General features: G+C 44.7%; 5 protein-coding genes across 6 annotated transcripts in view; 1 reads left to right on the forward strand and 4 right to left on the reverse strand.

Annotated features, from left to right (window-relative positions):
* Positions 1-886, reverse strand: part of LOC123115570 (uncharacterized) — a 2062-nt gene extending 1176 nt beyond the window's left edge. Inside the window, exon 1 of the mRNA XM_044536700.1 lies at positions 463-886. Within this exon, the coding sequence (XP_044392635.1) occupies positions 463-796 (334 nt within the window). The 5' untranslated portion in view covers positions 797-886. The remainder of the gene's footprint in view (positions 1-462) is intronic.
* A 4129-nt stretch (positions 887-5015) lies between these two features.
* LOC123110274 (wall-associated receptor kinase 5) lies at positions 5016-13491 on the reverse strand. 2 transcript variants are annotated; one of them, XM_044530748.1, is made up of 5 exons: positions 13245-13491; positions 8575-8777; positions 6733-7790; positions 6370-6552; positions 5016-6242 (listed from the first exon to the last, which is right to left on the reverse strand). In XM_044530748.1, the coding sequence occupies exons 3-5, from the start codon at positions 7676-7678 to the stop codon at positions 5137-5139; spliced, it is 2235 nt and encodes a 744-aa protein (XP_044386683.1). In that variant the 5' UTR covers positions 7679-7790; positions 8575-8777; positions 13245-13491; the 3' UTR covers positions 5016-5136. The 2 variants fall into 2 exon arrangements, with proteins under 2 accessions (XP_044386683.1, XP_044386682.1); XM_044530747.1 differs by lacking the exon at positions 13245-13491 and having other exon boundaries at positions 8575-9460.
* LOC123110273 (wall-associated receptor kinase 3) lies at positions 9649-12312 on the forward strand. Its single transcript, XM_044530746.1, has 3 exons — positions 9649-10564; positions 10756-10938; positions 11032-12312. Exons 1-3 carry the CDS (start codon positions 9649-9651, stop codon positions 12204-12206), a joined length of 2274 nt encoding a protein of 757 aa, XP_044386681.1. The 3' UTR covers positions 12207-12312.
* A 279-nt stretch (positions 13492-13770) lies between the features above and the next one.
* On the reverse strand, positions 13771-15813 carry LOC100415847 (2-methyl-6-phytyl-1,4-hydroquinone methyltransferase 2, chloroplastic). Its single transcript, XM_044530749.1, has 3 exons — positions 15114-15813; positions 14656-14962; positions 13771-14242 (listed from the first exon to the last, which is right to left on the reverse strand). The coding sequence occupies exons 1-3, from the start codon at positions 15710-15712 to the stop codon at positions 14087-14089; spliced, it is 1062 nt and encodes a 353-aa protein (XP_044386684.1). The 5' UTR covers positions 15713-15813; the 3' UTR covers positions 13771-14086.
* An 8516-nt stretch (positions 15814-24329) lies between these two features.
* Positions 24330-29691, reverse strand: LOC123110275 (putative hydrolase C777.06c). The gene is made up of 10 exons (XM_044530750.1): positions 29391-29691; positions 27966-28101; positions 27675-27802; positions 27285-27432; positions 27106-27211; positions 26556-26614; positions 25572-25607; positions 25359-25468; positions 25085-25152; positions 24330-24842 (listed from the first exon to the last, which is right to left on the reverse strand). Exons 1-9 carry the CDS (start codon positions 29606-29608, stop codon positions 25095-25097), a joined length of 999 nt encoding a protein of 332 aa, XP_044386685.1. The 5' UTR covers positions 29609-29691; the 3' UTR covers positions 24330-24842; positions 25085-25094.
* Positions 29692-71609: the final 41918 nt, after the last annotated feature.

A 71609-nucleotide genomic window follows, 5' to 3' on the forward strand; every position in this document is an offset into this window, starting at 1 on the left:
TTAAGAGTTATACTTTAAACAGTAAATGGATAAACCTATGAACTGGTGAAAGCTCTATAAACAAACCTATGTTGCCTTTTTTCCTAATTCAGAGAAACTTCCAATCAATACGCATAAGCAAGCTAATCAAAAATCTGTTCAGTTTGATTTTTGACTTTGGATACTAAATTAATACAAACTGATGAATATTTTTCCAGATCATAAGAAACTCATATCATACGGGAGTAGTATTTTCTTTCAATTTCAAAGACTTACCGATAAAAAAAATTAGGCAAAGTAGCGTACGTTAGCTTCTTACTATACATTTCAATTTCTAACTTTGAACACTACAGAAAAAACAGCATTCAGGCAAGTCTCCCAGTTAACCTAGATTCACCTAGGTTCTTATAGGAAGTTGAAGATGCAGCACCTAGATTCTAATCCAATGCGAGCATCATGAACAAGTGGGGAGATAAACTTTACCGGGATGCGCTAATGGGAGGAGCTCCGACCACATCATCCCACGCGGCCGACTGAACAGTGCGCCGTGGATCTCTTCTCGCACCTCCCCTTCGCCGATCCAAACGCCAGACAACGACGCCATTTTTGCCAGCGCAAAGGCCCCAGAACGCATGGGTCCTCCGCGCCTAAGGCGGAGCCGGCCGCCGCGTCGAACATATGAGGCGCCCAAATTCAGCAGCGGCGTCTCCGAGGAGCCGCCGCGCTCGCTCGCTCTTCGAGCGGGGCCCTCGCCCCTCCGGTCTCTTGCCTCGGCGGCAGCAAGTATGTATCCCCTTAACGGCGGCGCCTCGCGCATCCGCCGACGACCGGAGACTCCGGCGCAGGCCAGAAGATAGCGAGGACCCCCTCAAAGCGTATTTTGACTTAGACGCCAGAGACTCCGGCGCAGAGGATAGAAGTACGCGCAGGTGGTTGTCTACCCAATGGAAGATGGAGTATCTTGTGTTGGGTATGTGGTCGAAGGTGGGCAGTTCTAATTTCCTTCTCCGACATCGTCGTCATGCGGGGGTGTCAGTTCTGAAGTTTGATGGCGTGTCCGGGGACATATGTTGCCCTGGTCTGATTCTTTCAACGGTTATGGTTTTGCTTTTGGCTAACTACTTTGGAGGTCTGTAAAGCTGCTGATCAGCGATGGAGCTGCGTCGAGCTCGGACAAAGAGGTGATCTGTCTTTTTACCTTTTGGTGGCCGCTTCGGTGGTGTCGAAGAAAAGGGACAGGCGCTGGTATTTTGCATAGGATTTTCCTATCTTTTCAGTCATGTATGGTCGGTGCTTACGTGCCTTGTAACTTGGTCTTTATTCTATATAAATGAGACACGTATTACCATGCAAAAGAAAGAAGCACAATTTTCCAGGGCCACTTTAATTTAAAGAATTTCATAGAAATTCTTTAGGATTGTTTTTTTTAATAAAAACAAATTTCTTTAAAGTTTGTAACTGTAGAATTTTTTTTAATGGAAAAATTTATTGGATACAACCTCCACATCAATCTAATCAGTTTTTTTAGGATCCATCTAATGAGTTAGCAAGCACACACGACCTTCGCCGTCGTCGGAAAACAGCACCACAAGTTGGTCCACATCTCGAAACAGGCTTTCGTCGCGCTTTATAGATAAAGCAAACATCCATACAACCGCGTCTCAACCATAGTCAAAGAAAGAAACTGTTGGGGCCACAGCACAAGCACATCCAAAAGAAAGTCATAAAAGGCCAACAGGGGCAAGCTACGAAGCAGGCGACCGGTCGGAAAGCCGGCGTGCGAAAGCCAGCAGTGCGTTCAGATAGAGCTGAAGCCGGTCATGATCTCTCGGTCTAGCAAGCGGATGACAGTGCTGCAAGAAGGCAAGAAATTTAAAAAACGAGTCAGAGGCACGCCCAGGAATATCCGCTCAATCACCATCTTATTGCGAGTAGTCCAAAAGGTCCACGTCATAGCTGCGAAGATGAGTCAGAACAATCGGTGCTTACGGCCAACCTAAGTGGTCCTAACCTGCAGAAACTCTGCAAGGTCATGGGCCTCCCACTCCGGACCCAAAGCCTCACGAGCAAAGCACCAAAGTGTCTGCGCTGCTACGCACGAGAACATAATGTGTGTTCCCGTTTCCGGGACGAGGCAAAGGGGGCAAATGCCATTGCCTGGACCATGGCGTTTAAGCACCTCAGTCCCTGAAGGTAAGTGATCTCGGAGAAGCTGCCACACGAAAATCTTGATCTTCAGGGGCATGCGCCTTCCACAGTGGGGATAACCACTGGAGAACCGGCAGCCGGCATAGCGCCTGATAGGCCGAGCTAACGGAGAAGTCTCCCGAGAGCGAAAGACTCCAAGAAACAGTGTCAGGATCCTGGAACAAAGGAAGAGGGACTACTTCCCTCAAGTTTGCCCATTCCTGCACCTCGGCTGGTCCGAATGAGCGGCGGAACGCAATGTTCCACCCCTCATCCAAAGCAGCCCAGAGACAAGAACAGTCGGATCGTCACAAATCGCAAAGAGCCTCGGGAACCAAATGTGGAGAGGCTCCCCATCAAGCCAGGGGTCCAACTAAAACTGGGTCCCAGACCCATTACCAACCGAGAACCGCAAACCCAGCCTAATCTCCTCCTTGATGGCCTGGATAGATTTCCAGAACTGGGACCCAGCCGAGTGCGAGCAAGCCAAGAGGGGCTGGCCCTGCAAGTACTTGGACTCATCACCCCGCAAGATCCGCCAAACCCAACGTAGCATGAGCGCAACATTCATACGGTGGGACGCAGGGATACCCAACCCACCTCGGTCCTTCGGTAAGCAGATGTCGGCCCATTTCACCATATGGTACTTAGGCCAGCCATCCCCTGCTTGCCAGCGGAACCTAGCCAGCTCCTTGTCAAAGGAGCTATGCACACCTTCGGGCAAGATGTACATCCCCATCATATACATGGGGAGGCTGGCAAGGTTAGAGCTAATGAGGATAGTTTTGCTTCCTTTAGAAGTGAACCTACCGCACCAGGGCTTCGCACGAGACGCTACTCGTCCCACAAGGGGATCATACCCACTCATCAAAATCCTGGACTCAGCCAGGGGCATCCCCAAGTAAGATATGGGGAATGAAGCCAGCCTACAATTGAGGTTATCCGCGACCATGTGCTGCTCAAGCTCCGAGTAGCCAAGGACCACAACCTCGCTCTTGTCAAAGTTAATCTTAAGACCAGACATTTTCTCAAAGCGGAGCAAAAGGAACTTAAGATTCACAATGTCCGAGTCTGAACCTTCTACCATAATCATGGTGTCGTCCGCATACTGCAAGTGGGTAACTCCCCCACCCGGAATGAGATGAATAACCACACCCTTAAGGTGGCCGGGCGGCTTGGCCTTGTCTAGGATGCCCGCAAGGGCATCAACTGCAAGGTTGAAAAGCAAGGGGGAGACAAGATCCCCTTGCTTTACCCCCTGGAGGCCTGGAAGAAGGGACCAACCTCTCCATTAATGTTGATCATCGTGTTTCCATTTCTAACCAATTGCATGATCCAGAAGCACCACCGTTCGTTAAATCCTTGTCGCTGCATAACCAACCTCAAAAAGGACCAATCCAGACAGTCATATGCCTTCTGGAAGTCCAATTTGAGGAAGACTCCCTTAAGCCCCTTCGACGTCACCTCATGGACGATCTCGTGAAGGGCAAGAATCCCATCATGGATCCGCCGACCCTGCAAGAACGCGGACTGAATGGGGTGAGCAATCCGTTCCGCCACGGGGGATAAACAGGTCATGCAAACCTTTGCGAAGATTCACTCCAACACATTAATCACCGTGATGGGGCGGAATTGCCTAATACCCGTCGCCCCAACTACTTTGGAGATCAGGGATATGACATCATAGTTTATCCTAGCCATGTCTAGAGTTCCAATATAAAACTCATGGAACATGGGCATAATGACCGGACGCAGGACCTTCCAGAACTTCTGGAAGAAAATTACAGGAAGGCCATCCGGCCCCGGTGCCGAGCTAGCCTTCATAGAAGCAATCGCCCTGCCCACCTCCTCGGGAGAGAAAGGGGGAGTCAGATCCGCATTCTCCGCCTCGGAGACCTGGTCAACAATCGACCAAAAGTCATCGCAGAGAGAAACGCCCCCACGCGGCTTAGTCAAAAACAACTCCTTATAGAAAGAGTAAATATGGGCGAAGATGTCCTCTGGGCTTTCCAGAAGAGCATCCTCATCCCAGAGGAAAGGGATGGCACATTTCCGCCTGCGGCCATTGACGACCGCCTGGAAATAAGCAGTGTTCGCATCCCCTTTAAGGAGCTAGTTCTGATCCCCTCGACGCTGCCAGAACAGCTCCTTGCTCTTGTAAATGTCCATGTGCGAAGCCTCCGAGGAGTATCTCCTAAGCCAGTCGTCAGGAGACAGGTCAGGCCCATCAGCTAGGCCATTTAGCACCCTAATTTGATCCAGCAGGGCCCCTTTACGGGCCCGAAGATCAGCACCCAGGTTCGTCCCCCGGCCCTTCATGACCTGGCAGGCCATTTTAGCACACACTAAAGAAACCCCTAACCAGGAGATGTTAACAAGCCGTGATAAACACCAACCTCGAAAGACTGGACTTAGCCCGATAAGGAACATCGGCCGGAGGAGTCCTCCGAACCTGTTCAATGCCAGATCCAAGGCCAACACCAACCCGCCTTTCAACAGATGGCCGGATCCTTCACCGTCTTCCACATATCCGCAACAATCATCACCGCCACACTCCAAAAGCAGCCCATCCCCGCTATCACAGATCAAAGCCGCTCCAACAGCTTCATCAAAGCGTAATGTTGATTGACTTAATTCCTGAAGCACACTTTTTAAAGGTCACTTTAATTTAAAGAAATTCATAAAAACTGTAGGTGTACTAAAAAACAATTTTCTTTAAAATTTGTAAGTTTGCAACTGCAGAACCTTTTTTAACTGTAAAATTTATCTAATCTAATCAGTTTTTTTTTGTGAGGATCCATCTAATAAGTTAGAATGGGATTTTCAAGTAACTGACCCTACTCACAGTGTGTTTATAATTATATATACGTATCACATAAACACACCATACAAATAATCCCACAAAACATACGAACTGTTCGTACGAAGTACCAACGATACAAGATGAAGATAAACGCCCAGCGCCAGTTCTCACGTCTCCAAGCTCCCACAGAAGACATCATCGTTGTCACCATCACCGGCCGGATGCATCTCAATCCTGCACAGCACCTGCAGCCGCTCCGCGACTTCCTTCATCGTCGGCCTGTCGTCTCCTCTCGCGCTCAGGCAGTGCACGGCGAGGGCCGCGAGCTTCTCAACGACCACCATAGCGGCGGCATCCTCTGCGATCTCAGAGTCAAGCATCTTCAGGTGCATGTTCTGGTGGAACATCAGGAGAAAACTATGGGACAAGGATCTCTTCTCTTTGGAGGAGCTATCGGCATAGAGAGCCCTCTTCCTCGTTATCAGCTCAAGGAGAACGACCCCGAAGCTGTAGACATCGCTCTTGTCGGTGAGGACATGGCTGATGAAGCTCTCGGGGTCGAGGTAGCCGAGGGTTCCCTGGACGAGCATGATGAACTCGCTTTCGTCCATGGACTTGAGCGCCGATGCTCCGAAGTCTGCAACCTTGGCGTGGCGCTGATCGTCGAGCAGAATGTTGGCGGATTTGACATCCCCGTGCAAAATTGTGCGGGATGTCGACGAGTGCAGGTAAGCAAGAGCTTCTGCTGATTGTGTCGCAATCTTCAGGCGAAGGTCCAGTGGAATTGGTGACAGATTGTGATCAGCACTGCCGTGAAGAAATTCATATAGTGTCCCATTGGAGACGAACTCATATACCAACACTGGGACATCTATATCCAGGCAACAGCCTAATAACCTCACGATGTTCCGGTGGTTGATCTGCGACAAGATTATGATCTCATTTACAAACTCGTCCCTGCAATCATCATTGATCACTTTGGACTTCTTTATAGCAACCTCTCTGAGGTCATCCAAAGTACCCTTGTAGACCATTCCATGGCCGCCACATCCAAGAACTCGATCTTCGTTGTAGTTGTCAGTGGCTATCTTGATCTCCTTTTCTGTGAGTATGCGGACCGTGTCAACCTGCCTTGACCTCATCTCATCATATAACATGAGCCCTCCATTTTGTTTGAAATACTCGTCTTTCTCCTTCTTGTGCTTTTTCCTTTGTAATTGCATAGCCAAAAAGCATGCCGAGGATATTATCACAACGGCAGAAACGCTCAGGCCTGCAAAATCATATAATTTTATTTAGGCATGTGAAACTGATATTGAGATGTTTCAACTCATCAAAGCAAGCAGAAATATATGAATCTGTAAGTTAGACAAAACAAAACAAACGACAGTTGAACTTGCCTATTAATAGCTGTTCATCTCGAGAATACAGAGGTCGACACCCGAATTTTGTGCCATCAGACTTGGTTCTTTTGTTGCATTTACAATCATAGCCTCCCGGAGTGTTAAGACAGACTCCGTTCCTGCAAGGATACGACTCCTCGTATTTGGGGTCCTGCTCACGCAGCATGCATTCATCTATATCTGAACATGGTATCAACAAAACCATTGCACGCAATCAGATAAGTCAAACTGTTTGCTATGTACTCCCTCCGCCCAAAAGAAGTGTCTCAACTTTGTACAAACTTTAGCATAAAAGTTGTACTATACTTGAGACACTTATTTTGGGACAGAGGGGCTATGACCTACAAGTACAGTAGTTACCTTGACAACCGTTGTTGAGGTAGGCGTTACCCTGGTAACCAGGGGAGCAATGGCACAAGTACCCAGGTCCGTTACTCGCACTCTCGCAGTAACTGTTTGCACTGGTACATGCGTGGTTTATTTGCTCCAGGCATGATCCGTTCCTAACCGCCCAGTTCACGATGACAGGTGCACCATCCTTTGCCCTGTTGTTGATGAACCCAAGCTCGCCAGCGAGGTCACGGCGCTGGAACCTGTACCATCCGACCTCGGCGACCATGGCATAGAAGCATGGATTGAATCCCCACACACTGCTACTGTTAATCGGGAACGCCACATTGAAGGCGGTGAGGTTGGTCGGGATGGATGCCTCACAGCAGCCCGTCCCAGTGCATGGTGCTCCGTCGTCCGACGCACCACTGGCACCATCGCAGTAGGAGTAGCAGCCAGCGAGGTACTGGCTCGTGCCTCCGCGGAAACCACCAACAAGACCCAGGGTATTGCAGCCAATAACCGTAAAGCGGTTGCGCCCAGGGGATGGGAGGAACGGCGTGTCCTCCAGGCCGAACCCCACGGTGTCGTTATTGCTCGCCGATACGGTTGCACTTGATGTGAAGCAGATGTAGCTAACAGGGATGAGCACCCTCATCTCGCCGCGCTCCAGCGAAATATCAGCAACGTTGACGGCCACATCGGCTGGCCCCCCAACCGTCGGCTGCAGCGGGTGGGAGGTGTTTTTGCAGTCAAGATTGAAGAAGCTGCTGAGGCTGACCGCGGCACACTGTGCGCCGATGCCAAAGGGGTAAGGGATGGGCACATCACCGCACCTGTCAGGGCAGCCTGGGAGCGCCAGGGACATGGCACCACCCGCAGGTTTTGCCAATGCCATCACCAGGAAGACTACAATTAGTTTCAGGTAGAGCATTACAACCAGAGCTGGTGTTTGCTTCTGCAAGGTTAGATGCATGGCTCACGCCATCACTTGCTTAATTTGGCGATTGTGTTGAGTGTGCTGAGGCCCATGCTTCTCCTTTTATGAGATAAATTGCGCCTTAGCATACCACGCAATCAGACTCGGCCTATACAACAGATACAGTCACATCAACTCAAGTATTCAAAGGTGAATTCCGATCAAGTAAAAGTCTAAATCCACGTTGCAGTATGATGGTTGATATGTCCAACCTTTTTCTTTTGTTTTTTCGAGATGAGCTGGTGTATGTATGTTAAAATGGTTTGACTAGCTAGGTAGTAGGTGGTGGTTTGTCCTAGTCAAGTATTGACCTCACCCCAAGTAAAGTCTATGTGCAAGGTGTTGCCATTTTTCCCTTAAATAGTGAGTCAAAGCCTCAGCCTAATGTGAATACTTCTCTTGTTAGATGTCAGAATTTACTACTTAGATGCATGCAGTGACGTACAACGGGCTAAAACGACAGGAGGTAGAACTTTGTCTTAGGCGTCCCAATTAAGCACATCTGGATAGAAGTTGTAGCAGAATACCATAATACTGAATTACTGGTATTATGTATCTGTTTGTGCCATAAAAAGTCTAGTTTTGGTTATTATTACTATTATCCGAGGTATGAATTATCTAGTTAACTCGGATCGTGCCCATCATATAACTAGGGTAAACCCCACACAACGTAGCTACATGCTAGAATATATATGTGTGTGTTTTCAGAAAATCAGAAGTAAAATAGCATACGTTGTATAGCTCTACACGGTATAGCTCTGAAGTCTTCAAGACGAATTTTCTTATGCAAGAATTATAAATTAGACACTTCAACCAGTTCAATTCCCAGAAATTGTGAAGAAACCACATGCTCCAAAATTTACTAACATTAGCTTATGAGGACCGTTCAGTACCTGTTTGGAGCTAGATAGGATAGTCTGGGACCAGGTCTGATGCTTGCATGCATATTCGGCTTCCAAGGCCCAACCGAACTGAAGCTAGGCTCACACTCGTCAGCATGCGTGTAAACAGTTCATTTTTTCTGGTCAGGGGGCTTCACCATTCAACCTCCAGGGTATCACTTCAGTGCATCTGCACACGGATCATCATTTACTCCCTGCCACAACAGCATAGAACCTAATGCCTGTGAAAACTGTGAATGGAGATAAACGGTTGAACAGTCAAAATATTTTCAGATTTCAGCCTAGTTATGCACTTCAAACTATTGCTGGCTAAGCTTATCTTGACTTTTCAAGCTGACCGACTAGTGCTTGCATCTAGTTTGTTATGTAGAAGAAAGTTCCAAACTATGGTATCTGACCAAACAGATATGACATGCATTCACATGTGGGACATTACACTAAGAGCTATACTTTGACTGGCATATGAATAACCTATAAACCGGTGAAGACTTTTCCAAATTATAAGTGAACTAATCAGAACAACATATAAACCATCATCCTTTACTCAATTTCAGAGAAACCTTCAACAGAAACGAGTGAGCGAACTAATCAAAAAAATTATATGCATTGTGATTTTCAACTCTGAATACTAAACAATACAAATGGGTGACAAGATTTATCAAAAATATAAGCAACTGTGGTATCACTTTCTTTCACTTTCAGACACTTGTCAATACAAAGGACTAAACAACCAATATTTATGTTTCTTAATAAGCACTGCGTTTTCCAACTTTGAACACTTAAACAATACAAAATTCAGGTAGAAGTATCCCATTCAACGCTGATCTCACCCATGAAATAGTTTATTTTTCTCAAACACACCTAAGTGTGCGTCGCTGTCACCCATGAAATAGTTAATCAACAATTATACAAATCAACTGTAAATAGTATCTCATACATAAGCACCAGTCTGAGGATCCATGGTCTATCAAGCGTAGGGTACAAAATGAGATAGAAGGAAAATGAGATGGCATCGGCTAAGTTAGAAAGGCAGTTCTGCGGGGAGTAACCACCAAGTTCCCAAACATGAAAGAAGCATCCGTCCTCCTGATGCTCATCGCCTTCCAAGTGGTGGCGCTATCTGCAACCTCTTCCGGAGTCTCCATAGCGTTGCCAGGGTGTCCTGACAAGTGTGGCAACGTGCCAATCCCCTACCCATTTGGCATCGGCAATGGCTGCGCCGCAGCTAGCTTGAACAGCTACTTCACCGTCACCTGTAACAGCACCTTCCAACCCCCACGACCAATGATTGGTGGCCCTTCGGGGTTATCAGAGATCATTGACATCTCCCTGGAGCGTGCTGAGATGCGTGTTTACGGCCCCGTCAGCTACAACTGCTTCGCGTCGAACACCACAATCGTGGACAACTACACCAGCGGCTTCAACTTGGTGGGTACGCCGTTCATCCCCTCGACCAACCGCAACCGCTTCATGGTCATCGGCTGCAACACCATGGGTATCATTGGTGGCTACTTGCACAGCAACCCAGACCTGTACGTGGCAGGCTGCTACTCCTACTGCCAGGGCATCAACAGCACGTCCAACGGTGCCCCGTGCACTGGGAAGGGCTGCTGCGAAACCCCCATCACCCCAAACCTCACCGACTTTGCGGCGCTCTTGATCATCAACCAGAGCAGTGTATGGACATTCAACCCATGCTTCTACGCTATGCTTGCAGAGGTTGGATGGTACAGCTTCAGGCAGCAGGACCTTGTCGGGCGTCTTGGGTTCATCAACGAGAGAGCCAAGAGAGGTGTCCCTGTTATTGCTGACTGGGCCATCAGAAATGGCTCCTGCCCAAAGAATGGAGCAACGGCGCCAATGGGTTATGCATGTGTCAGTTCAAACAGCTATTGTGTGGGCGCAACCAATGGCCCAGGGTACATGTGCAACTGTTCTGAAGGATACGAGGGCAATCCTTATCTCCCCAGAGGCTGTCAAGGTGAATTATTTACTCATGGAATTTCTCTTAATTTTAAAACTCAGGATAAGCAACTGTCACTGCATGCATGTTTCAGTAGATTTTTGTTCCTTCTTAAAAATTTCTTTAGCTTCCTTAATAGGAATATATTTTGAGTTTTGGTTTGCTTATGCCTTTAGGCCACTATATATTAAATTTATAATTCTCTTCAGACATAGACGAGTGTAAGCTGCATAAGCAAAACTCCAAGTATACAGAATTATATCCATGCAGAAATGGGGTATGTCGCAACATACCAGGAGGTTATGTATGCAAATGCGGGATAGGAAAAAAATCAGATGGCAAAAATTCTGGATGTCGACCTGTGCTAATTCAAGCTGAACAGGTGGTTATAGGTAAGCATCATACCGGAGAGTATTCTCTTTGTTTATCTAAGGTGCATTTACATGCTTTTGATGAGTTAAAGCATCTCAACAATCATTCTGCAGGCCTCAGTGTTTCCTCAGTTATGGTGATAGCATTAGCATGCCTGTTGGCTATGAAATGGCAAAGAAGAAAGCACAGGAAGGAGAAGGATGAGTATTTTAAACAAAATGGAGGACTGAAGTTATATGATGAGATGAGATCAAGGCAAGTGGACACCTTTCATATACTTACAGAGAAAGAGGTCAAGAAAGCCACAGAAAACTACAGCAACGATCGAGTTCTTGGCTGTGGGGGTCATGGAATGGTTTATAGAGGAACTTTACATGATGACAAAGAAGTTGCCATAAAGAAGTCCAAAGTAATCAACGACGACTGCAGAGAAGAATTTGTAAATGAGATAATAATATTGTCACAGATTAACCATAGGAACATCGTGAGGTTACTCGGTTGCTGCTTGGAGGTAGATGTGCCGATGTTGGTGTATGAGTTCATATCGAATGGTACCCTCTTTGAGTTCCTTCACAGCAATGATCGTAAATCAATAATCCCCTTGGATCTTCGACTGAAGATTGCTACACAATCAGCAGAGGCCCTTGCTTACATCCATTCATCAACTTCTCGCACAATTCTGCATGGGGATGTCAAATCACTCAATATACTTTTGGATGATGAATACAATGCAAAGGTTGCAGATTTTGGAGCATCAGCCCTGAAGCCCATAGATAAAGATGATTTCATCATGTTTATCCAAGGAACTCTTGGGTACCTTGACCCTGAGTCTTTTGTCAGTCATCACCTTACTGACAGAAGTGATGTCTACAGTTTTGGGGTTGTTCTTCTAGAGTTAGTAACAAGAAAGAAGGCTATATTCATTGATAATCTTAATGAACAGAAAGCGCTATCGCATGCCTTCATTGTGACATTTCACCAGAAGAAGCTCCGCGATATATTTGATGATGATATAATAGAAGATGAAGTTACGGTGGTGCTCGAGAAACTAGCTGAACTCATCATGCATTGTTTGAACCCAAGAGGAGATGAGAGGCCAACAATGAAGGAAGTAGCAGAGCGTTTGCAAATGTTGAGGAGAATCCAGATGCAGCAAGTCACCACACCAAATCCTATGAGGACGCAATACCCTGATGGAGAATCATCAATGTCTATAGCTTCTGATGAAATGAAATACCAGAGCACGAACACAGCCAAATTGGTCTTAGATGTAGATCCTGCAAGATGATTACTGCATGTATCTTTCTTGGCCTGCTGGGGCAATAGTGGGCGTAGTTTCTTGTGAAACACTAGTCACATCTTTCATTATCACTGTATCTGTTTCTTTATGTATAATGGTTAGCTCATGATTTCTAAGACAGCTCTGTAATTATGCTGCTATGTGTACACATAGTTCATCATAGTCATGGATTTTATCTGTTTCTAGTACAATTTCTTAGAAATCTATCAGCTTCAATTTTACTCACTGGTTCATACAAAATATTTACTACATGTTGAGTGCATATGCTTTAAGGCATTTGGGCATGATTGGGTTGATCTCCAGAATAGTCTTGGCATACACACATGCCCCGCAAATTACTCTTTAGAATTAAGAAATTATTAGCCGTCACTCGGAATCATCTACTAATCTGCACCTAACCCAGCTGCAATAGAGAATGACAGCTGCTTGTGACCAAGCTGGAGCTCTACCGCTGAGACCAGCAGGAAAAGCACATAGGTGAAGGTTGAAGCCCCGCTTTGCTCATTGGTGATGTTGAGCTGAAGGTTGGATCTGCAGAAATCCACCCAGGAAATGTATTGTGGTCCAGAAAGCATGATATCACTGAGCCCAGTGTGCTTCTCACCACCGGTGAGTGAACTTAGTTAATGCGGCATCATATATCACGTACAGTTTTGGGTCGAGGACTGGGGCTGAAGAAGATAACAACTGAATACAAATCTTCACAGGGAGCTCATCTTTTTCATCGATAATAGAATCACAATAACTCAAGGAAGAGAAAACCCGGCATACCTAATAAGGCGCCTAATAGACTACTGCCATCTAGACTGCAGGAAAACAACTACATGCATCTAGCCTACCCAGGCATCTGGACTGAAGGAAATATAACAAAGCCAAAAAAAAACAGAGAAAGGTTCTAGAATCATACTCCAATATGGTACAGCTGTTTCTAAGACTAACTAGGGTCAATTATGCAGAGGGCAATCCATGTATCTATTTTAATAAATGAAAAAATGCACAGGGTCATATAGCTATTTGGTCACGTACCTTATTACATATATAGATCAAACGTAGATGTGCGAGTCATGAAGAGCTAACTGAACAGGTATCAATTCCCTGCACGAAATTATAACATGCGAGTGAGTACAGGTACCCCTCAGATAAGTCAGCATGTGCCAAATATATCATGATTATCCTAAGACGGCATTAGCTCGATGTCAAGCTATGCAAATATTCAAATATGCTCTCAAATGTTAGCATCTAAATTTTCTTAGGAATATCCTCCTGACAACAAGTGTTATAAGTCATAACATCATGACATTAGCATAAAGCAAAAGAATGACATTTGGGGAAATGGAAAGGATTGCTTGAACTGTGGAAAAGCAACCAACCTGATCAAACATGTGTATGGTGAGGCTATTCACAACTTGAGTGGATGACGTAATATATTGGTCAAGTAAATATTAGAGAGCACATGATCAACAAAACCATCGTCCTTATACACCTGAGTTACCAGAGAAATCAGGTATACATGCACATATCGACGACATAGCAGATGGCGAGATGCAACAAATAAATAGGAATTCAGCTCATGTATCATTTTTGTCTACCACTTAGCAAGTCAGCATACGGTGGAGAAATATTACAGATACATTCTATTTGTGAAACAATGACCTGCTACAAATGAGCCATTTCACGCTCAAGAGCTCTGACGCGTTTAATCCAAGTCATAAATATTATTTCTCCACATAACAAGACCCAAAGTAAAGTAAATACACGACAACAGGAAATATAAAAGGTAAACAAAAACAGATGTGAAGTGCCTAATATAGAGAAGCCTAATTCAGATATTGGCTATCCTCTCTTCGCTGCAGCTCAATTCCCCTCCCTTAGATCGGCATGCCTTTGGGCACAATCTGGTCCTTTATCCACATGTAAATAGGCACCAGAACATAGTACGCGGCACATATTGTTCCCATGAGGAAGCGGAAGAAAAAGGTGATAGGATTCACGGGCTTGCTGACATCTTCAGCCTTCGGACCAAGCTGTGAGAAGAAAAAAGATGAAAACCTCTTAATATAGAACCATACAAAAACATGAAAGAAAGTATCTAAATGCAGACAATATGAAGGTCCATTATTCACTCTCAAACATGCAGAAAGTTATCCCTTTCTAACTGCTACTTTGTATACTTGTGGATAACCAGGCGGCAACAAGGTCCAAAAAATTATGAAATGCAAAAAAGAAAAACTATCATGTCTTTGCATATGCTTTATCTAAGAATAGGAAATAGTAGTAACTGTTTGATAAAAAAATGCTTAATCTAGTTTAACTACTTAGGTCCAGTCTACTGCAATGGAAGTACAAGTGCCGTAACAAGACCCATCTTGACAAAGCATATCAAAATGTAGGGAGAGTTGAAAATGTGAGTTTGCAAGTCACTTTAAGCAAAACTTGCCTGTAAAGGGGAGTCCCCACTTTCTCTCTTGACACCAGTCACGGAGCATCCCATGATCAGGCCATGCCTACGGACACCACGGTACCACTTCGGTCCAATCCTCTTCAGCTGAACATCCTTGAACCCTGCCTTTTTGAACCATTCGATATACTCCTCTTCAGTGGGGAACAGCATCCACATATCGGCAAAAAAGCGAGACAGCCAGAAGGTTGGGTGCACAGGGCCGATCAAACAAGCTTTCCCGCCGAGCCTCAGGACCCTGTAGGCCTCCTTGATTCCTCTCTGCGGGTCAGGCCAGTACTCAATGCTGGAGGCCAGAAAAATCGTCAGTCATGACAGGACACAAAATTCAGCAATACTATAGTAGAGAATAATTTGTCAGGACACAACAGTTAACAAGCAGCGTTGGTATAAGCATGGCATAGCAGAGCAGAGGAAGAGGGTGTTGACGAGATTACCTGCCGGCGGAGACGTATCGGTCGAATGTGTCAGTGGGGAAGGGGAGGTCCTCGGCGTCGCCCTCCATGATCTCGACCCCCTTGAGCGCCTCCTTCTGCCTGGCCTTCTCGAGCTGGTGGGGCGACTGGTCGAGCAGCGTGACGTTGGCGGGGTCGACGTGCCTGACGATGCCGAGCGTGGTGAAGCCGGTGCCGCCGCCGACGTCGACGACCTTGAGCTTGCGGCTGTAGAGGTCGGCGGGCTCGAGCGCGTCGTCGCGCATGTCCTCGGTCCAGTGGCCCGGGTTGATGACGTGGTCGTAGACGATGGAGAGGAAGCGGTAGAACCAGAAGGCCTCCTTCTTGTGCTGGATGAAGCGCGGCGCCGAGGCGGGCCGCGCCGCCGCCGCGGCCGGGGGCGACGAGGCCGCGGCGCACCTCAGCAGCGGGTGCCGGGCGCCCGAGGGGGCGGCGCGCCGCGCGAGGGCGACGGGGCGGAGGGCCGGCCTGGAGGGGCCGAGGCCGAGGTAGCCCAGCCCGGCAGGGGCGCGCACCCTGAGCGCCCCGCGCGGCGCCAGGCTCCCGGCGCCGCTCGGCGCGTGCGCGGAGGCCATCGCCATTGCTGGCCTTCGCTCGGAGGGAGTGGGGTGGAGGTGAGCCGCCGCCGCCGCGTGGAGGAGTGGAGGGGAAGAGAAGGAAACGGATGATGGGGGCGGTGGGAGAGTGGCGATTGGCGAGCGAGGTCACGGGGGGGATGAGTGGTGGGTGGACGGGGCGTCCTTCGTCCGTCGTGGCCACACGTGCGCGGCATGTGCCGGCCAGTCTCTATGACTGTGGGTCCGCGTCAAAACCCAAAGGAATTCCAAACCCAAACTCATCCGGATGATGCCGTGCATACAAAACCCAAAGAAATGACATGAACTGATTTTCAGTCGCTCGTGATTCTATTTATTTTAAAAAAAAATTAAGATCGGTCGCTCATGATAGTTACTCCGGTGTCAAGTGAGGAAGTCGGAAAGACAGAATCTATGAAGCTAACTTTAGAAGTCAAACTCATTCTCTTTGTAGTCGTCCCATTTAGGATGTGTTTGGTTTGAACAACCGGCCCGGGTCAGGCACAGATCTAGACCTGGGTTTTCGAAATCTTATGACGGGATTATGTTCTGTTTTTCTCTTCTTCTTCTTTTTTTTTTTTGAGGGGTCCGGTATCATGTTCTTAATGTTGACTCTTGTATGTAGAGTTAAACTCAAGACACGCCTAATACATGATTTGTCTGTAAAAGACGTCAAACTAATGCCCTAAAGTTTATTCAGCAACTTGCATGATAAGAAATGAAACCCTCACTGGTGGACGTGCATTTGGTTCGTACTTCCACTTGCGCAAATGAAATTTTCACTAGGAGCCCCCGCAAAACAAAGAGAGTGAATGCCCTAGGTATGTGAACTATTCATTGTTGAGAGCTCACTCCATTTGCCATGCCTCTCAGCTTTATTTTGAGAAACTAAAACTCCTTTGGAAGGGAAAGAAAACCGGCAGAGCTCTTACAATATTTTTTTTGGGAAAAACCAAGGATCATTAGTGGGACCCTACTTTTATGTGTCAAAGGTACTCAAATGTGTCGTAGATACAAATACAAAAATGTTGTATAGCCACACATGAGTTTCCAGATCAAAATGTTGTCTATCTACCGAGTGCAAAGTATGCATGAAATCCCTAGAATTTTCTATTTAGTACGTACGTAGATAATTATCCCTTTTATTTACTTGCGCACAAAATAGGCAATCATGCATTCTAAAAGTCTCGGTCATATTTATATCTATGTGGCATGATATTCAACGAAACTCAAATGGATACAAACACCAAGACATATTTGCGATTCATCTAAGTGACACAAATAAATGTATGAAGCTTATGTGTTTTGTTTTGTTTTTTCGTTTTTCTCTTATTTAGAACTATTTATTTAAAAATAGATAAAGAGGTGTGCCTCGAAAAGAAAATAACTATGTCAAATTCCTTGCAGTATATTCTTCAAATTTAGCAAAATAATCATTTTTTTCATGAACTATATTAATGTGATATAATATAAATGATGTATCCTAATATTTGGATGTACCATTACACAATGGAAGTAGAATGCAGAGCTGTAGTGATTAAGGGCATGTTCTGAAACTCTCTAGCTCTCAGCTTCACAAACTGAGTCAAAATGCAGCCAACGATTAGCTCCTATAAGCTAATTCACGGAGTTGTTTTGGGTCGCAGTGTATTTTTGATACGTACGCCCACGCTCGTGCACATGACCGAGTCCTCCCTCTCGATTAGTCCTGGCCATCTCAGGCCCGGCCCTAAAATCCAGGGCCTAGGCCCGATGGGCTTGCCCATGGGCTGGGCTTGGGCCTGAGTTTTGAGCCCACCAGTAGGGCCTGAACGGGCTTGTGCTTGGCATATTGGCATTTTAAGGAAGAGGCCCGGCCCACGGCCCTAAGCCCTAAGGGCTTTTTACCAGATGGGCCGGGCTTGGGCTTGAAAAGTAGGCCCAGTGATAGGGCCTGGGAGGGCCTGGGCCTCAGTTTTCTGCCGTGGGCTTTTTCAAGCCCGGCCCATGGCCAGATATATCTCGATCGAGTCGTTTTCCCTTTCCTGGGCTACCTCCAGCCAACCTGAAAGGGAGCCCAACGGGCTTTTTGCCTCCTAGCTGGGCTGCAGCGTTGGGAGAAGCCAACATTGCTTCCCAATGGTTTTCGATCGCCGGGTGAAGCGAGAAGCTCGCTCGAGAAGCCGAAGTTGCAGATTCGGTGGAGTTGGGAGAGCTTCAGAACATGCCCTAAGATTATGTGTCAAAAATATGAATTGTGATTATAAAAAGGTAAAAAAGTTTAGTCTAAATAAATGATATTTGGTAATATGTTATTTAGACTAAATACACCGCAGAATGACTCACCAATACTGAGGCCATGTTGGATAGAATGGCACATGCTCTGAGCGCTTCTCCCATGCATGCTTCTAAATAGTTCTACTATACGGTTAATGATGATGGGAGGTTGTATAGGTACAGATACTAAGCTCCCTCAAAATGCAGCTCTGGAGTGAATCGAGGCATGAAGGGTGCGTGGGGTTCACCTTGTCAGCCTATGTTGACCCATTTTGAACCGCCTTGAAGCAGGCAAGTGCATTGGGCCGCTAGACTTTAAGGGAAGGAACACGCGTCCCTTCGAGCTCACCGTGGGCGGCGTCGAAAGGGGAAAAGGCTGCAGGGCAAGGGAAAAACTGGTGGCCTTGTTTGTGTAAATTTTCTTTGTGAAGAGCGAATATGTCTATTACTAACCTGTTGCGCGCACAACTCGTATCATCGCCGTCGCCACATCATCGGGATCAGCGCCAACATGCCCACATGGTCCCACCCATTTAGCCCTCTTTCCCTTTTCTCAGTAGTATACGGTTTGAATACGTCAAATCATATCTGCGACATGCCTGCTCCCCCGTACATACGTCGTACCCGCCCACGTGAGGCAGTCATCTACAGCACGACCCAGCTACCACATCCACCCCGAGTCATCCCGGATTTCAAATTTTGAAATCGCCTCAGGCAGAAGCTCCTCATCGCTGTGAAACATCCCGACCCTGAGGCAACCTGCCGGCCCGATTTGAACGCCGGCGGCGGCAATGGATTTTGGACCGGGGTCACTCACATGTGTCCTGTTCAGGTCTGTTTCCATCTCAAAATCTTTTCAGTTCCATCACGTTCTCGATATGGCCTTCAATCTCTCATGCGTTGGATGCCATGGACAGCTTTTCTGCACCTCCGTGCGCTGCAGAGGTGCGGAGTGCGTAGCAGCTCTGGGATGGCCGAGGATGAAGACGACGGGCTGCCCTGTCCTCCGAATATCCAGATCTGGGATGACATGATGCAGAAGCCGAAGTTCCTGAGGCCAATCCAGATTTCTCCACCGTCCCAGATGTTCACCCCAAGGACACCACCGTCAGCCACCATTCGCCCTCGTCTGATGGCCACAAACTTCCGCTTCGTGGCCATCAAGGTAATTTCTCTCCATCTCTAGGATGTTCACTAGGATATAATTTGGATACATAGGAGGGTCAACTCGATTTTGATGTGCCCAAGCCCTGTAATTAGTCATGTATTCGATCGGTTCTTGTCCAATTTGGGGACACCAAACTATACCTCAGTAGCTGTATAATTGGAGTTTTGATTTTATCTGTGTTGTCTGTTTATTTCAGCCACACGTGATCTGCTACTAGTCCGGCATGATGATAAACAGTGCAACAAGGAACTATGTAGAAATTGCCAGTCGAACTTCAGTAGCTGTTTTTTTGACAAATATCTGTCACAATTGATAAAATCCAGTAGCTTTATGGTTCTCAAAAGTCAAAACACATAATGTTTTTTTAATGCAAATGGCTGATCAAAATTGTTTTATGCAGGGCATGTAATGGAAAGATACTTGACGTCCGTACTCCCTCACAAGGAAAGTTAAGTGTGTTGGTTAAAGCTAGAGACAGGTCAAGAGTTTGATTCGTTGCCCGAAGCGACTTGTACAATCTATGCTATTTATTTGCGACATGGACATGATCTCAGTGTCTATATTTTGTATCGGTGTTATCTTATCATTTAGAAACATTACTTTTTTTGGGGGGGGGGGGGGGGGGGGGATATTTTGTACTGTATGTGCTACAACAGCAAGATGTTTGGTGCGTGGTCTGCTAATAAAATTGTGTTCATATTGACTCCGCATGAGATGTATCATATATGATCAAGCAAACATCAAAACTTATACATTAGGAATTTTTTTGTATCAACCCCAAGGTTTATAGACAATATCAGTGTCGGAGCTTTCCCATAAAATTCAGAAGAACTTTTGGGAAACTTTAAGATCAAATTTCTCAAACTAAGTTCTCAGATGTCAACATAAGTCCTTGGTGAGATTTTCATATCATAAGTATCCTGGGAAGAACTCTGGTAATACAGTGTCCGAGCTTTGCCATAAAATTCAGAAGAACTTTCGGGAAACTTTAACATGACACATAATTTCTTTGGATTTTCCAAAGTTCTTGGGGTTTTCCGATAGTGTTCTCTACTTCCAGGAGCGACAACCACAGGTCAACCAACGAGCAAATCCCCCTTTCTTGTTAGCTACGTTCGTGCGTCCGAACTTTGTTCAGATCGTTCGAACAACTTTTAATAGTCTATGTTGTTGAGTATATATAACATTACAGGCGGCTGAAAAATAATTATGCTTGTTTTTTAAGAAAAAAATAGTTACTCTTTAATGGTAATGAGTAGTGTCTTTTGTTAGGACAAGCGGATACAATTTAAACACCTGCTCGGTGATTCAAGGAAATGCACGCCTCCATCTGTGTTCCAGCATGAAGGACTTTACATAATTCATTCGGCAATTCCACAAGGATAGATCTCCGCATGACAAACTTTAATATAGCATGCCCGATGCTTTCATGTTCTAACATGGTGGACTTTACTAAAGGCACGGGGCGTTTGCACAGAGATAGACCCCCAATTAATGAACTTTAATCCAGCATACCCGGTGCGTTCGTGTACAAACATGAAGGACTTTACATAATTCATTGGGCAATTCCACAAGGATAGATCCCCGCATGACAAACTTTAATATAGCTTGCCCGGTGCTTTCGTGTTCTAACACGAAGGACTTTACTGAAGGCACGGGGCGTTTGCACAAAGATAGACCCCCTATTAATGAACTTTAATCCAGCATACCCGATGCGTTCGTGTACAAACGTGAAGGACTTTACATAATTCACTAGGCATTTGCACAAGGATAGATCCCCGCATGACAAACTTTAATATAGCATGCCCGATGCTTTTGTGTTCAAACACGAAGGACTTTAGAAAGTACCAGGCGATTGCACACAGATAGACCATCACTTAATGAACTTTAATCCAACATACCTAGTGCATTCATGTACAGACATGAAGGACTTTACGTAATTCACTGGGCGATTGCACAAGGATAGATATAGCATGGCCGGTGCTTTCGTGTTGAAACACGAAGGACTTTACTGAAAGCACCGGGCGATTGCACAAAGATAGACCCCCACTTAATAAACTTTAATGCAGCATACCTGGCGCGTTCGTGTACGAACATGAAGGACTTTACATAATTCACCGGGCAATTGCCTAGGATAGGTCCCCGCGTGACAAACTTTATTATAGCATGCCCGGTGCTTTCTCCGTATGGTCACCATGTTAATGTTGATTTCTTTTTTTTTTCAAACTGGATACATTTAGTTTTGTGACGTGGCATCTAACTAAGCGACTGACTAGGGGTTGAACGGTCAAAACCACTGCATCTCACCAAAAACTAGTTTGACTAGAGGACATGGTTAAAACTTGCCCGTTTTGATAGTTCATTCATAGTAGTAATATATACTTCTCTCTCTTTTATTAACCGGTTGCAATATGGACCGATTTAAAACAAGCAGCAAGGGCTTGTTTTTTTTCATATGACTCCAGTGAAATAATTAACTCCAAACATGACGTAGAGGTTAAAAAATTTAGGCCTAATATTTTGCCTTGTCCTAAATTCATATATTTTGGCTTTCCCAACATGACGTCAGTACTGCTTTCTTTGTCCTCTTCTTTGTGGCCTATTTTTTGTGCGTCAGTATACGTGGAGTAGTGTGCGAAATACTACTACTAGAGCGTCGCTCGGCAGTACGGGGAGTACGGCGTTCGTTCCCTTTGTTAAACCTATTTTGTGCACTGGGGAAAGTGGGGAAATCACCAACTGGGGAAGGCTGCGTCTATCCAACTTATGTAGACCGTATAGGCTTGCGCATGCAGAAGGATGGAGTACATGCCCATGCAGAACTTTGGTTAAGAATAGCATAGAACTGGATGGCATTTAATTTGCGTGCGCTGACATTTTGGGCCGGAGAGCGCAACACTATTTGTTTGTGTGCGCTGTGATTTCGTATGGCAATACGAAGAACTTTGTACGATTGAGTATTTAAAACATATAACAAATTAATTAAGTAAGCTTGGTACTTCTCTGCGTCGGCGTCAATGCGGAGCGATCGCTCTCCTACGTCGGCGCCGGGAGGGAACGCACGTGGGCGTGGGTTGGGTTTTATGATTGCATCCTTGTATTTAAAAGCATCATCAACAGAAGATAAAAACTACTGGCCAGTGGGAGATACTACAAAACGGGAAGATGGTGAATCCAGCTTGTGGTACATAGTGTTTTTACATGCCACGAGGTGTAGCATGGATATAGTAGTAGCAAAAAAAAAAGATACAAGAGAAATATGAGAATCCAGCTGGCAGAGTACTAGCAAACATTCTACATGCGGGCTTGGAACTTTAGCGAGGACATGTGCAGAACTTTTTACGAGCAAAGATTCACACGTTGCCATTAATTAACTAAACCCGCATGAAAAATAAATTAGCAAACTATAAGTCCATTTTGTGACTATGAATGCATTTGAGAGGTTAATCTACCGTGCTAATTATGCAACAAGGCCATGTGCAGTGGGCGGACGAGCATGCATGTGCAGGGGAATCTATATGGTGGGACCCAGCTGCTGTCCAATCCGGCGGAAGTACAGTCTATTTAGGGCCTTTTTGATTCGTAGGATTTTAAAAATATAGGAATAGGAAAAGTATAGGGTTGGAGTGGCATGCCCACTTGAATCGTATAAGATTAACAATGAGCGTTTGATGCCACAGGAAAAACAAAGAAATTGTAAAAAGAGGTTGGAGTGGATGTTAGATATCCTATGAAATGTAGTACAAAATATTTCATAGGAAAAATTCCTCTGGGATCCAATCCTATGAATCAAAGGACCAACATAGAAAAAATCCTAAGAGTTTCAATCCTCCAGAAATCCTATAAAATTCCTTCGAATCAAAGGAGCCCTTAACATGTCCATACATCGAGTTGGCAGCTCTTATAATACTCCCTCCGGTCCTTTTTACTTTGCACATTGGATTTGCCGAAAGTCAAACTAAGCTAAGTTTGACCAAATTTATATTAAAAATTATTAGCATCTATAATATCTAATAAATATAATATAAAAATATATTCTGAGATGAATCTAATGATGTTGGTGTTGTTATGTAAATATATTCCGAGATGAATCTAATAATGTCAATAATATATATTCCGTCGATGATCCTTCCCGGCCGGGCACGCGAACCAAGATATGGCAGAGATTGGATGACGTACGTGGACCTCCTGGTGGTCGACGCAGCGGCGGTGCTGGTGGCAGCATGGCCTAGAGAGAGCGGGAAGCGACATGGCACAATGGTACTCCTAGCGTCCATTGCTGCCTGGCCTAGCGCATGTCGACGAAAAGCTGAGAAATGAGATATATGTTGTTGATTCTTGATTGCGATAAGCACCTAGCCTCCCAAGCTCGCTGACCAATTTGTCTCCATGCTGTATCTTATAGGTTTGTGATTCCATGAAAAGATTGGGGCGCCCAATAATTACTTATTACTTTTCGGTTCGGTACAAGCTTTGAAATTATGAAAAAAAGTTGCAGATAAGGTCTCACATGGGTGTTAACTTGCCTCTTCCCTGAATATTGATCATGTACATGCATGCAATTTATCTGCATTCCTAAGTTATCTATTTGGGTTTTAACCAGAGGTAAAATAACTTTGCCGAGCTTTCTTAATTGTTGATTAATGTGGTCTAGGTTCTGTAACTACTTGTTCATGAGTTTGCATGTCTGTTTCACACAATTCCGAAATGAAACTGAAAGCATATGCCATAAAAGTTTTATGTCTATCTCCTTTCATTTATTCCCCATGGTCCTCAAAAGTTTTCTCATTTCTATTTTTTCCATACAACCCAGAGGACACCGTTCTTTGTCCGAAGGAAATTAAGGAGGAAATTAAGGATTTATGGATCTTCCAGTGGTGATGACTTGGAGGTTTCTTCTCCACGACGATGCTCTGACACTACCATGTCCTTGATGACTTCCCATTTGCAGTAAAAAACAAACGGCTAGCTCAGGCGATGGGGGGACGTAATTTTTTTCAAGATATGATTATTATATAAAACATCATTTTTTTTTCTTTCTCAGAAAAGACACCTAAAAGTCATCTTATATCTGATACGTACTCCCTCCGTTCCAAAATAGATGACCCAACTTTGCATTAAAGTTACTATAAAGTTGAGTAATCTATTTTGGAACGGAGGGGGTAATTAACAAGTAAAGTGGTACAGTAGTAAGTACAATGAAAACATAGCAGGACACAAAAACTACCAGACAAAACATACTGCATCAAAACCCATATTTGTCGTCTTCTTCCTTAGATTAATTGAATTTCAGAGGGAACAAAACATGAGGTCTTACCTCGTGTTTTTTCCTTTCTTTGTGTCTCACAATTCCACCTATGGTCTTGGTTCCTACGAGAAACCAAGATACATTCCTATGATTTTCTATCTTCCTGTGTTCTAAACTTTGATGGTCAGAGTGTTCGTTGTACCGTCTGCACTAAGATGTGCCCGGTGTAGGAAGCCTCTAGATAATGAGAACATTCAAACGTGGGACTACCCAAAAAAAAATGAAACAGAATCTGCGAGGGATTTCTTCGCTTGTTATTAATTTTGATGAATCGGGTTTGTAAATGATTCAATCATTTTGAATGCACGAACATTCAATGTCTCCTCCATTTTCTTCTCAATGGGGGCTGGATTGTAACAGCAACTGCAAACTTGGTGGTACAGGTCGCTGCTTCGACCATGGTCCTGAATTAAAATTACAAGGAAAATCATGAGGGTGAAATGGAACAAAAAACAGTAACACGATTATGCAGGTACAGTAAGCAGAAAAGAAGCGAGTCCCGCTAACGGGCAATAATGAACAAGCAATATGCTTGATCACCATTGATGTCAAAAAGAAAAAATATGTTTGATCCCTATAGACTTATACTCCTCAAAGTGTCAATAAATGTCTCAAGAAAGTGTTGAGTAAACACGTAGAATCATACCTTAACACGTTTACAGATCAATGTAGACACGCAAGCCATCGCGAGCTAACTGCACATCAATCCCCTCTCTGCATTTAGAGTAGTCCATGAGCATGCATGCACTTTAGGAACTTACAGTTACAGCAGAGTGAAATGAGTAGTGACCACTTTAAGGCAGCATTGCTTGTAATATTCATGAAAGCGTGCAAGTACAGTTGTGCGGTTCATGCCGCATTTTATTTGAGGTATGAGCTTGTGGATGTAATGGCTGAAACAATCCTGCAGGAATGCCTACCTTCCGGACCATTCTTCCAATGTCTGGTTGTCCTTGTGATGGTCCATCTCATGAGTCAACCCAACGAGCAATGCCTTCTTGGGGCATATCCTCTTAATAGCATCTAGTGTCTGCATGGCACAGTATTAGCCAAAAAGGGAGAGCAAGAAATTTTACAATAAAAAATAGGTGGAGAACGTTCAAATTCCTTGAGTTGTGCAAGAGGAAACTAACCTGATCCCAACAAAGATGCACGTTATGAGATCCAGTCTGTTCACACATAGAGAAGAATGTCAGAGCCCAAGACCAGTGCATATGTCATCCATTGGAAGGAAACAACCAAATGGCTAAGTAATACTCCCTTTGCAAACAAAGGCACGATGTTTTACCATATTACATGCTCTTAAGCAACCTCTGGTTTTACGATTACTGACAGTTGATCACTGAGACAAGGATTGCTTCCGGCAGTAACTAAAGATTACGAATCACATGGAGCAGCAGTGGTATATTTTTACTTATCATATAAAAGCAGCATCATGGTATGTCCAAGCCTTGACATTTGCATCTTATGAATACATGCTTTTGGAAACATTTAGAACAACACAAACTCTTTCTGTAACGAGGGTGCACGCCCCTATGGGCACCAAACATATTTTAATTTTTAATATACAAATAGTATCAGCATGTTGCACATTTAGCGCCATACTTCGAACAATTTGACTACATATTTGCAACATCTGAAACACAGTTGTGTAGCCGATGAAGAAATAGGTCTCACCCATTACAGTCAGAGAACAGAGATTTCCCGCGTATTGTTAATTCAAGCATCAGGAAAAAGGCATGGTAGTTTACAGTGTTAGATCCTTGATATATACAGTACATGTTATCATGTATGGTCCCCTCAATATTCTGTTTTTGGGGCAGCAAAGTTTTGACTACTGGTATTTTTGAGCTAGTGGTACATGAGCAGCATTGATATACTTGCTTTACTACTCAGCCTCCCTAGTAAGATGGGATTTAATAAAAGTTCCCTTGTTTTACAGAAATAAAAAGTCAAATGTGTAACAAGCAAAGCCAGTTAAATTGAAGGAATTGGTTAACAAACTCAGCAGTCAAGAATGAGAAATAAGATAGAACATATCTCTTGCCCAGAACCAAATTATATACAACCCAAAGGAAAAGGCATGTGTATATAACTGAGGAACTTGAGAAACTAACCCTGTATAGGCAGTCCAAGATGAGCAAATCTAGCTGACCCCCTCCAGACTTTGAAATAGCTGTAAAGCGTGTGTACATAAACACCTTAATGAAGGTTTCTAGATGGTGAAAACAACCAACAGAGGGCACAAATGGATCTATCAAATTACAGATTGCATCAAAGAAAACAATGCATCCCTAACAGAGGAAGGACAAAATAGCAAAGAAAGAGCTCACAATTCATTCATGCCGAGCTTACGGATAAATATTTAATTTACAGACTCCATGCTTAAGTATACAGGTCCATAAATCAAGATTGCACTATAATTTCTGCTGCAGGGGACTTATGTGTTATGGCAAACACCACACAGAGAGAATGACTGATCACTCGAAAAAGGTTGGTTGTAGTGGATTTCATTTCAAAAAAAATAAAAATAAGTGAATAGTGCAATATGGTCTTGTGTTGAGATAAAGATTTCCAAAATGCACACAATCAGCAGATGCACTGTGACAGCAAAAAATTGATTATAAAATGCAGTTGGTTGAGTAACATTAGGAGGGGAAGGTATACCATCTTCTGTGCTAGGAGGAAACCGTGAAACATCGGATATATAAGCAACTTTAGATTTTCTTCCGAAAAGGAAAGCCAGACAAATGTAGTCCTCTCCATGGATCACCTGAGATATACAAAACTAAGAGAGATGGACAAAGCAAGAAAACACAAATTTGATAGAAAAATGCACTTCTTACCGGCAAGGGAACAAACTGTAGGCCTGAGGCAGTAAACGGTTTCTGAAGATCACTCTCAATTATTCTCCAGTCGAGTTGAGCAACCCGCCTGACCTCCTCCCCTTCCTTTAGTTTCTTTTTGACCAAGTATGGAAACTTTTGGGAAATGCTGTTTCAAACTAACCATGTGAGTTTGATAGTACAAATTCTCACTTAAGACCCTACTAGATAGTATAAATCAAGGTAAATGGCATAAAGAGTACACAGAGCTAAATAGTTAATGTAGCATAAATCACAAAGTAATTTGTTATGGCATGTCAGAACTAAAAGAGTACATGGCATGTACCATTTATAAGGCTCTCTTACAATAGACTAACATGAAAGTCTAAAATATCAGCAAGAACTAAGTACCTGTCCATGGCATATTGGGAGAGATAAATAGGGGTTGGATCAATATCATTTGTAGGACTAAATGGCTGTACAACCCGAATATCATCAAGTCCCAAGATTGCATCTGCGTGCTCATGAGTCAGAATAATCTGTAATAAATAAATTATAATAAATTAAAGGTGCCAAATGTCAATGCATACACAACCATGGCAGTTTTTTTGTTTACTATTTCAGATATCTGTTGGCAGCTTGGTCATCCAGTAAACCATATCAGATAAGCTAAAGGAAACAAGAACACAATCAAGAACTCACAGAATCAACGCAAGGGATTTTGTGGCAAACAAACCACCGCAGAACTTGTTCTCGGAATGTCTTCCCAACATCAATTATAATATATTTGTGTGCACCTTCATCTTGGCAATAATCAATCAGAAGAGAAGTATTACACCTGCACAAAACCAAGTGATAATCTAGTCCCAGAAAATGCATATATAAGCATGATTATAGCTAGAAACTATCAGGAGTGCGTTAATACTTGAAAATATTTGAGAAAGAAGTGTGCCAAGCAATTATATATTAAAGCAGCTACATTCATCTCGAAAGGCGAAAGAAAGAACTTGAAATCGACTTGGCTCCAAATATACATAAATAACTTTGGTAGCGTCCTGCCTAGATCAACCAGGACGGTACATCTAGTCACAGAGAAGGTATTGAACAAGAGCATCAAACTGCATATAGGAGCAATTGAGCATGATTGTAGCATGCTAGCTTATAACCCTATCAAAGACTCAAAGTGCCTCATCTCCCCAAAAACAATTTAAACTAAAGGTTGTTGCATGAGATAGGTAGCATCTTGAATATACAGTACAAAGTTGTTCAAGATATCGCCAAACCAAACAGACTAATCAAGTGATCCTACTTTCATGACATCACAAAGCAGCATGTAGAACTTGTGTCCCTTGTTCTAGGTGCTGAACATATCTCATTGATAGATAATGTTACCACGTAAGTTGATTTTTGAAGCTACTAATTTCCCAGCATTAGATACAGCATTGATCTAGTACCATGCTACCGCATTTCATGTATTCCTTGTATGAAGAAAAGGCTATACTTACTACTAGCTTTGAATGAAACACACAATACGAGGTAAATAACTATGTTGGCATCCATGGACGAAGTCTTAAACCTGTGAACCCACTTGTTCATAAATCCTAACATATATTTCCCCTCGGCTAGCTCAAGTGTTATTAGACCGCAACAGGGCAATACTTCAGTCTCAGTTCCATTCAAACTGAAAACTGTTCAGAGCATTACCATGTATAGAGTCCAGCACATCCCAACATTCTTTCTCAATCAACATGATAACAGTTACTGCTAAAATGTTCCTATGCCTCAAAATTGACACTACATACCACGAGAATGCACCGCTTATAGCCTTATAGGGAATAACATCACGCAGAGCAGAGGTGTCCGGTTCTGAAGCACGGAACAACAGCTTCCTACTGATGGCGCCAAAATAGCAGACGTTCCAGATCCAGGCGACAACTACCCTACTCGCCCGGAGAAATGCATGATTGATTGATCCTGTACGCGATTCACAGAAACGACCCAACCTAAAGCCCGCCATAGGATCCGCGCCATCGGCAAGAAACCACTGGCATCCCCACGTCGCCGCACGGCAACAGAGCATCCCGATACCGACGACGTGCAGGGGTGAGGGGGGGGGGGGGACGATACCTGTAGTTGGGGTTTAGCTCCGGGGGCACGGAGAGGGACTGGGAGCAGACGGCGCAGGGCGGGTCGGAGGGCTGGATCAGGCACCGCGCGTTGGGGACGGCGCTGGAGCAGCCCGTGCCCAGGAACACCAGCGAGGACGAGGACGAGGACGGCGGTGGAGGCGGGGGATTATCATCGCCGGTGGCGGACGGGTGACCGTTGGGGACGGCGGCGGCCATTGGGACTCCGACCGGCGGCGAGACGAAAGGTGTGTGGAAGGCTGGAGGCGAAAGGGGACGAGTGCGACGAGTTGCTTTGGACGGTAGTGAGTGGTTTTACACAAAAGCACGTGTAAAGTGATGGTTTAAGAGCATCTCTAGCAGATCCCGTGTAACGCTGCGACCCGCAAAATAACCGTCAAAATACGGTTGACGCGGAAAATTCTGCCCGAGCAGACCTCGCAAACGCGTCCGACCCGTAAAAGCTTTTTCGGGGCGCGGCAAAAGTTCACCCTCAACCTTTAGATTCATGGGGTGGGAGGCTGACCCGAACTCGCCTCTATCTGCAGCGAGATTTGGCGCGAGGAAAATTTCCGCGCAGTCGTTCCCGCTCCTCCCCCCTCGTCGGCCGCCATTGCCCCGCCACCGCGCGCTCCGGTCCATCTTCGCTGCCATGGAAGCCTCCCAGCCGTCCCCCGTCACCGTGGAGGTCGCGCACGTGCAATCCCCTCCGGCGGGTCTCGTCGCCGGCCATGTCGCCCCCGCCATCGCCCAAGGCCCCAATGCGCCTGCCCGCAAGCGGCAGGGCAACATTGTCGTGTAGGGCGGCAATCCGGCTGGCCCCGTCGGAAAGGCACGCGCGTCGGGCGCCGCCCGCCGCTGCGCGATCTGCCCGGCCGCCGACGAAGAAGGTGAGCAAGGTTTTAGGCGTGAAGCGGAAGAAGGTTCCTACGAAAAGACCGGTGCCTTCGTCCACTCCCTCCGCCCCGGTGAGATGTTCCCTGTCGATGCCGTTCAACTGCGCTGCTTCCACCGCAGGCGAGGTGTTCGACGAAATGGCCGGAAGGTATGCATCTTCGATCTCTTGCTCTTGCTTCACTTTTTGCCATTGTGGTTGTTCGTGATTTGATGTCACTCAATGTAGCGGTGGTTCGAACAATGCCACTACCGAGTTCATGAACTTGTTGGACACCAACGACGTCGACATCGATCAAACCCCGTTCGCTGATTTCGATTACAATGAAATAGAGGGTAGCGTGGATGATCACGGTGGTGAAGATGAAGTGGAGGAGGTAGATGAGGGGGTGTATGAGCAAGCGCAAGCAAAAAAGTGTGAGATCGAAGAACTACACGATCTTGGAAGATCAAATCTTGATTAAGGCTTGGAGTGCAGCAACCAAGATGATGACAGACGTGGTCGTCGCTTTTGAAGTCCTTTTGCGTTTGTCCTACAAAACTATGTTTTTATTTGCGCGCAAACTATGTTTTATTATTTGAATTTGGACTCATTTGTCGGAATCGCTATCAAATTCGCTTATTGGGGGGTTTTTGGTTTGCGGATCGACGCGGCGGCGCCCGAGCAGACCCCGCATAACCGACCCGTAAAAGAGCACCTTCTACGAATATACCTTTTTACGGGTCCGTTTGCGGGGTCTGACTCTGGCCTCGCCCGCACCGGCCCGCAAAGCCGTTTTTCTGCGAACTGTAAACGCATTTTACGGGTCGGCGTTATATGGGGTCTCCTAGAGATGCTCTAACGCCGACAGAAAAGATTTGGGCATATGTTTGGATTGACATCAATTTTGGCTTTGCCATTGTTTCGGGCAAAGCCAACAATTTGGTTACCAAATTATTATGCCAGCCTCTCAAAATTTTAGGGAAATTCTGGCAAGTTTTAAACACTGTCATGTCGAAACGTTGGCGAGCCAACTTTTGGTACCTAACAAAGCATCTCCAACACTATTTTTGGAAAATGATGGTCGAGGAATGTTCTCTTGTTAGGGTCCAGTTCTTTTGCCAGAATCTGGGAATTCTTCCAGAATTCGACCCCTGCTCAGCTTCTCCCAGAATCTTTGAGTCCCATTTATTTTGCAATCCTATCTAGTTATGGTCTAATTAGACAGGATTTTAAAACAAATAGGGCTCAAAGATTCTGGGAGAAGCTGGGTAAGGGTCGGATTCTGGGAGAATCCTCAGATTATGGAAAAAGAACTGGGCCTAGGAGGTTCTAGGAAGGCCAGTACTAGGCGCCGGCGCACCGGCCGAAACTTTCGGCCGGTCCAGCCCCAGTCGTTCGATTCACGTAATAATAACCGTCCAGATTGCATCTCCTCCCTTGCGCGTGGGTCAAATCCTCCTCCATCCTCACGTACAGGCTCGTTGCCGTCGGTAGCTTGCTTGCCGGAGCCGCTCGTCAGAGCCGCTCGCTGGAGCTGCTCGTCGGCGCGCTCGTCGGAGCCGCTCGCCGGACCTGCTCGTCGGCTTCCTCGCCGGAGCTGGTCGTCGGCCTGCTCGTCGGCTTCCTCGCCGGAGCTGCTCGTCGGCTTGCTCGCCGGAGCCGCCGCTCGCCTGCATGCTCGTCGAAGCTGCTCGCCGGTGCGCCATGTGCGATCGAACTTCGCCATGGCCGTTGCAGCAAATCACGTCGCCGGATGCAGCTTTTTTTGTGGCCGGTTGTAGCAAAAATCACGAAGCCATGTGCGATATAGCAAAATGCGACACCGGTAGTAGCAAAATACGATGCCGGTTGTAGCATATTGTGATGCCAGTTGAAGCATCTAGCAAAAAAGATGTTGGTTTCAGCATCCCTGTGACAACGGTGGTCACATGTAGCAAAAAACATGGTGGCCATGCGATGTAGCAAAAAGCGACGTTAGATGTAACTGCGTGCGACGCCGGTTGTAACAATTTGTGACAACGGTGGTAACATGCAGAAAAAACACGGGGCCGTATGATGTAGCAAATCGTGAAGCCGGTTGTAGCTGCGTGGGAAGCAGCTTGTAGCAATTTGAGACAACGGTTGTAGCATTAGGGAAACTACGATGTGGGCTGGAGGTAGAAGAAGGGGAAGAGATAAGATAGAAAAGAGAGCCAGATGCGTAGGACCCGCCATGTGCGGGAGCAGTTTTGCATGCAGCAGTTTTGCGGAGAGCCAGGTGCGTAGGACCCGCCATGTGCGGAAGCAGTTTTGCATGCAGCAGTTTTGCATGCGACTGCGCGTGCGGGTCGTGCTGCATGTGCGGGGGTTTGGGTGTGAGCGCGAGCGACCGGCCGGCGCGCCGTTTCGAAACATTTTCCTTCTAGGAAACGCCTCCACAGGCATTGGATTCAGATCACATGGATGGCAAAAATAAAAAAGATCGCTTGCTTTTTTAGATACACGACAATTTTTTTACTTTCAATCATGGCAACTTCTCTTCAAATTGCATGCCAATTTGAGCATTCGTTGGGAAATGCTTCCGGGGAACGTTTGTAGATATTGCGGTCTTTTTTGGCGTTTTTTATAGCACACAACGACGGATCCAGGGGCGAGGGAGCCACCCCATGGTTGAAATTTTTGCGAGTATACCCTTCAAATTTCCTTGGAAAAAAATGCTTGATGACTCCTCAAGCACTAGTGAATTATTTTTTTAAAAGGAGGATGTACCCCCGGCCTCTGCATCTGAATGATGCATGCAACTATATTATTAATTATTCATAAATACCATACAAGGTGACACATCAATAATACTGAATGCACCATCTTGGCAACACCGTCGCTACTCCTATCTCCTTGATGAAGGCGTGTCGAATGTCCGGGCCTATACCAAACAGACATCGCACCAAAGCCTAACATCTAAAGCCAGGTGTCCCATGCAAGCCACTACCTGGATTGAGTCCCTCACCGGTTTGGCACACTCCCAGTGAGCACTGCACGCTGCAAGGGCCATCACCTCCATCATCCCTCGGTCCATCCTCAGAGCAGAACTGAAGCACCGACCTTGCCAGGCCTCTCTGCCATCAACGCCAACATGACGCCAGACAGCTTCCTCCTCCTACGCGAGTCCATCTCCGCGCATCAGACGCCGAGTATCCATAGCGCCACGCCGTCGAAATCCGCCACCATTAATGTGTAAGATAAAGCACCGCTCCACCAAAGTCGCCATCCTCCGGTCCCTCTAGCCCGTGTGCATGATACACCCATTTTGCATCATGTTTATCTACTGTTATTTATGTTGTTTTATTGCATAATAATGCTTTTTGGAGTAATTCTAATGTCTTTTCTCTCATAATATGCAAGGCACCCACAAAGTGGGAGAATTCCGGCAGCTGGAAATCTGGACCTGAAAAAGCTACGTCAGACTACCTATTCTGCACAACTCTAAATAAGCTGAAACTTCATGAGGATTTTTTTATGAAATAAATGAGAATTATTGGAGCCAATAAGTATCAGAGGGTCCCCACAGGTGGGCACAACCCACATGGGCGCGCCAGGGAGCCCAGGCGCGCCCTAGTGGGTTATGCGCACCTCGGCCCACCTCCAGTGCCTCTCTTCTGGTACATAAGCCATTTTGACATAGAAAAAAATAAGGAGAGGACTTTCGGGACGAAGCGCCACCGTCTCGAGGCGGAACTTACTTTTGCCCTCCGGCGGAGCGATTCCGCGAGAGGAACTTCCCTCCCGGAGGGGGAAATCATCGTCATCATCATCACCAGCAACTCTCCCATCTTGGGGAGGGCAATCTCCATCAACATCTTCAACAACACCATCTCATCTCAAACCCTAGTTCATCTCTTGTGTTCAATCTTTGTATCGGAACTATAGATTGGTGCTTGTGGGCCGGGTGACTAGTAGTGTTTATTACATCTTGTAGTTGATTACTATATGGTTTATTTGGTGGAAGATTATATGTTCAGATCCATTATGCTATTTAATACCCCTCTGATCTTGAGCATGAATATCATTTGTGAGTAGTTACTTTTGTTCTTGAGATCACGGGAGAAATCATGATCCAGATGACTCTGAATCTCAATCTGGATTCACAGGAGAAATCATGATACAGAGCATTGTAGACATAGAAAATTTGCAAAATACATTCGGCTCTGAATGTAGCAGACCCGTTGATTAAACTTATCTCACGAGCAAAACACGATCACACCTTAGTACTCTTTGGGTGTTAATCACATAGCGATGTGAACTAGATTACTGACTCTAGTAAACCCTTTGGGTGTTGGTCACATGGTGATGCGAAATATGGGTGTTAATCACATACAGATGTGAACTATTGGTGTTAAATCACATGGCGATGTGAACTAGATTATTGACTCTAGTGCAAGTGGGAGACTGAAGGAAATATGCCCTAGAGGCAATAATAAAGTTGTTATTTTATATTTCCTTATATCATGATAAATGTTTATTATTCATGCTAGAATTGTATTAACCTGAAACTTGATACATGTGTGAATACATAGACAAAACACTATGTCCCTAGTATGCCTCTACTAGACTAGCTCATTGATCAAAGATGGTTAAGTTTCCTAGCCATGGCCATGTGTTGTCATTTGATGAACGGGATCACATCATTAGGAGAATGATGTGATGGACAAGACCCATCTGTTAGCATAACATAATGATCGTTCAGTTTTATTGCTACTGCTTTCTTCATGTCAAATACATATTCCTCCGACTATGAGATTATGCAACTCCCGGACACCGGAGGAATGCCTTGTGTTCTATCAAACGTCACAACATAACTGGGTGATTATAAAGATGATCTACGGGTATCTCTGAAGGTGTTTGTTGGGTTGGCATAGATCGAGATTAGGATTTGTCACTCCAAGTATCAGAGAGGTATCTCTGGGCCCTCTCAATAATGCACATTATATGAAGCCTTGCAAGCAATGTGACTAATGAGTTAGTCACGGGATGATGCATTACGAAATGAGTAAAGAGACTTGCCAGTAACGAGATTGAACTTGGTATGACGATACCGATGAACGAATCTCGGGCAAGTAACATACCGATGACAAAGGAAATAACGTATGTTGACATTGCAGTTCGACCGATAAAGATCTTCGTAGAATATGTGGGAACCAATATGAGCATCCAGTTTCTGCTGTTGCTTATTGACTGGAGAGGTGTCTCGGTCATGTCTACATAGTTCTCGAACCCGTAGGGTCCGCACGCTTAACGTTCGATGATGATATGTATTATATGAGTTACGTGTTTTGGTGACTGAAGGTTGTTTGGAGTCCCGGATGTGATCATGGACATGACGAGGAGTCTCAAAATGGCCGAGAGGTAAAGATTGATATATTGGAAGGTTATATACGACACCGGAATGTTTCCGGAAAGATTCAGAATTTTTTTGGAGTACCGGGAGGTTACTGGAATCCCCCGGGAAAGTTAATGGGCCTCATGGGCCATAGTGGAGAGGAGGAGGCAGGCCACAAGAGGTGGTGAGCGCCCCCCATGGCAGTTCAAATTGGACAAGGGGTGGGGGGGGGACCCCCCTTTCCTTCTCCTTCTCCCCCTCTTTCCCCTTTCCCCTCTCCGTTAGAAGGAAGGGGGAGCCGACTAGGACTAGGAGTCCTAGTGGGACTCCCTCCACTTGGCGCGCCCCTAGGGCCGGCCAGCCTCCCCTCTCCTCCTTTATATATGGGGGCAGGGGGCACCCCAAACGCACATCAATTGTCTTACCGTGTGCGAGGCCCCCCTCCACCGTTTACTCCTCTGACCGTATTTGTCGTAGTGCTTAGGCGAAGCCCTGCGCGGATCACATCACCAACACCGCCATCACACCGTCGTGCTGACGGAACTCATCGACTCCTTCGTGCCTCTACTAGATCAAGAGTTCGAGGGATGTCAACAAGCCGAACATGTGCAGAACTCATGGGTGCCGTACGTTCAGTACTTGATCGGTTGATTCAAGAAGACGTTCGACTACATCAACCGCGTTAAGTTAATGCTTCCGCTTTCGGTCTACGAGGGTACGTGGACACACTCTCCCCCTATCATTGCTATGCATCTCCTAGATAGATCTTGAGTGAGCGTAGGAAAATTTTGAAATTGCATGCTACGTTTCCTAACATTAACCTCATCTACGAGGACACGCTCGACAAAATACAGATTGACAGAACACGCATCGAGGAAAGTAACACCACCTTTCAAGGCATCATCCCTGGAGAGAAGCATGATGCTCTGGGATAATTAAATTGGATGTGGTATTTGGCACGCCCGAAAATTACAGGTCCGAAGAGTTGCTCTTTCATGTGGTCCCCTTCAACAGCGGGTATGATGCCATCCTCGGACGGGACGCTTTCTCATGCTTCCAGGATATACCCCATTACAGGTATATGAAGCTTAAAATGCATGGACCCAACGGAATCATCACCATCTCGAGCGACCCGGACAAAGCACTCCGTGCCGAAAATAAAACTGCATCCTTGGCCCTTGAAGCATTATCCGAAGCCCTAGCGGCCGAAGAACTAACCACCCTACAGTCCACGGTGGAAAAGGACGACGTGATCCTCGATAAGAGACCTAAATCCACCTCTTTCAAGCAAGCAGATGAAATAGTTAAATTTCAAGTTCACCCGATGGACCCCAACAAAACAACATCTATTGGAGCGCAGCTGGATCCGGCAGTGGACGCTTGATGACCCACAAGTATAGGGGATCTATCATAGTCCTTTCGATAAGTAAGAGTGTCGAACCCAATGAGGAGCAGGAGGAAATGACAAGCGATTTTTAGTAAGGTATTCTCTGCAAGCACTGAAATTGTAGGTAATAGATAGTTTTGTGATAAGATAATTTGTAACGGGTAACAAGCAATGAAAGTAAATAAGGTGCAGCAAGGTGGCCCAATCCTTTTTGTAGCAAAGGACAAGCCTGGACAATTTCTTATAATGAGAAAAGTGCTCCCGAGGACACATGGGAATTATCGTCAAGCTAGTTTTCATCACGCTCATATGATTCGCGTTCGGTACTTTGATAATTTGATATGTGGGTGGACCGGTGCTTGGGTACTGCGCTTTCTTGGACAAGCATCCCACTTATGATTAGCCCCTATTTCAAGCATCCGCAACTACAAAAGAAGTATTAAGGTAAACCTAACCATAGCATGAAACTAGTGGATCCAAATCAGCCCCTTACGAAGCAACACATAAACTAGGGTTTAAGCTTCTGTCACTCTAGCAACCCATCATCTACTTATTACTTCCCAATGACTTCCTCTATGCCCAAATAATGGTGAAGTGTCATGTAGTCTACGTTCACATAAAACCACTAGAGGAGAGACAACATACATCTCATCAAAATATCGAACGAATACCAAATTCACATGACTACTAATAGCAAGACTTCACCCATGTCCTCAGGAACAAATGTAACTACTCACAAAGCATATTCATGCTCATGATCAGAGGAGTATTAATATGCATTAAGGATATGAACATATGATCTTCCACCAAGTAAACCAATTAGCATCAACTACAAGGAGTAATCAACACTACTAGCAACCCACATGTACCAATTTGTGGTTTTGATACAAGATTGGATACAAGATATGAACTAGGGTTTTGAGAGGAGATGGTGCTGGTGAAGATGTTGATGGAGATTGACCCCCTCCCGATGAGAGGATCATTGGTGATGATGATGGTGATGATTTCCCCTCCCGGAGGGAAGTTTCCCCGGCAGAACAGCTCCGCCAGAGCCCTAGATTGATTCCGCCTCATGGCGGCAGAGTTTCATCCCGTAAGCTTGCTTATGATTTTTTCCAGGGTAAAAGCCTTCATATAGCAGAAGATGGGCACCGGAGGGCCAACACGGGTCCCAGGAGATAGGGGGCGCGCCTAGTAGGGGGGGCACCCTCCTGGCCAGGGTGTGGGCCCCCTCTGGTATTTTCTTCGCTCAATAATTCTTATTGATTCCAAAAGTGACTTCTGTGGAGTTTCAGGATTTTTGGAGTTGTGCAGAATAGGTTTCCAATATTTGCTCCTTTTCCAGCCAGAATCCCAGCTGCCGACATTCTCCCTCTTCATGATAAACCTTGTAAAATAAGAGAGAATAGCCATAAGTATTGTGACATAATGTGTAATAACAGCCCATAATGCAATAAATATCGATATAAAAGCATGACGCAAAATAGACGTATCAACTCCCCCAAGCTTAGACCTCGCTTGTCCTCAAGCGGAAGCCGAAATCGAAAAATATGTCCACATGTTTAGAGATAGAGGTGTCGACAAAAATAAAATACGGACATGAGGGCATCATGATCATTCTTATAACAGCAACATATATAGATTTTGTCATATGATTTCTCATGCTCAAGTAACAATCTATTCACAATGTCAAGTATGGATCATAAACTTCATTGGGAATTGACAAACTAAAATCTCAGTCATTGAGGCAATTGCAATTTATCATAACATCAGAAAGAGTCAAGAATAGAGCTTTTTAGCAAGTCCACATACTCAACTATCATATAGTCTTATACAATTGCTAACACTCACGCAACACTTATGGTTATGGAGTTTTAATCAGACACTGAGAAAGATAGGGGCTTATAGTGTTGCCTCCCAACGTATTCACCTTTGGGTGATGTCAACAATAATAGTTCATGCTAACTTACATCCAATTGGATATATATATATATATATATATATATATATATATATATATATATATATATATATATATATATATATATATATATATATATATATCAGGATCTCTCCAAGACGAGGTGCTTGCCAAAGGATAAAATGAAAAAGGGAAAGGTGAAGATCACCTTGACTCTTGCATAATGTCAAGGCAAAAAAAGTAAAAGATAGGCCCTTCGCAGAGGGAAGCAGAGGTTGTCATGTGCTTTTAGGGTTGAATGCACAAAATCTTAATTCAAAAGAACGTCACTTTATATTGCCACTTGTGATATGAACCTTTATTATGCAGTCCGTCGCTTTTATTACTTCCATATCACACGATCGTATAAAGCTTATTTTCTCCGCACTAATAAGTCATACATATTTTAGAGAGCAATTTTTATTGCTTGCAACATGACAACTTACTTGAAGGATCTTACTCAATCCATAGGTAGGTATGGTGGACTCTCATGGCAAAAACTGGGTTTAAGGATATTTGGAAGCACAAGTAGTATCTCTACTTGGTGCAAGGAATTTTTGGCTAGCATGAGCACTACTAGGAAAAGGGCTATAGATGAGATGGACACTAATGGCGCACCTGTCATGTGGTGCGCCATTAGTATGGAAGACACTAATGGCACACCAGGCACATGGTGCGCCACTAGTAACAATTTTTTTCCAAACATACTAATGACGCATCATGGCTCGGTGCGCCATTACTAGTGCTAACTAGTAATGGCGCACCGGCCACGCAGTGCGCCACTATTGTTGTTTTTTTATTCTTTTTTTCGCAAAACTACTAATGGCGCACCGTAGCATAGTGCGCCATTACTAGTTTAAACTAGTAATGGCGCACTGTGCGACGGTGCGCCATTAGAATATATACTTTTTTTATTTTTTTTGCAAAACTTCTAATGACGCACCAGCAGCAGGTGCGCCATTAGTAACCAGGGTTACTAATGTCGCATTTGCAGGTGGTGCACCATTAGTAACCTGGGACCAACAAGATATTTTGGACAGCCCACCTACCCACTCACTTTCCCCACTTTGTTCTCTCCACCTCCTCCAAGCCTGTCTCGGCTGCCTCCTCCTCCTCACCTCATTTGCACCATAGATTCATCCAAATTAAGTGGTTAAATTACCTTTTTTTATAGGTAAGTAAGGGGGGAAGCTATCTTTATGTTGTTCTCCCTCTCCAACAACGTGCACATGCACTTTTTGTGGCCTAGCTAGATCTATGTATGTTCGTGGTGTTGCATATGTTTGTGGTGTTGCATATATGTTTGTGTTTGCAGGTACCGGTATTTGAAATGTGATAGTTGCCAATATTTTGCCGGAATGTTGATTCATTTCCGTTTCGACGAGAATTTGGGCACTATGCATTCTTTTTGGTCCTATTTTTAGGGAAAGTCATGCCAATTTTTTTCTTGGTTCTAAAATATCATTTTGCTCTACCCCGCAGGCGACCATGGTCCGCACGATGACCGAAGGCATCGTGAATAGGTTTTTGAGCTCCGCGAAGGCCAAGATGCTTCAAAACAATGAGAAGGAGATAAGATGTCCGTGTCGAAGATGCAAGCTGAAGAGCCTTATTGCGGACCCGGATTCCGGGCAGGTGCGGGACCACCTGCTCTTGCGTGGTTTCATGGATGGCTATCGGTGGCAAGGTGATGAAGATGACTATGAAGTCGTCCATGGGGGCCGGGCAAGAAATGAGGAAGGGCAGCAAAACAACCACTGCAGCTCGGGCGGGCAAGAAGACGAAGAATCTCCAGGACATGATCACGACGGTGATCATAGTCATCATGTAGAAGATGCCGGACATGATGATGAGTAAGATGTCGGAGCAGACGAAGGGCATGCTCATGAAGATGAAGATGCCGGTGGAGCAGACGATGATGGACCATCGATGGGCTGGGTGCAGGACCCTCATATTCAAGAGCTGCTTCTCAAGTAGACAGATAACGGAAGAGCTGCCGCCCGAGAGAAAGCCAAGCTGGATCAACTGGAGATAGATGTGGTTACTCCATTGTATGAAGGATGCAGGCCCGAGGATACCCGCCTGAAAGTAACGCTCATGGCTCTGGAGATGAAGGTAAAACACAAAATGACCGATGCATGCTTCGACGAGAACATGTCATTCTAGCACGAACATCTTCCCAAGGGGAACAAGTGCCCGACCAGTTTCGAGGAGGCGAAGAAAATCGTGTGTCCTCGGATTTACCGCACGTGAAATACCATGTGTTCATGAACAATTGCATCATTTATCGGGACGAGCACGCGGAGTCTACCATATGTCCGGTGTGCGGCGTCACTCGATATAAGAAGAGGAAGAAAGCTCCTCGAAAAGTGGTGTGGTACTTTCCGATCACTCCTCGTCTGCAGCGGTATTTCGTGGACCCTAAGGTAGCAAAGTTCCTGCGTTGGCACGTGGATAGGGAGGATAAGAAGCGAGAAGATGACGCAAATGATCCGGAGATAAATAAAAAAGACAAGATGCTGAGTCACCCAAAGGATGCGAGCCAGTGGCAAGCGTTGAACTTTGAACACCCAGAATTTGAGAAGGATCCAAGGAACATCGTGCTGGGCGCAAGCACCGATGGGGTCAATCCGTTTGGCAGCCAGAGAAGCACACATAGCACCTGGCCTGTGTTTGTGTGGATGTACAACCTTCCCCCCTGGTTGTGCATGAAGAGAAAGTACACTCACATGAGTATGCTAATTGAAGGTCCGAAACAACCAGGGAACGACATCAATCTATATCTGGGGCTGGTGAAAGAGGAGCTAGACACGCTGTGGAATACACAGCCAATATGTGGGACGCTGCAGAGAAAGAATCTCCCTATGAGAGCCGCACTGCTCACGACGGTGCACGACTATCTCGGTTACGGATATCTCGCGGGGCAGGTGGTCCACGGATTTTCTGGATGCGTCAGGTGCATGGATGACACAATGTATCGCCAGCTAGATAGAGATCCCGGGTCTTCGAAAATCGTGTTCATGGGACATCGAAGGTGGCTTCGCGACAATGACCCATGGAGGAAACGCAAGGATCTGTTCGATGGTGAAACCGAACCCCGAAGACGCCCGCGTACGAGGAGCGGCGAGAAAATAGACCATCTGTTGAAAAATTGGAAAGATTGCCCACTGCCGGGAAAGAAGCAAAAGGCGCCAGAGCCGGGAAAGAAGCGAAAGGCGCCAGAGCTGCTGCTGAAGGTATGGAAAACAAGGTCTGTTTTCTGGGACTTGCCGTACTGGAAGATCCACCGTGTGCCTCACAGCCTTGATGTCATGCATATCATGAAGAACGTGTGCGAGAGTCTGCTTGGTACCCTGCTCAACATGCCAGAGAGGACCAAAGATGGGCCGAAAGCAAGGGCAGACTTGAAATCAATGGGCATTAGGGAGGAGCTTCACGCTAATGATGATGATGATGATGATAATGAGGCGAAGCAGGACACGGAAAGTCGTCGCAAAGGTAAAAAGGCCAAGAAGACCGGAAATGACTACCCCTCCCGCGTGCTTCACTCTAAGTCAGGAGGAGATCAAGCAGTTTTTCACCTGCCTCGTAGGAGTAAAACTTCCTTACGGTTATGCGGGGAAGATAAGCAGATACCTAGACCCAGCGAAGTAGAAGTTCAGCGGGATGAAGTCTCACGACTGTCACGTGCTGATGACGCAGATATTTCCAGTTGCAATCCGTGGGATCATGGACGCGCACGTCCGTGAAATGCTATTTGGCCTATGCAACTTTTTCGACGTCATCTCTCGGAAGTCGGTTGGCGTGAGGCAACTCAGAAGGCTACAGGAAGAGATCGTGGTGATACTATGCGAGCTTGAGATGTACTTCCCGCCCGCATTCTTCGATGTTATGGTGCATCTGCTGGTCCATATCGTGGAGGATATCATCCAACTCGGGCTGACGTTCCTGCACAGCATGATGTCGTTCGAAAGGATGAATGGTGTCATCAAAGGATACGTTCGCAACATGTCACGTCCAGAGGGAAGCATAGCCAGGGGCTTTCTGACCGAAGAGTGCATCTCCTACTGCACGAATTATCTAGGCACCGAGGACCCCGTTGGTCTGCCCGTCAACAGGCACCTCGGCAGGCTCGCTGGATGCTGTCACCGTGAGGGTCGCCGCGAAATGCATGTCGACTTTGAGGGTCGACTCGCCGACTATGAAAGAGCAATCCTAGTCGCGCTACAACACATAGACGTGGTCGATCCTTGGGTGGTAGAGCACAAAACCTTTATTGAGAAGACGTACAATGACCGAGGCCAACAGAGGACGGACAGAGATATAATCAAAGAGCACAACTCATGTTTCATGCGTTGGTTCAAGCAGAAGCTTCTGTCGTACCCTTTACATGAGGATTCTTCTGCGGAAGAACAACTCATATTCACCTTGTCACAGGGCGCTGAGCACAACCTGATGAGCTATGAGGCGTACGATATCAACGGCTACACATTCTACACCGAGGACAAGGACATGAAGAGCGATGGTTATCAGAACTCCCGGGTAATGATGGAATCCTACACCGGTAACGACAAGGACAGATACTACGGAAGGATCGAGGAGATCTAGGAGCTGAGCTACGCTGGAGAGAAGGTCCCGATGTTCCGTGTCAGATGGGCCAAGAGCGTCCTAAAAGAAGACCGGTATTTCACCACCATGGTTATACCCTAAACCAAATCCAAGACCGCGGGCGCAAACGTCACCGCGAAAAATGAGCCATGGGTACTGGCTTCCCAAGTGGACCAATGCTTCTTCATTACCGACCCATCAAAGCCCAGTCGTGTTGTCGTGAGGAGAGGCAAAAGGAAGATCATCAGAATGGATGGAGTAGCCAATGAGCAAGACTTCGACAAGTACGGTGACCCGAAGATCGAACATGACGACGACGATGAAGTAGCAGCATACACCACAAGAAGAAGCAGGACCACCCTACCTAAAGGACGTCCGTTCCACAGAAGAACTCCATTTGCGAAAAAGAAGGGCAAGAAGTCTCAATCACTGGAATATTTTGCTGGTATGGTCTTACGATATGAATGATGAATGGATATGTACTATGTACACAGTACACTGCTGCAAGCAGTCTCAATCACTCTGCTGGAGGAAAGCAGCGGATAGCTCAAATCGAGCACCTGTGATACGCCTCGACCTGAGGATTCTTCACAGGCTGGTATCGTGTCCCAGAATGGCTGCTTGTACCTTAAGGCCAGAAAGCAGCCTGAGTGGCTAGGATAGTTAGTTCCTTTCTTGCTGCTATGGTCTGGTTGGCTTGTGCATCCTGGGAATAGTTTTGGTTTTTTTAGGGGTGGGAATTGTTTTGGTTGATGCCCATGTCCGGTTAGGCTGTCACTTGTTTTAACTGCATCTTCACACCTTGTAGATGAGCAGCTGCCTCTACTGAACCACATTCAGCTATGACAGTAGCTCAAGTTTTTTATGGTATTCTTTGTGGTATTAAGATGGAAACCTGGGATACTATTTCTGTTAGGAGATGGTGTCATATTAAGATGCATATATTGTTATGTTACGCAAATTGTATCATCTTGCCACTTAAGTCAGCCTTCCCTTTAAGCAGAAAATTCAGTTAGGAGCTACTGTTAGGAGCTACTGTCAAAAACTTGAGCTACTGTCAAAAAATTCAGTTAGGTACAGTTAGGAGCTACTGTCAAAAACTTGAGCTACTGTCAAAAAATTCAGTTATGGCATCTATAATTATGTCAGTTTTGTTTTGTAACTAGAAGACCAAAGTGTTAGGAATTCTGTCAAAACTGTAGTTTTCAGTATTATGTCCAAACTGAAAACTGTTAAAAAGACCATGTGTTTTTTGGTCAAAATCTGCATGTAAAACTGAAATAATCAGTCATAAAGAATATCCTCAAGACCATGTGTTTCTTGGATTTCTGTAATGATGATGGAACATTATAAAGCATTGTACTCCAGTGTGTATATATTATTATTATTTTTCTGTAATGATGATGGAACATTATAAAGCATTGTACTCCAGTGTGTATATATTTTTATTATTTTTCTGTAATGATGATGGAACATTATAAAGCATTGTACTCCAGTGTGTATATATTGTTATTATTTTTCTGTAATGATGATGGAACATTATAAAGCATTGTACTCCAAGGTGTTGCTTTATTGTGATGCCTCTGAATTACTTGTGATCACATTGAGAAAGACTTGCAAAGATGATGATCATATTTTACAGAAAACAATTTCTGTAAACACATCACTAACTTTGCTAGTTTGCTGGGTTTTGTCTCCGACCATTGTGTCGTGATGAATTTGCAGGTACCCCGAGAGGCCCTTGAGTTTGCCGAAATGTCGATTAACTTCCATTCTGGCAAATTCGGGTACTCCATATGTCCTATTTTCAGCAAAAGTCATGCTGAAATTTTCCGTGAATTTTAGCACGACTTTGCTAAAAATAGGACATATGGGGTACTTGCGACTAATGCATGGGCCGGGGTATCTTAGTACTTAGTTAAGTAGGATCAACTGCCCCGCCATTCTTGCTGCATTAAACCATAGGTGGCAATAGAGCCAAGTGATTAGGCCCAACTTAGAATTCTCCTTAGCATCGATAAACCCTAGATGATAAACCCAACATAGGTGGCAATAGAGCCAAGTGATTAGTGCCAAGTGATTAGGCCCAACCTAGGATGCCTCGGCATCGATAAACCCTAAATGATGAAAACTTAACTTAGCATTTAGGGTGCCTCGGCATCGACAAACCCTAAATGATGAAACCTTGGCTTCTATACGGTGCCTCGGTGTCGATGAGAACCTAAATGATGTACGCTTAGGCTTTTAGGGTGCCTCGACATCGACAAACCCTAAATGATAAAAGCTTAGCTTTTAGGATGCCTCGGTGTCGACAAACCCTAAATGATAAGACCATGATCTTGTTCCTTGACAATAACCAACTTTTTGACCAAACTTTTTTCCTATTTAGAGAGAAACATGGCCCACAACGATGAGGCCGGCGGTTCGGGCGGCAAGCAATTCTGGGAGCTGTCCCAGGAGATGGAGGAACAACCTCACCGCTATGAGGACGCCGCGGAAGACATCGATCCTGACTACACAACCCCTAGCGGCGTCGGGGATGCCACCACTGATGGTGCCGCCGAGGATCCCACCACTGATGATGGCAGCGCACGCACAGATGGCAGCCAACTGAAGAGGCAACGGAAGGACCGGCACCCAAACGCGCTCCGCACCGTCAAGGAGGAATTTACTCAAGTGAACTCCGACGGGCATCCAATGGAGCCCAAACATATAGTCAAGGGGTACTCGGTTCAGCTCGGGTGCATTCTCCGGAGCACCGTCTCGATCAACACCAAGAACCTTAGGCATAAGGACCGAGGGAATTTGCGCAACATCCTCTTCACGAAGCTGCATGAACGATACAAGTTCCCCGCTGAATTTGAAAACACACGCCTCTCAGGGAATAAAGTGAACAATGCCACCCTCACGAGGATGAGCACGACCCTATCTACTTGGAGAAGCACGGTGAAGAGAATGATTGAGAAAGGTGATAGTTATGAGAAGATCAAGGCGAAAAATCCTTCGATCAACGAAGATGACCACAAGGAGTTCAAGATCAAGTGCGAGAGCAGTGCAACCTCCGAATCAAGTCAATGGGGGAAAGAAGTGCGGGAGTTGAACTTAGGGGAACACAAACTCGGTCCCGACGGTTACAAAGTGGCGGAGCCTATATGGGACAAGGAGGACACGGAGCGTGCCGAGCAAGGCCTACCGCCCCGCTTCGAGAAATACAGTAGTGACAAGCAGACTAGGAATTATGTCAGGGCCCGGTACAAGGAGGACCCGATAACAAAGGAGCTTACCACGGATCCGAAGACCAGGGCGCTTGAGCTTGTTCTGGCGAAGGAGACTGAAAGCAGTAGCGCGGGGTCGTCTCAGAGCACCCATTCTTGGGACAGCACTCTAAATAGGGTGTTGAACGTAATGAAAAACAAGGATAAGCTTAGTAAGCCGTCGTCAGCTGGTCGTGTGGCCGGCAAAGGCTTGTCCACAAAATGGTCGTCATACTATACCGCTGGTGGGCGAAAGGAGAAAAAGACCAGCTCGGAAAGTCAGTCATGCGAGGTTCAAGAACTCAAGGCACAAGTGGCGCGGATTCCAGAGATTGTCCAAGAGCAAGTGCAACAACAACTGGGATCGACGCTCACCGGCATTATGCCTACCTTGATTCATGGGCTGACGACGTGGATTGCGGGTGGCCAACATGGGCCGCCCCCGATTCCCAGCTTCACGGCCAGTAACTCACACAACGCGCAGGCGACGCCATTGGTGTCTCCGGCGGCACCATTGGTGTCTCCGGTGGCGGCGGTATTGGTGTCTCCGACGCTGACACGGCCGACATTGGAGCTTAATGCACCCGGGTGTACGCCGGCCGGCACCTCGGCAGCAAGCGGCCCCTCCGTCAGTTGCCCGCCCGCCGTTGGCGGTGCCTCGACATTAGCCGAGCTCGACGCCATCATCACGGTAACTAATTAAGCCTCTCGGCCGAGGACTTCATCTCCTTTTGCCTTTGACTGGGCATCCCTGACACCCTACATGTTTTCGCAGGGCGCCGCCGACGTTCCGTGCACTCTCCTGCACTTCGTGAACGACGAGTTGGTCGATGTCGCCAAGGGCAATATCGTTCAACCGGGCAACCCCGTGTTCCACGGTAAACCGATGCCACCCACCATGTATAGGGTTCAACTGGTTTGGGTGCTGCCAGGCTGCGATGAGTTGTTACCTCCAATTCGACCCGCCGGGGCCGATGAAGATGATCTGATGACCCTCAGCGCCTGCCTAAGCTGGCCCCTGCTTTGGTCGAAGAGCCAGATTCATTTGGGGGAGGGGGACACCACCCCAAAGACAACACCGCTAGTCGTGCCGGCGCCAAGCCATGGCAAGACCGCCGCAACGCTACCGGACATGTCGGACATCCCTATGGCACATGATCCGAACATGCATATGGCAGAGGATTTGGACGACGACGACAACGACGACGGCCGTACATTTAGCAACGTCGATAAGTACTTTGCCGAACATGGGTACGATGATGAATTCTGCGGGCCTCTTTCTCAAGAACCCAACCCTACAAAAGACGACCGCGGTCTAGCTGGTATGGCGGAGAAACCCAATTGCAACAGGCGTTGTCTGGCGTTCAGTTCTCAGGAGACACCTCCAGCTGCCGACTTCACCGAGCCTCAGATAGCCGAGGTGCCAAGTATTATCAGCCGTAACACGCTCAAGAAGGCGGTCCGTGAGCAGAACTCGGTCCCATTACAACAGAAGAAGAAGGGACGGAAAAGAAAGAGTAACAAGGGTGCGAGCCAGCCGGCACCGAGTACAATCCGTGCTCAGGACGGGCCACCTTCACCTAAGGATATCTCGAGGAGGGTGCATGTGGCGGGTAGGGCGATGCTACCGACAAATATGCTCAATGCTGCAACCGGTGCTATGCGGAGTCTGCATGACAGTGTTCTTTCTTTGGAGAAGCGGCGTCTCAGAGAGAATGATGTGGCATACCCGGTTTTCGTGGCCAAGGTGCCAGAGGGCAAGGGCTTTGTGGATGGCCCTATCGGGGGTACGATCGTCCTGCGGTTTGATGACATCTTTGCTATGTTTAACCTTCATCCGCTGCACTACACCTTCGTTCGGCTGTTTTCGCTGAGTATGGAGATGCGGATCATTAGAGACAAGACCCCGGACATCGTGATAGTCGACCCCTTCTACATGCGTGCCAAGAACTTGTGCAGCGCTGGGGACCGGCATGTCGCGAGTTCTTACCTCGAAGGCGTCATTCTGGCAAACCCAGATAAGGATAACTTCCTCGTGCCTTACTTTCCCGAGTAAGTCATCCCCTAACCGCCCCGTAACATATGATTTCTTAGATTTCGATCGTTCTTTTTTTTCTAACATTCCGTGTTCTGTGCAGTGACACACATTGCACACTCATCCTCTTAAGCCCGAAATATTCCATGGCCACGTATTTCGACCCGGACCGTGACTCCAAGATAGACTACACAAATATCAAGAAAGTTCTTGATGATGTTCTCCCCGGCTACGCCAAATCTGGAGGCACCTTCACCAAGCCAGTTCGTAGGCGGTACGGCGCGCACGTGTTCGCCCACAATACAAAGTTCTCCTGCGTCAAGCAGCCGCCTGGCGGTCAGAAGGATGCCTACTACGCCCTCCATCACATGCGGGCGATCGTACGGGACCATCATCACCTTCTGCTACCAGATAATCTCAAAGATTGGGCCGCGAGCTTGTCGGCAATCCAGGACGCGGACATCAGACAAGAATTCTTTCGCATCCAGTCGGAGTTTGCGGAAATTATCCATCAAGATGTCCTTCGTACCTCGGGGCAGTTCTACCTCAGATATCAACCGTCCAACAGTGAGATAGACACAACGCTACAAATGCAGGCTGACAACGCCCGCGATTTCATGACCATCACGACAGACGGCGGCTTCATCCACGCTCCGGTCCCATGAGTCGAGTCGAAAGTAGTGATGCTATGTGTAGTTCTGAAACATTGATTGGCTCATGTTGTAATTAAACTTTAATGAACTTGTATGTCTCTTTGGTTTGGACAGTCGTTCAACTTAGATGTAATCGATGCTATTTATTAGTAGGACCATGAATCGTGCTATTAATGTCTTGCTTTTCTCTTCCGATCCTTTTGTTGCATACTTATATATTGCTTATGTATTGTCTGTTGTTTGGCTTGTGCATAGAGATGCCGTCGTATGTCGTGTACAAGGGTAAGGTTCCCGGAGTCTACGACGACTGGGAGGAGTGTCGGAGACAGGTTCACCGTTTCAGCGGTAACAGTTACAAAGGGTACACCACTAGGGCGGAGGCGGAATCTAGATACGCCCGCTATCTAGCGGGAGAGAGGAGGGAGCGTTGGAGGAACCGGATGAAGACCAGTTTCATCGCGATGATGCTCATCGTGATGACCGCAGCTCTCTTCTATGTGATGGTAGTTTAGATGATCGATATCGACTTGTAATGTGAAGACAAACTCGCTACTCGCGGTCTCGAGACTTGTAATGTTCTATCATTGTTCGGTCTTTTGAATTCGGAGACTAATATGATGAATTGTATTCGGAGACTAATCTTCTATTGTATTCGATGAATCTGCTGTTGCTGTGTGGTGTTGTCTAAATTCTGTCCAATAATATATTTTGTAACCTGTGAAAATATCAGAAAAGAAAAAAAAATCCCTAATATTCATACTAGTGGCGCACCACACAAGACACTAATGGCGCACTGTGATAATCACACTAATGGCGCATCAACCACCGGTGCGCCATTAGTATGCCAAAGCACATGGGTACATATGGCCCCCTGGGAGGAATTCTAATTGCGCACTGTGGACAATACTAATGGCGCACTACGTGGTGCGCCATTAGAACACCAGATACTAATGGCGCACCAGTGGTGCACCATTAGAATTTAATTCTAATGGCGTGATGCTAGTGGCGCACCAGTAGTGCGCCATTAGTAGGCAAAACTGGTGCGCCACTAGCATGCCTTTTCCTAGTAGTGGAGGGGGAAAGGCAAGCTCAACATGTTGGGAAGATCAATGACAATATACTTTAACTGAGATGTGAGAAAACTGTTGGGGAACGTAGTAATTTCAAAAAAATTCCTACGCACACGCAAGATCATGGTGATGCATAGCAACGAGAGGCGAGAGTGTGTCCATGTACCCTCGTAGACCGAAAGCAGAAGCGTTAGCACAACGTGGTTGATGTAGTCATACGTCTTCACGACCTAACCGATCAAGCACCGAAAGCACGACACCTCCGAGTTCTTGCACATGTTCAGCTCGATGACGTCCCTCGAACTCCGATCCATCCGAGTGTTGAGGGAGAGTTCCGTCAGCATGACGTCATGGTGACAATGATGATGTTCTACCATCGCAAGGCTTCGCCTAAGCACCGTTACAATATTGTCCAGGAGGACTATGGTGGAGGGGGGCACCGCACACGGCTAAGAGATCAATGATCAATTGTTGTCTCTATGGGGTGCCCCCCTCCCCCGTATATAAAGGAGTGGAGGAGGGGTCCGGGCGTTCGGCCAAGGGGAGAGGCGCGCCCTAGGGGGGGGAGTCCAACTCCCACCGGGAGTAGGATTCCCCCCCTTTCCTATTTGGAGAGGGAGAGGGAAGGAAGAGGAAGGAGGGAGGAAGGAAAGGGGGGGCCGCCCCCCCTCCCAATTCAGATTGGGCTCGGGGGGAGGGGGGGCCCCTTCCCTTGCTCCTTTCCCCTCCTTTCCACTAAGGCCCGTTAAGGCCCATATACCTTCCGAGGGGTTTCGATAACCTCCCGGAGCTCCGGTATTGTCCCAATCTCACCCGGAACCTTTCCGGTGTCCAAATATAGTCGTACAATATATCGATCTTCATGTCTCGACCATTTCGAGACCCCTCGTCATGTCTGTGGTCACATCCGGGACTCTGAACAACCTTCGGTACATCAAAACACATAAACTCATAATATAACTATCATCTTACTTTAAGCGTGCGGACCCTACGGGTTCGAGAACTATGTAGACATGACCGAGACACGTCTTCGGTCAATAACCAATAGCGGAACTTGGATGCTCATATTGGCTCCTACATATTCTACGAAGATCTTTATTGGTCAAACCGCATAACAACATACGTTGTTCCCTTTGTCATCGGTATGTTACTTGCCCAAGATTCGATCGTCGGTATCTCAATACCTAGTTCAATCTCGTTACCGGCAAGTCTATTTACTCGTTACGTAATGCATCATCTCATAACTAACTCATTAGCTACATTGCTTGCAAGGCTTATAGTGATGTGCATTACCGAGAGGGCCCAGAGATACCTCTTCGACAATCAGAGTGACAAATCCTAATCTCGAAATATGTCAACTAACCAAGTACCTTCGGAGACACCTATAAAGCACCTTTATAATCACCCAGTTACGTTGTGACGTTTGGTAGCACACAAAGTGTTCCTCCGGTAAGCGGGAGTTAAATAATCTCATAGTCATAGGAACCTGTATAAGTCATGAAGAAAGCAGTAGCAACATACTAAACGATCAAGTGCTAAGCTAATGGAATGGGTCAAGTCAATCACATCATTCTCCTAATGATGTGATCCCGTTAATCAAATGACAACTCATGTCTATGGTTAGGAAACTTAACCATCTTTGATTTACGAGCTAGTCAAGTAGAGGCATACTAGTGACACTATGTTTGTCTATGTATTCACACATTTATTATGTTTCCGGGTAATACAATTCTAGCATGAATAATAAACATTTATCATGATATGAGGAAATAAATAATAACTTTATTATTGCCTCTAGGGCATATTTCCTTCAGTCTCCCACTTGCACTAGAGTCAATAATCTAGATTACACAGTAATGATTCTAACACCCATGGAGCCTTGGTGCTGATCATGTTTTGCTCGTGGAAGAGGCTTAGTCAATGGGTCTGCAAGATTCAGATCCGTATGTATCTTGCAAATCTCTATGTCTCCCACCTAGACTTGGTCCCGGATGGAGTTGAAGCGTCTCTTGATGTGCTTGGTTCTCTTGTAAAATCTAGATTCCTTTGCCAAGGCAAATGTCACAAAAGATTTTCATTGGACCCGATGCACTAGGTACAACACCTAGATCAGATATGAACTCCTTCATCCAGACTCCTTCATTTGCTGCTTCCGAAGCAGCTATGTACTCCGCTTCACATGTAGATCCCGCTACTTCGCTTTGTTTAGAACTGCACCAACTGACAGCTCCACCGTTCAATATAAACACGTATCCGGTTTGCGATTTAGAATCGTCCGGATCAGTGTCAAAGCTTGCATCGACGTAACCATTTACGACTAGCTCTTTGTCACCTCCATAAATGAGAAACATATCCTTAGTCCTTTTCAGGTATTTCAGGATGTTCTTGACCGTTGTCCAGTGATCCACTCCTGGATTACTTTGGTACCTCCCTGCTAAACTAATAGCAAGGCACACATCAGGTCTGGTACACAACATTGCATACATGATAGAGCCTATGGCTGAAGCATAGGGAACTTCTTTCATTTTCTCTCTATCTTCTGCTGTGGTCGGGCATTGAGTCTGACTCAATTTCACACCTTGTATTACATGCAAGAACCCTTTCTTTGCTTGATCCATTTTGAACTTTTTCAAAACTTTATCAAGGTATGTACTTTGTGAAAGTCCAATTAAGCGTCTTGATCTATCTCTATAGATCTTGATGGACAATAAGTAAGCAGCTTCACTGAGGTTTTTCATTGAAAAACTTTTATTCAAGTATCCTTTTATGCTATCCAGAAATTCTATATCATTTCCAATCAATAATATGTCGTCCACATATAATATTAGAAATGCTACAGAGCTCCCACTCACTTTCTTGTAAATACAGGCTTCTCCAAAAGTCTGTATAAAACCATATGCTTTGATCACACTATCAAAGCGTTTATTCCAACTCCGAGAGGCTTGCACCAGTCCATAAATGGATCGCTGGAGCTTGCACACTTTGTTAGCATCCTTTGGATCAACAAAACCTTCTGGTTGCATCATATACAACTCTTCTTCCAGAAATCCATTCAGGAATGCAGTTTTGACATCCATTTGCCAAATTTCATAATCATAAAATGCGGCAATTGCTAACATGATTCGGACAGACTTAAGCATCACTACTGGTGAGAAAGTCTCATCGTAGTCAACCCCTTGAACTTGTCGAAAACCTTTCAAAACAAGTCAAGCTTTGTAGACAGTAACATTACCATCAGCGCCAGTCTTCTTCTTGAAGATCCATTTATTCTCAATGGCTTGCCGATCATCGGGAAAGTCAACCAAAGTCCACACTTTGTTCTTATACATGGATCCCATCTCAGATTTCATGGCCTCAAGCCATTTTGCGGAATCTGGGATCATCATCGCTTCCTCATAGTTTGTAGGTTCGCCATAGTCAAGTAACATGACCTCCAGAATAGGATTACCGTACCACTCTGGTGCGGATCTTACTCTGGTTGACCTACGAGGTTCTGTAGTAACTTGATATGAAGTTTCATGATCAACATCATTAGCTTCCTCACTTATTGGTGTAGTCGTCACAGGAACCGGTTTCTATGATGAACTATTTTCCAATAAAGGAGCAGGTACAGTTACCTCATCAAGTTCTACTTTCCTCCCACTCACTTCTTTCGAGAGAAACTCCTTCTCTAGAAAGGATCCATTCTTGGCAACAAATGTCTTGCCTTCGGATCTGTGATAGAAGGTGTACCCAACAGTTTCCTTTGGGTATCCTATGAAGACACATTTCTCTGATTTGGGTTCGAGCTTATCAGGTTAAAGCTTTTTCACATAAGCATCACAGCTCCAAACTTTAAGAAACGACAACCTTGGTTTCTTGCCAAACCACAGTTCATAAGGTGTCGTCTCAAGGGATTTTGATGGTGCCCTATTTAACGTGAATGCGTCCGTCTCTAAAGCATAACCCCAAAACGATAGCGGCAAATCAGTAAGAGACATCATAGATCCAACCATATCTAGTAAAGTACGATTACGACATTCGGACACACCACTACGCTGTGGTGTTCTGGGCGGCGTGAGTTGTGAAACTATTCCGCATTGCTTCAAATGTAAACCAAACTCGTAACTCAAATATTCTCCTCCACGATCAGTCGTAGAAACTTTATTTTCTTGTTACGATGATTTTCAACTTCACTCTGAAATTCTTTGAACTTTTCAAATGTTTCAGACTTATGTTTCATCAAGTAGATATACCCATATCTGCTCAAATCATCTGTGAAGGTGAGAAAATAAGGATATCCGCCGCGAGCCTCAACATTCATTGGACCACATACATCAGTATGTATGATTTCCAACAAATCAGTTGCTCACTCTATAGTTTCGGAGAACGGCGTTTTAGTCATCTTGCCCATGAGGCATGGTTCGCAAGTACCAAGTGATTCATAATCAAGTGATTCCAAAAGTCCATTAGTATGGAGTTTCTTCATGCGCTTTACACCAATATGACCTAAACGGAAGTGCCACAAATAAGTTGCACTATCATTATCAACTCTGCATCTTTTGGCTTCAACATTATGAATATGTGTATCACTACTATCGAGATTCATCAAAAATAGACCACTCTTTAAGGGTGCATGACCATAAAAGATATTACTCATATAAATAGAACAACCATTATTCCCAGATTTAAATGAATAACCGTCTCGCATCAAACAAGATCCAGATATAATGCTCATGCTCAACGCTGGCACCAAATAATAATTATTTAGGTCTAAAACTAATCCCGAAGGTAGATGTAGAAGTAGCGTGCCGACGGCGATCACATCGACTTTGGAACCATTTCCCACGCGCATCGTCACCTCGTCCTTAGCCAGTGTCCGCTTAATCCGTAGTCCATGTTTCGAGTTGCAAATATTAGCAACAGAACCAGTATCAAATACCCAGGTGCTACTGCGAGCTCTGGTAAGGTACACATCAATAACATGTATATCACATATACCTTTGTTCACCTTGCCATCCTTCTTATCCGCCAAATACTTGGGGCAGTTCCGCTTCTAGTGACCAGTCTGCTTGTAGTAGAAGCACTCAGTCTCAGGCTTAGGTCCAGACTTGGGTTTCTTCTCTTGAGCAGCAACTTGTTTGCTGTTCTTCTTGAAAGTTCCCCTTCTTTTTCCCTTTGCCCTTCTTCTTGAAACTGGTGGTCTTATTGACCATCAACACTTGATGCTCCTTCTTGATTTCTACCTCCGCAACCTTTAGCATTGCGAAGAGCTCGGGAATTGTATTATCCATCCCTTGCATATTATAGTTCATCACGAAGCTCTTGTAGCTTGGTGGCAGTGATTGAAGAATTCTGTCAATGATGCTATCATCTGGAAGATTAACTCCCACTTGAATCAAGTGATTATTATACCCAGACATTCTGAGTATATGCTCATTGGCAGAACTATTCTCCTCCATCTTGCAGCTGTAGAACTTATTGGAGACTTCATATCTCTCAATCCGGGCATTTGCTTGAAATATTAACTTCAACTCCTGGAACATCTCATATGCTCCATGACGTTTAAAACATCGTTGAAGTCCCGGTTCTAAGCCGTAAAGCATGGCACACTGAACTATCGAGTAGTCATTAGCTTTGCTCTGCCAGACGTTCATAACATCTGGTGTTGCTCCTGCAGCAGGTTTGGCACCTAGCGGTGCTTCTAGGATGTAATTCTTCTGTGCAGCAATGAGGATAATCCTCAAGTTACGGACCCAGTCCGTGTAATTGCTACCATCATCTTTCAACTTTGCTTTCTCAAGGAACGCATTAAAATTCAATGGAACAACAACATGAGCCATCTATCTACAATAAACATAGACAAGCAAAATACTATCAGGTACTAAGTTCATGATAAATTTAAGTTCAATTAATCATATTACTTAAGAACTCCCACTTAGATAGACATCCCTCTAATCATCTAAGTGATCATGTGATCCAAATCAACTAAACCATAACCGATCATCACGTGAAATGGAGTAGTTTTCAATGGTGAACATCACTATGTTGATCATATCTACTATATGATTCATGCTCGACCTTTCGGTCTCAGTGTTCCGAGGCCATATCTGCATATGCTAGGCTCGTCAAGTTTAACCTGAGTATTATGCGTGTGCAAAACTGGCTTGCACCCATTGTAGATGGACGTAGAGCTTATCACACCCGATCATCACGTGGTGTCTGGGCATGACGAACTTTGGCAACAGTGCATACTCAGGGAGAACACTTTTATCTTGAAACTTAGTGAGAGATCATCTTATAATGCTACCGTCAATCAAAGCAAGATAAGATGCATAAAAGATAAACATCACATGCAATCAATATAAGTGATATGATATGTCCATCATCATCTTGTGCTTGTGATCTCCATCTCCGAAGCACCGTCATGATCATCATCATCACTGGCGCGACACCTTGATCTCCATCGTAGCATCGTTGTCGTCTCGCCAACTATTGCTTCTACGACTATCGCTACCGCTTAGTGATAAAGTAAAACAATTACAGGGCGATTCCGTTTTATACAATAAAGCGACAACCATATGGCTCCTGCCAGTTGCCGATAACTTGGTTACAAAATACGATCATCTCATACAATAAAATATAGCATCATGTCTTGAACATATCACATCACAACATGCCCTGCCAAAACAAGTTAGATGTCCTTGATGACCCTCAAGTATACGGGATAGTTGTAGCCTCTTTCGATAAGTAAGAGTGTCGAACCCAACGAGGAGCTAAAGGTAGAACAAATACTCTCTCAAGTCCTATCGTCCACTGATACGACTCTACGCACGCTTGACATTTGCTTTACCTAGAACAAGTATGAAACTAGAAGTACTTTATAGGTGTTGTTGGATAGGTTTGCAAGATAATAGAGAACACGTAAATAAAAACTAGGGGCTGTTTAGATAAAGATGCAATAAAGTAAATATAGAGAGTGTGGAAAAGTGGTGGTAGAAGTTGTGGAATTGTCCCTAAGCAACTGACTACGTTACTAGACCGGTAATCACTATTGCAATTCTATTTGAGGGAGAGGCATATGCTAACATATCATCCCTTACTTGGAATTCTATGCACTTATGATTGGAACTCTAGCAAGCATCCGCAAATACTAAAGATTCATTAAGGTAAAACCCAACCATAGCATTAAAGTATCAAGTCCCCTTTTATCCCATACGCAAACAACCTACTTACTCGGGTTTGTGTTTCAGTCACTCGCGCAACCCACCATAAGCAAATCATAAACATATTGCAAACCCTACAGCGGGAATCCCTCACGCTTGCGCGACACGGAGGGCACAATAGGACAGCACCAATAATAAAACACGCAACTCAAACCAATCATAGCGATTCATCAATCACCGATAGGACAAAGGAAATCTACTCAGACATCATAGGAAAATAATATGTAGCATAAAGCACCATGTTTAAGTAGAGGGTACAGCGGGTTGCGGGAGAGTGGAACGCTGTAGATAGAGGGGAAAGGTGATGGAGATGTTGGTGAAGATGGCGGAGGTGTTGGTGAAGATCGTGGTGATGATGATGGCCCCCGGCGGCGTTCCGGCGCCACCGAAAGCAAGGGGGAGAGCCCCCCCTTCTTCTTCTTCTTCCTTGACCTTCTCCCTAGATGGGAGAAGGGTTTCCCCTCTGGTCCTTGGCTCCCATGGCGTGGGAGGCGCGAGAGCCCCTCCGAGATTGGATCTATCTCTCTGTTTCTGTGTTCTCAGATTCTACCCCTTCACCGTTTCTTAAATATCTGGAGATCCGTAACTCCGATTGGGGTGAATCTTTCGCCCAGATCTTTCTCATAAAATTAGCTTTCTTGTGCCAAAATAAGAGCATCAACCGCCTTATGGGTGGCCTACGAGAGCCCAGGCCGCGCCCAGGGGGGGAGGGCGCGCCCCCCTATCTCGTGGCCACCCTGGACACCGTCTCGCGTTGATTTTACTTCCCAAAAATCATATATATTCCAAAAAAATCTCCGTCCGTTTTTATCCCATTTGGACTCCGTTTGATATTGGGTTTCTGCGAAACAAAAAACATGCAACAGACAGGAACTGGCACTGGGCACTGGATCAATATGTTAGTCCCAAAAAATAGTATAAAAAGTTGCCAAAAGTATATAAAAGTTGTAGAATATTGACATGGAACAATAAAAAAATATAGATACGACAGAGACGTATCAGCATCCCCAAGCTTAATTCCTGCTCGTCCTCGAGTAGGTAAATGATAAAAAAGATAATTTTTGATGTGGAATGCTACCTAGCATAATCTTGATCATATGTCTAATCATGACATGAATATTAAGACACGAGTGATTCAAAGCAATAGTGTATCATTTGACATAAAAACAATAATACTTCGAGCGTACCAATAAAGCAATCACGTCTTTTCAAAACAACATGGCCAAAGAGAGTTATCCCTACAAAATCATATAGTCTGGCTGTTGCTCTATCTTCATCACACAAAGTATTTAATCATGCACAACCCCGATGACAAGCCAAGCAATTGTTTCATACTTTAATAATCTCAAACTTTTCAACTTTCACGCAATACATGAGCGTGAGCCATGGACATAGCACTATAGGTGGAATAGAATATGATGGTGGGGGTTATGTGGAGAAGACAAAAAAAGAGAAAGTCTCACATCGACTAGGCGTATCAACGAGCTATGGAGATGCCCGTCAATAGATATCAATGTGAGTGAGTAGTGATTGCCATGCAACGGATGCACTAGAGCTATAAGTGTATGAAAGCTCAAATTGAAAAGTAAGTGGGTGTGCATCCAACTTGCTTGCTCATGAAGACCTCGGGCATTTGAGGAAGCCCATCATCGGAATATACAAGCCAAGTTCTATAATGAAAATTCCCACTAGTGTATGAAAGTGAAAGCATAGGAGGCTCTCTCTATGAAGGACATGGTGCTACTCTGAAGCACACGTGTGGTAAAAGGATAGTAACATTGCCCCTTCTCTCTTTTTCTCTCATTTTTTTATTTTTCATTTTTTCATTTTTTTATTTTTAATTTTCTTTTTTATTTCTTTTTCTTTATTTTTGGTGGGCTTCTTTGGCCTCTTTTTTATTTGGGCTTCTTTGGCCTCTTTTATTTTTCATAAAGTCCGGAAACTCATCCCGACTTGTGGGGGAATCATAGTCTCCATCATCCTTTCCTCACTGGGGCAATGCTCTAATAATGATGATCATCACACTTTTATTTACTTACAACTCAATATCTAGAACAAAGATATGACTCTATATGAATTCCTCCGGCGGTGTACCGGGGTGTGCAATGATCTAGCATAGCAATGACATCAAAAAACGGACAAGCCATGAAAACATCATGCTAGCTATCTTACGATCATGCAAAGCAATATGATAATGAATGCTCAAGTCATGTATATGATGATGATGGAAGTTGCATGGCAATATATCTCGGAATGGCTATGGAAATGCCATGATAGGTAGGTATGGTGGCTGTTTTGAGGAAGATATAAGGAGGCTTATGTGTGATAGAGCGTATCATATCACGGGGTTTGGATGCACCGGCGAAGTTTGAACCAACTCTCAAGGTGAGAAAGGGCAATGCACGATACCGAAGAGGCTAGCAATGATGGAAGGTGAGAGTGCATATAATCCATGGACTCAACATTAGTCATAAAGAACTCATATACTTATTGCAAAAATATACAAGCCATTGAAAACAAAGTACTACGCGCATGCTCCTAGGGGGATAGATTGGTAGGAAAAGACCATCGCTTGTCCCCGACTGCCACTCATAAGGAAGACAACCAATAAATAAAATTGTGCTCCAACTTCATCACAAAGCGGTTCACCATACGTGCATGCTACGAGAATCACAAACCTCAACACAAGTGTTTCTACTAATCCATAGTCACCCACTAGCATAACCCTAATATCACCACCTTTATATCGCAAAAACTATTGCAAGGAATCAAACATATCATATTCAACGATCTACAAGTTATGTAGGATTTTATGACTAACCATGTGAATGACCAATTCTTGTCATCTCTCTAAATAGATATAAGTGAAGCAAGAGAGTTTAATTCTTTCTACAAAAGATATGCCCATTCTCTAACAATTATAAGTGAAGCAAAAGAGCATTCTACAAATGGCGGTTTTCTACGCGAAGAGAAACAGGCAATCCAAACTTCAAATGATATAAGTGAAGCACATGAAGCATGCTATAAAGCCATACTCAAAAGATCTAAGTGAAGTGCAATGCACATTCTATAAATCAACCAAGGACTATCTCATACCAGCATGGTGCATAAAATAAAAGTGAAAACTAAATGCAAAAGACGCTCCAAGACTTGCACATAATGCATGAACGAAACGAATTCGAAAACATACCGATACTTGTTGAAGAAAGAGGGGATGCCTTCCGGGGCATCCCCAAGCTTAGACGCTTGAGTCTCCTTGAATATCTATTTGGGGTGCCTCGGGCATCCCCAAGCTTGAGCTCTTCCCTCTCTTCCTTTTCCTCATATCGAGACATCCTCGATTAGACACTACATCCACACAAAACATTAACAAAAAACTCGGTAAGATCCATTAGTATAATAAAGCAAATCACCACTCTAAGTACTGTTGAAAACCAATTCATATTTTGTTTTTGCATTGTGTCTACTGTAATATAGCTTTTCCATGGCTTAATCCACTGATATAAATTGATAGATTCATCAAAACAAGCAAACTATGCATCAAAAACAGAATCTGTCAAAAACAGAACAGTCTGTAGCAATCTGAACATCCACCATACTTCTGTTACCCCAAAAATTCTACAAAGCTTAGGACAAATAAACATGTTGTATAGAAATACATTGCAAAAGGAATCAGAACAAATTGACGTTCCAGTTAAAAATGTAAAATTGCGCACTACAGCCAAAGTTTCTGTCCTGCACCGTACAAACCAACAAGCATTGTAAACATCCTAAAGGCAAACCTTAGCACATTATTTTTATAATACAATGGAAATGTACAAGGGGATAATTATTTTTGTTGAAAAGTTTCTGTAATCAAGATTCACAAAGTTTCCATGAGCACGAACAAAGTTCAAGGCTAGCTCCCACTTCAACAATGCTTGTCTTTCTTACTTTCACTTTCCTTTTTGAAAAGTTTTTGGGTTCCCCTCTTTATTTTTTTTGTTTTTAAACTATATAAAAGCACTCAACAGAAACAAATGACTCTATAAAACTTCCGGGTTGTCTCCCTAGCAGCGCTTTCTCTAAAGCCATTAAGCTAGGCATATAGTGCTCAAGTAATGAATCCACCCGGATCCCAAGGTATATCAAAGCCAATTTTAATTAACAATGATTTGTAATTTAGTAGTGAGCACAAAGTAACATATATCATGCAACAAAGAAGTCTAACTCTCTTCCGATGCATCGGCATGTCATAAAAGAACAATTCATGCACACCAAGTAAAGGCTAATGCATAGTATAAGCGGTTTCTTGCAATTCTATCGTATTGGAAACATAGAGAGGTGGAGATAAAGTTCATCTCTCATAATAATTGCAAGTAGGAGCAGCAAGAACATGCATATTACATTCATCAAAATCATCATATGCAATGGTAAAAGGCAACCCATCAATATAATCCTTAGTAAGCACAAACTTCTCCGATATAGTGTAGTCGGGAGAATTCAAAAAGATAATAGGACTATCATGCGTGGGTGCAATAGCAACAATTTCATGTTTAACATAAGGAACTATAGCAAGTTCATCTCCATAAGCATAATTCATATTGGCATCTTGGCCACAAGCATAGCAAGCGTCATCAAAAAGGGATATTTCAAACAAATTCAAGGGATCATAGCAATCATCCTTCGGTAAGCACGAAGGGGAATTAAACAATGTATGAGTTGGAGGGTTACTCTCATTAGAAGGTGGGCACGGGTAGCTAATCCGCTCTTCCTCCTTTTGTTCTTCGCTCTCCTCATCATCTTTTTCATCCAATGAGCTCACAGTTTCATCAATTTCTTCTTCCATAGCTTCCTGCAAAATATTAGTCTCTTCTTGGACAGCGGAGACTTTCTCATAAATGCATTAATATAGTAATTGTATTCATAATTTTCATAGCAATATCTAACAATAGCAAGATTTTCAGGCCTATAAGCATCATCATCTAAAGCTTCATACTTTTCAAATAAAGATTCAATTTCATAAGCAGCCTTAAAAGCAACAAATTCTTCTATTTGTTCCACATCATAGTAATCATATATACCATTAGCATAAGAAGCTAAGGTTTCATTATCATTAAATTTGCATGAAAAGGGAAGGTGTGGAGCCTCCATCCTAGAGCAACAAGTAATATAATATCTCAAGCATAGATTCTAGGCATACCAACGCAACATAATAAATTGATCCCATAATAGTTTCCCTTTTTGTGTCGAGCTATAATCCCTAAAGTATTCACGTTGATCCAACGTGTCTCCCATTATAAAGTTGAATGGGGTTTTCTCTGGATTATCCAAGTAGTACATAATATCTCTCACATAATGAGAATCGAGGGTTTTAGGAGTTACCCCATCTACATGAGTAGCAAGTACCTCTAATTTTTTTTGGTATTTTGTGTTCCATATCCAAAACTAAAGATAGATAACAACTAAGAACAACAAATAAAAATTACTTAGTGATAAAGCAAACAAGCACACACGAGAATATTCACCCCACGCCATGACTCCCCGGCAACGGCGCCAGAAAAAGGTCTTGATGACCCGCAAGTATACGGGATAGTTGTAGCCTCTTTCGATAAGTAAGAGTGTCAAACCCAACGAGGAGCTAAAGGTAGAACAAATACTCTCTCAAGTCCTATCGGCCACTAATACGACTCTACGCACGCTTGACGTTCGCTTTACCTAGTACAAGTATGAAACTAGAAGTACTTTGTAGGTGTTGTTGGATAGGTTTGCAAGATAATAAAGAACGCGTAAATAAAAACTAGGGGCTGTTTAGATAAAGATGCAATAAAGTAAATATAGAGACTGTGGAAAAGTGGTGGTAGGAGTTGTGGAATTGTCCCTAAGCAACTGACTACGTTACAAGACCGGTAATCACTATTGCAGTTCTATTTGAGGGAGAGACATAAGCTAACATATCATCCCTTACTTGGAATTCTATGAACTTATGATTGGAACTCTAGCAAGCATCCGCAAATACTAAAGATTCATTAAGGTAAAACCCAACCATAGCATTAAAGTATCAAGTCCCCTTTTATCCCATACGCAAACAACCTACTTACTCGGGTTTGTGTTTCAGTCACTCACGCAACCCACCATAAGCAAATCATAAACATATTGCAAACCCTACAATGGGAATCCCTCACGCCTGCGCGACACGGAGGGCACAATAGGACAGCACCAATAATAAAACACGCAACTCAAACCAATCATAGCAATTCATCAATCACCGATAGGACAAAGGAAATCTACTCAGACATCATAGTATGGCAACACATCATTGGAAAATAATATGTAGCATAAAGCACCATGTTTAAGTAGAGGGTACAGCGGGTTGTGGGAGAGTGGACCGCTGTAGATAGAGGGGGGGAGGTGATGGAGATGTTGGTGAAGATGGAGGAGGTGTTGGTGAAGATCGCGATGATGATGATGGCCCCCGGCGGCGTTCCGGCGCCACCGGAAGCAAGGGGGAGAGAGCCCCCGTTCTTCTTCTTCTTCCTTGACCTTCTCCATAGATGGGAGAAGGGTTTCCCCTCTGGTCCTTGGCTCCCATGGCGTGGGTGGGGCGAGAGCCCCTCCGAGATTGGATCTATCTCTCTGTTTCTGCGTTCTCAGATTCTACCCCTTCACTGTTTCTTAAATATCCGGAGATCCGTAACTCCGATTGGGGTGAATCTTTCGCCCAGATCTTTCTCATAAAATTAGCTTTCTTGCACCAAAAGAAGAGCATCAACCGCCTTACGGGTGGCTCACGAGAGCCCAGGCCGCGCCCAGGGGGGGAGGGCGCACCCCCCTGTCTCGTGGCCACCCTGGACACCGTTTCGCGTTGATTTTACTTCCCAAAAATCATAAATATTCCAAAAAAAATCTCCGTCTGTTTTTATCCCATTTGGACTCCGTTTGATATTGGGTTTCTATGAAACAAAAAACATGCAACAGATAGGAACTGGCACTGGGTACTGGATCAATATGTTAGTCCTAAAAAATAGTATAAAAAGTTGCCAAAAGTATATAAAAGTTGTAGAATATTGACATGGAACAATCAAAAATTATAGATACGATGGAGACGTATCAGTCCTCTACTTCGTTGTTGCAAGTTTTATGTGGCTGCTATGGGCTGAGCAAGAACCGTTCTTACCTACGCATCAAAACCACAATGATAGTTCGTCAAGTTAGTGTTGTTTTAACCTTCTCAAGGACCGGGCTTAGCCACACTAGATTCAACTAAAGTTGGAGAAACTGACACCCGCCAGCCACCTGTGTGCAAAGCACGTCGGTAGAACCAGTCTCGCGTAAGTGTACGCGTAATGTCGGTCCGGGCCGCTTCATCCAACAATACCGCCGAACCAAAGTATGACATGCTGGTAAGCAGTATGACTTGTATCGCCCACAACTCACTTGTGTTCTACTCATGCATATAACATCAACTCATAAAACCTAGGCTCGGATGCCACTGTTGGGGAACGTAGTAATTTCAAAAAATTTCCTACGCACACGCAAGATCATGGTGATGCATAGCAACGAGAGGGGAGAGTGTTTCCACGTACCCTCGTAGACCGAAAGCGGAAGCGTTAGCACAACGTGGTTGATGTAGTCGTACGTCTTCATGGCCCGACCGATCAAGCACCGAAAGCACGACACCTCCGAGTTCTTGCACACGTTCAGCTCGATGATGTCCCTCGAACTCCAATCCAGCCGAGTGTCGAGGGAGAGTTCCGTCAGCACGACGGCATGGTGACGATGATGATGTTCTACCGTTGCAGGGCTTCGCCTAAGCACCACTACGATATTATCGAGGATGACTATGGTGGAGGGGGGCACCGCACACGGCTAAGAGATCAATGATCAATTGTTGTCTCTATGGGGTGCCCCCTCCCCCGTATATAAAGGAGTGTAGGAGGGGGACGGCCAAGGGGAGAGGTGCGCCCTAGGGGGGGAGTCCAACTCCCACCGGGAGTAGGATCCCCCCCTTTCCTATTTGGAGAGGGAGAGGGAAGGAAGAGGAAGGAGGGAGGAACGAAAGGGGGGGGGGGCCCTCCCAATTAGGATTGGGCTTGGGGGGGGGGGCGCCCTTTCCGTTGCTCCTTTCCCCTCCTTTCCACTAAGGCCCATTAAGGCCCATATACCTCCCGGGGGGTTCCGATAACCTCCCGGAGCTCCGGTATTGTCCCAATCTCACTCGGAACCTTTCCAGTGTCCAAATATAGTCGTCCAATATATCAATCTTCATGTCTCGACCATTTCGAGACTCCTCGTCATGTCCGTGATCACATCCGGGACTCCGAACAACCTTCGGTACATCAAAACACATAAACTCATAATATAACTGTCATCTTACTTTAAGCGTGCGGACCCTATGGGTTCGAGAACTATGTAGACATGACCGAGACATGTCTCCGGTCAATAACCAATAGCGGAACCTGGATGCTCATATTGGATCCTACATATTCTATGAAGATCTTTATCGGTCAAACCGCATAACAACATACGTTGTTCCCTTTGTCATCGGTATGTTACTTGCCCGAGATTCGATCGTCGGTATCTCAATACCTAGTTCAATCTCGTTACTGGCAAGTCTCTTTACTCGTTACGTAATGCATCATCTCATAACTAACTCATTAGCTACATTCCTTGCAAGGCTTATAGTGATGTGCATTACCGAGAGGGCCCAGATATACCTCTCCGACAATCGGAGTGACAAATCATAATCTCGAAATACGTCAACTCAACAAGTACCTTCGGAGACACCTATAGAGCACCTTTATAATCACCCAGTTACGTTGTGACGTTTAGTAGCACACAAAGTGTTCCTCCGGTAAGCGGGAGTTACATAATCTCATAGTCATAGGAACATGTATAAGTCATGAAGAAAGCAATAGCAACATACTAAACAATCAAGTGCTAAGCTAACGGAATGGGTCAAGTCAATCACATCATTCTCCTAATGATGTGATCCCGTTAATTAAATGACAACTGATGTCTATGGTTAGGAAACTTAACCATCTTTGATTTATGAGCTAGTCAAGTAGAGGCATACTAGTGACACTATGTTTGTTTATGTATTCACACATGTATTATGTTTCTAGGTAATACAATTATAGCATGAATAATAAACATTTATCATGATACGAGGAAATAAATAATAACTTTATTATTTCCTCTAGGGCATATTTCCTTCAAAAACATAACCCATTATGTTGTCTTCCTTGTCCAACATCAACTCTTTAGCATGCCATACTTAATGAGTGCTCACAATCATAAAAGATGTCCAAGATAGTATATTTATATGTTAAAATCTCTCTTTCCTTATTACTTCCTATTAATTGCAACGATGACCAAAACTATGTTTGTCAACTCTCAACAACTTTTATGCCTCATACTCTTTATATGTGAAGTCATTACTATCCGTAAGATCAATATGAACTCTTTTATTCTTTTTATTCTTTCTATTTTCTCAAGATCATAGCAAGATAGCAAAGCCCTTGACTCAACACTAATCTTTATTATATAGCTCACGGACTCGATTACATAAAGAGATCACAAAGCAAAACTCAAAACTACTACATACCAAAACTTCAATCTACTAGATCAAGATATTACTAAAAGGGATCGAACTAAGAAGAACGGTAAAGATAGGAGTGTAATGGTGATATGATACCAGGGCACCTCCCCCAAGCTTGGCAGTTGCCAAGGGGAGTGCCCATACCCATGTGATTATGTCCTCGGAGGTGAGGAAGGTGGTGATGATGATGGTGGATAATCGCACATTGAGCGTAAAAGCTTCTCCAGCTTGCGGATAATGCCCTTGAGTCCGGCGATATGATCCTTCAACAAGATATTTTCCCGTGTGAGATACTTGTTTTGTATGTGAGCCAACTCAATCATCTTGAAAGCTTCAATCTCGGTTGGAGTAAAGAGGTTAGATAAAGGTTGAGGGATGTTTTCTTCTTCCACTGCCGGAGCTTGATCCTCCATGGCCTTCTTGATCCCTTCATCCTTGTTGATCTCCTCAGGTTCTTCTCTTTTCAGGTCTATCTTCAATAGCCAAGCATCCTTGTCTTCATTGTTGAAGGAGGGTGGCGTCATGATGCTCTAGATCTACCAGAAAAATAGCTCGAAACGAAAACAGAGGATTTTTGCGTGATACGGTGGTCAAAACCTTTGGGAGATTATGTAATGAATTTTTACCGACCAAAAGAAGTAACATGCAAGAAAACGGAGTCTGGGAGGCACACGAGGAGCCCACGGGACAGGGGCTCGCCCAGTAAGGGTGGGCGCGCCCTCCACCCTAGTGGAGGCCTCGTGTCCTTCCCGGATTACTTCTTGCTTTCCAAAATTCTTAAATATTCCAAAACGGAGAAAAATTGCCATTAGAATTGTTTTGGAGTCGGTTTACTTACCGTACCACATACGTATTCCTTTTCGGAGTCTGAAACATTCTGGAAGGTGTCCCTTATGTATTCCTCCGGGGTTACACTTTCAATAATATTAGTTTCAACATTGATAGGATTACCTGAGATATAATGTTTGATTCTTTGATCGTTCACCAACATCGGACTTGTGCCTTCGAAGTTGTGGATTTTTATGGCACCGGAACAATAGACCTCCTCGATAACGTAAGGACCTTCCCACTTAGAGAGAAGTTTTCCTGCAAAAAATCTTAAACGAGAGTTGAATAGCAACACATAATCACCTACGTTAAACTCAATCTTTTGACTTTTTCTTTGAATAGTTTGGCATTCTCCTAGGCTTGGGTTCTCCATTCATCAAGTGAGCTAATATCAAATAACCTCTTCTCGCCCGCAAGTTTGAAGTCATAGTTGAGCTCTTTAATAGCCCAATATGCTTTATGTTCGAGTTCAAGAGGTAAGTGACATGCTTTTCCATAAACCATCTTATACGGAGACATACCCATAGGATTTTTATATGCAGTTCTATAGGCCAATAATGCATCATCAAGTTTCTTGGACCAATTCTTTCTTGATCTATTCACAATCTTTTGCAAAATTAATTTGAGCTCTCTATTGCTCAACTCTACTTGACCACTAGACTGTGGGTGATAAGGAGATGCAATTCTATGATTAACATCATACTTAGCAAGCATCTTACGGAAAGCACCATGAATAAAATGTGAACCACCATCAGTCATAAGATATCTAGGGACTCCAAACCTCGGAAAATAACTTCTTTAAGCATCTTAATAGAGGTGTTATGATCAACACTACTGGTTGGAATAGCTTCTACCCACTTAGTAACGTAATCAACAACAACTAAAATATGTGTATATCCATTAGAGGCAGGAAAAGGTCCCATATAATCAAAACCCCAAACATCAAATGGTTCAATAACAAGAGAATAATTCATAGGCATTTCTTGATGTCTACTAATATTACCAATTCTTTGACATTCATCACAAGACAAAACAAACTTACGAGCATCTTTGAAGAGAGTAGGCCAATAAAAACCGGATTGCAATACCTTATGTGCAGTTCTATCTCCAGCGTGGTGTCCTCCATATGGTTCGGAGTGACACTTGCGTAGGATCTGTTCCTGTTCATTGTCAGGACCAGATTTTCGGGATATCAATTTCCCAAAAAATGGTCCTTGTGCTCACCAGCCCCAGGATTACTGTTAGCTGATGAGGCACCAACTTGATACAGAAACTCCAAGCAAAAATACAAAATATGTAGTACAAGACCATTCTGGCCTATGAGTACAACAATTGGTTTCTAGTGGCTGATGGCGGAAGCAGTTTGTGGTCTTTCAGCGTCTATGGGACTCCATTTCCCACGGGAACAGCTGACCTGGATAACTCCTATCTTCGCGAGGCTGTTGTAACCATTGCTTAGGTTCCGGGGCTGTCATCACAAGCTCCTCTCCAAGCAAGAAATCTGGCCAAGACAATAGCCAGGTACAAGCCAACGAGTACTTTGAATGTACACGCAAACATTATGAACACGGATATAACATAACAAATGATAATCATGCACTGAAATATTCTATGATCACAACATCAGTCATAAAATAAAATCCATGGTGCACGTAAACAAGTTATTCATATAAAACATGATTATGCAATCAGAGAGTAGAAATAGAATGCACTGATCAGGTGTCTGAAGCAACGCCTTGAAAGGACAATAACATAAAGCATGCCTCAGTCGGGCGTCTGAGCGACACCACATAAAGGGCTTATAAAGTAAATAAATAACAGCATGCCACAGTCGGGCGTCTGAGCGACACCACATAAAGGGCTTATAAGTGAAACAAGTAACGAACATGCCACAGTCGGGCATCTGTGCGACACCACATAAAGGGCTTATAAAGTAAATAATTAACAAGCAGGCCATAGTCGGGCGTCTCAGCGACACCACATAAAGGGCTTATAAGAACATAATCATAGTGAATATCCAGGAGGTAGAACCGTCCCAGGGATACTCAATAATTCAAATAATATAAATGTTAGTCCATAATAATAATAATCATAATCATCATAGGTCACAAGTCATGATCCATGTTCTGGTTTAGCAGTTTCTCCTCCGAAGACCGACACTAAGACCGACACTTGACCCATCCCAGACTGTAGTCCTTAACCATGGACACGGCTATTCAAATAGATATGACCTCTGTAGAGGGTGTACTCTTTACCCATGAGTAACGAATTCCTTTAGTCCATCAAGACTAATTCCATTTATGGTCTTTTAATTGAAAACACACCTGACTCGCACACACCAGCTTAACTTACCGGTGTCTGGAATCACCCACGACACCTGTCAAGCAAAACTCTAAGTGGGGAGGCTACAACCTCGATTAGCATGGGATCAAATTTATACCGCGCGCTACTAAGGGGTGCCCCCCTCTCGGTCCCAATCGGAAACACCCATGCCCCCGGACCAGGTGGCATGCCTACCGGCTGCAGTCGATATCTTCCACCATGTCATCTCTGTACGGTGTGTGCTACAAAGGGGTGGACAACTTACTGAACCGTACCCTACCTGCTGCAGGGACGAGTGGTAGTACGAAACAAGTATGGGGGTTACTGGAACAAGACTCGATCTATGGTCGACTCAGGAGGTTTAAGTATTCCTTGCATGATTAGCATAACAAATATATTTCATCCAACAGACAGAATCACCACTCATCATACCCCATCATGCCATACCGGACACACTCGTCTCGACGAGGAACTAGGGACAAGCTCAGGTCTACCCAAGACAGAGACTTTCCCGGCTTCCTTCCGGTATGCATGAAAGGCATACAAGGATGATCACTATCACAAGCATGTCCATTTTCAGCAACAAAGACTCTTCTTTATGCACTCATGCGTATGATTGAATCATCACATAAAATATCGAATGCTCCATGTCAAAGTGGTGTGGTAACCGTATCAAACAACAGACGAAAATATTATGCCAGGGTTCAGAATGCTTGCCTTCAAGTTGTGGAGAGGCAGGGTGCATTCCAAAACTTTTGAAAGTTTTCTTCTCTCTCCAACAAATCCTATTTTTGAAAATATTCAAATTAATACATAGTTTCAAAGCAGTGCAAAATAAATTGTTTGAATTCTTTTCAAATAAATATGAAAATAAACTAGACAAAATTTGAGAAAGGCAGGAAAAAGAATCAACTCATTTGGAGTTATATTTAAAAAGTTATAGCCAGTCAAAGTTTAGTCAAATTTCTGTTTTTAAAATAAAACAGAAAAAGAAAAACGTTTCGAAATAAAAACACGTCGAAGACGTACTCCGGGTTTACGCCTCCACTTACGCCAGTGTGGACCGGCGCTGGGTCACTGATAGT

This window comes from Triticum aestivum, chromosome 5B (assembly GCF_018294505.1).
Source record: "Triticum aestivum cultivar Chinese Spring chromosome 5B, IWGSC CS RefSeq v2.1, whole genome shotgun sequence".
Lineage (NCBI taxonomy): Eukaryota > Viridiplantae > Streptophyta > Magnoliopsida > Poales > Poaceae > Triticum > Triticum aestivum.

Excerpts from the sequence above, each read along its gene's own strand:
- LOC123110274 (XM_044530748.1), bottom strand. The coding sequence starts at position 7,678 with ATGCATCTAACCTTGCAGAAGCAAACACCAGCTCTGGTTGTAATGCTC. Across the intron at positions 6,553-6,732 it reads CCTCAACAACGGTTGTCAAG|ATATAGATGAATGCATGCTG; the intron begins GTAACTACTGTA and ends TACCATGTTCAG. Across the intron at positions 6,243-6,369 it reads AGATGAACAGCTATTAATAG|GCCTGAGCGTTTCTGCCGTT; the intron begins GCAAGTTCAACT and ends ATGATTTTGCAG.
- LOC123110273 (XM_044530746.1), top strand. The coding sequence starts at position 9,649 with ATGAAAGAAGCATCCGTCCTCCTGATGCTCATCGCCTTCCAAGTGGTG. Across the intron at positions 10,565-10,755 it reads TCTCCCCAGAGGCTGTCAAG|ACATAGACGAGTGTAAGCTG; the intron begins GTGAATTATTTA and ends AATTCTCTTCAG. Across the intron at positions 10,939-11,031 it reads AGCTGAACAGGTGGTTATAG|GCCTCAGTGTTTCCTCAGTT; the intron begins GTAAGCATCATA and ends ATCATTCTGCAG.
- LOC100415847 (XM_044530749.1), bottom strand. The coding sequence starts at position 15,712 with ATGGCGATGGCCTCCGCGCACGCGCCGAGCGGCGCCGGGAGCCTGGCG. Across the intron at positions 14,963-15,113 it reads CGATACGTCTCCGCCGGCAG|CATTGAGTACTGGCCTGACC; the intron begins GTAATCTCGTCA and ends TCTGGCCTCCAG. Across the intron at positions 14,243-14,655 it reads GTGGGGACTCCCCTTTACAG|CTTGGTCCGAAGGCTGAAGA; the intron begins GCAAGTTTTGCT and ends TTCTTCTCACAG.
- LOC123110275 (XM_044530750.1), bottom strand. The coding sequence starts at position 29,608 with ATGGCCGCCGCCGTCCCCAACGGTCACCCGTCCGCCACCGGCGATGAT. Across the intron at positions 27,212-27,284 it reads TACAGTTTGTTCCCTTGCCG|GTGATCCATGGAGAGGACTA; the intron begins GTAAGAAGTGCA and ends TGTATATCTCAG. Across the intron at positions 25,153-25,358 it reads TTGGAAGAATGGTCCGGAAG|AGAGGGGATTGATGTGCAGT; the intron begins GTAGGCATTCCT and ends CTCTAAATGCAG.